Source organism: Schistocerca cancellata, chromosome 2 (assembly GCF_023864275.1).
Source record: "Schistocerca cancellata isolate TAMUIC-IGC-003103 chromosome 2, iqSchCanc2.1, whole genome shotgun sequence".
NCBI classification, from domain to species: domain Eukaryota; kingdom Metazoa; phylum Arthropoda; class Insecta; order Orthoptera; family Acrididae; genus Schistocerca; species Schistocerca cancellata.
In genome coordinates, this window is record NC_064627.1 from 139,358,013 (window position 1) to 139,430,101 (window position 72,089).

A 72,089-nucleotide genomic window follows, 5' to 3' on the forward strand; every position below is an offset into this window, starting at 1 on the left:
TCGGTTGGTAGGACTTGTGTTGAGGCATCAAGGGATCACCAATTAAGTATTGGAGGGCAGCGTGTAGGGTAAAAATCGTAGAGGGAGACCAAGAGATGAATACACTAAGCAGATTCAGAAGGATGTAGGTTGCAGTAGGTACTGGGAGATGAAGAAGCTTGCACAGGATAGAGTAGCATGGAGAGCTGCATCAAACCAGTCTCAGGACTGAAGACCACAACAACATGTGTCGTGTTGTTTAGATAGCTTTGTTGCTGTCTTGAATTGTAATGTACATTGTTGTTATAGTGCTGTTCATTAAATCCCTGTGTGTATTCTCGATTAAAGTTTTCATTTTCGCTGCGAAAGCGTTTATTATGATTGTTGTTGCCAAATCGTGTGTGCTCAAAATTAGCATTGTTTGTCTGGTTTGCGTTATGTCGTGAAATGTTCTTATTATCAAACGCATAATCTGCCTGGTGTACCTCTAGCAATTGCAGGATGTCTCTAAATGCGTACACGTTGTCCTTTTGCTGGCCTGTTAATAATGACACTTTTAATGCTCTGGGGAGTTTTGAAATACACAGCTGTATTAATGCGGATTGACTGTATGGCTCATTGAGGTATTGGTTTTGTTCAACCATATACTCGAAAAAGTGTGTGATTGTCGGGAAAGTAGAATTCTCGAAATTTGGCAGACTAATTAGCAGATCTCTAATGCTACTCTGTGTGGTATCTGACCAATATGCTGCTAGAAATGCTTCCTGGTATGCTTCTACTGAAAAACACTATCTAGCAATTGGTCGCATTCTTCTCGCTGGTTCCCCTTCAAGAAAACTAATAATAAATTCTAGCTTATGTTGAACTGGCCATGACGGTGGGAGTGACACATTGAATTGTTGGATCCAGTCCAGTGGATGTATTTGCGTCCTGACGTTTTTAAATGTTTTAAACTTTCTCAGTGAAAGGAATTGCTTCTGGTCGAAACCATCATGTCTTTGTGTGTAATTATTTTCGTAATGTTGTAAATATGAATTTATGTGTCTTTCTGCCTGTTAAGATCTCTTACTCTCTTAAGTCTACCGACATTATATGTATTGTGCATCTGAGGCATGTCGTAATGGTGTATGTTCTGTGGGAATTGATTGTTTGCAGTTGTTTCTTGTGTGTCAACTATCCCTTGCTGTAAAGAATTGATTTTGTGATGTAACAAATTATTACGTGATTCTAGGTCTGCGATTGCTTGTTGCACATTTGTAATTTGAGCATCTTTACTATTAGAAATCTATTGAACTGAGACTGGTGTAGTGTCATCTCATTGTTAGTATCTAACAGGTCTATTCTTGTAGTGAGTTCGTTGATGTTTTCTGTCAAATCGTATCGTAATTTACGATTACTTTTGGCTACTTTCTTAAAATCTGCTTTCAAATTTTCTGGGTCTTGATTGATTTCTATGTGTTCTATTTTGTCAGTTAGTGTCTGGACTTCTTCTGTTAATTTATCCCTAATATTCTGGATATCAGTGTCTGTAGAAATTTTCGCCTCAATTGCGTGTGATTGGATTTCCGCGAGCCTCTCTTGTATTTCAATATTTGTCCCCTTAACCGTTTCGATTTCTTCCGAAATCGAGTGTATGTGATTGTCCACGTAAGTTTTTCTCTGAGCAAACACTTTTTTTTGTTGTCCTGTCGCTGTTTATTAATTGTTTGTAATAGTTCTTTTCGTTCTTTATCCTGCGATCGCACCCGTTTGCGGTGACGTATCAAACAGTTTTCTGTGTGATTGTTAAAACGTTCATCAATGTGAGCGTTTTGTTTAGAAAAGTTCTCTGTCATTGTTTCTCGTATGCTACAGCGAATGCTTCTTGTTTATCTGTTATTTCTTGAATCTTGGCGTGTAATTCTTGGTTTGATTGTGAACATTTTTCAGCGACTACCTTGATTTCGTTTTTTTAGGTCTGCTGATTCTTTTGCCCTTCTACTAAAGTTTTGATTCAAGTCTTGTCTCATTTGTAGCAAAAATGCCATTTTGGATCCGTTTCGGATTGACTGCTGTGTGTATTTGTATTCGTTGTTAAAGGTTGTACATCTGTGTTCATTTGAACATCCTCAGACGATTGTAATCGTGTCAACTTTTCCATGGTTTAGGAATTTTTGTCAATAAAACTGTGGTATCTGCTATGGAGATTGTGTAGCTGTGTACCGTTTGAATCTGTTTCGGCACGTAATGGAGTCACACTATTTGACTGCATAGTAGTTTCGTTACTGAAACAATTATGTCTGCTAAGCGTAATTTGTGGCTGTGTAGCGTGTTTTATTTAAAAACAAATTATTTTGCACTAATGACTCTTTATCAATTGGCATTTCTGAAGTTGATTGCTCGTCAAAAGATTCATATTATTACTACTCTCGAATGTCTGTTCATCTAACGTTTCGCTGTCGGGTTTTTCACAGTTCTATTCCTGAAAAGAATTTCTCATCATTATTTTCTACACTTTTATCACTTTGAGAACGAGTAATTATTCCGTGGGACATTGTCTATAATTAGCACACGCAACAAAATATATCACTGTTTAAAGCGGATTCCACACTGAACAAACACTTTTCAACGCAGAATCAATAGAGCAAACAGAATTGCCGATGGGCTGTGAATTAAAGGTATACAGTTTAGTATAAGCGTTGGGCCACTTAACACTAGCTTATTCATACAATTGTCAGGGTCAGTATATTCATTTTCACAGTAGATTCACTAAAGAGTCTTACTGATTGGATGTCGCTAAGTGAAACCTTCCCGTCTTCTCTATATCTCTTTTCTTGTTACGCAATAACCGTCTCCTCTATATCTCATTTGTTACTCAACCTTCCCATCTACAATATCCTACGAAGCCTTTCCTTAGGATTTCTACCTCTTGCTTAATAATAACAAATGAAATATTAGCTTTGAAATTAATTCTCTTTCTCAGTTTCCGCATACAAATTTAACTGATGCTTATTAAAAGTTATTTTCTGATTATTTCGTCGAAACATAGAATGTATCGTCGTCGTGGCCCTCAGTCGTTATCTGTAATAACCAGAAACTGTTCCTTACCTTTTTTACTGTTACTGGATCGCCATCTGACTGCTACTTCGAACTGTGACATGAATATACTTACTCTGTTTTAATATACTCTATTACCTCTTGGTGGACTGTCATAATAAGTGGCTGTATTTATTACCATAGCTGACGTTATTCTTTAATAGCAAAGCTGACGTTATTCTTTAATTAGTACGGTCTCTCGTGCCAACAATTCTTTCTGGTGCAGACAATCCCTGCTACCATTACAAAATGTATCAATGCGCGGTCTTTCACGTTCGTTTCTTAAAATGGATCCATACGCAGTCTCTACCACTAATTTTAAAATTATATCAATGTGCGGTCTCTCTTGTCAACAATATTTTGGTGAAGACATTCCCTGCTAGCACAATTCTTTCCAAAATGACAAATATTAATTATTCCTACTTAATCCTATTTATAAAATATAAACATCCTCCATAAATTGTGGTTTGACAATAGACAATAGAAATATACACGTCTTACACCAGTATTAGATTCCGATGCACCACTGCAGGTTTACTGTAACCCTTGGACCTTCACATTGACGATGAAACACAGAAATTGCATCGGGATTGGATACAAAAGGCACACAATGCCGACTTCTGACCAGGAGGAGTAACGCTACAAATGGTCTGTGCTTCGCACCTTTCCTGGGAGTCCAGTATTAAATTCCGATGCAACACGACAGATTTAGTGTAACCCATGGACATTCATATTGACGATGAAACACAGAAATTGCATCGGGATTGAAAATGAAAGGCACAATGCCGACTTCTGTCCAGGGGGAGTAACGCTTCAAACAGTTTGTGCTTTGAACCTTTCCTGGGAGTCCAGTAGTAATTTCCGATGCACCACTGCAGGTTTACTGCAACCCTTGCACCTTCACAGTGACGATGCAACACAGAAATTGTATCGGGATTGAATACAAAAGTCACAATGCCGACTTCTGTCCAGGGGGAGTAACGCTTCAAACGGTCTGTGCTTTGAACATTTCCTGGGAGTCCAGTATTAAATTCCGATGCAGCACAGCAGGTTTACTTTAACCCTTGGACCTTTACATTGAAAATGAAACCTAGAAATTGCATCGGGATTGAATACAAAGGGCACAATGCCCACTTCTGTCCAGGGAGAGTAACGCTTCAAACAGTTTGTGCTTTGAACCTTTCCTGGGAGTCCAGTAGTGGACTCCGATGCACCACTGCAAGTTACCTGTAACCCTTGGAGCTTCACATTGACGATGAAACGCAGAAATTACATCGGGATTAAATGCGAAAGGTACAATGCTGACTTCTGTCCAGGCGAAGTAATGCTTCAAACAGTCTGTGCTTTGAACCTTTCCTGGGAGTCCATAGTAGATTCCGATGCACCACAGCAGGTTTACTGTAACCCTTCGACCTTCACATTGACGATGAAACACAGAAATTGCATCGGGATTGAATACAAAAGGCAAAATGCCGACTTCTGTCCATGGGGGAGTAACCCTTCAAAGAGACTGTGCTTTGAACTTTTCCTGGGAGACCAGTAGTAGAGTCCGATGCACCACTGTAAGTTTACTGTAACCCTTGGACCTTCACATTGAAGATGAAACACAGAAATTACATCAGGATTGAATACAAAAGGCACAATGCCGACTTCTGTCCATGGGGGAGTAACGCTTCAAACGGTCTGTGCTTGTAACCTATGCTGGGGGACCAGTAGCAGATTCGGATGCACCAATGCAGGTTTACTGTAACCCTTGAACGTTGATATTGACGATGAAACACAGAAATTGCATCTGGATTGTACAAGCGAAGGGTGGGGACACCCAACATTAATGTCTAATAATACTTTCGATCAGGTAGTTTAACCCTTTCAGACCTGTTTTTTTTCCGGAAGTAGGAAAAATTTTCTTTATATGGTGATATTTAATAATTTTAAATGGAAGATTTATAAAAAAATATGTATGCGTTTTCAAAATACACTTTGTAGACTTGGCTTTCTTTTATGAAGTTAAATAACTAATTACCTGGAACCGCGCGGCTGCTACGGTTGCAGGTTGAAATCCTGCCTCGGGCATGGACGTGTGTGATATCCCTAGGTTAGTTAGGTTTAAGTAGTTCTAAATTGTAGGGGACTGATGACCTCAGACGTTAAGTCCCATAGTGCTCAGAGTCATTTGAACCATTTTTGAACTAATCACCTAATATTCTCTATTATAATAAATAGTAAAACGATCATTCAATAATTAGCATGCAAAACGTCAATAACAATATTCAATTATGCAGTGCACTGTAGCGAGCCAACTACAACCGTGCATTGTGGTGGTCACGACCTACTGCACACTGCTCCACTGACTTGCTGATATTTTCATAGTGATGCCCAACAGTTGGCATCATTTGCGCATGATAAAAACTTTGAACATTTACAAAAGTGTACCTCGGGTTTCCATTGGGAAAAAAATACTTTTGTTGCAGCTAAGACAGTAAAATTTAATGTACACAGTTCAAGCCAGACGATCTGAAAGGGTGAAATTATTCAATTTTCAGAAAGCGTGGTAAAATCAAAAGGACAGTATTAAACTAGAGGAACAAAATGGGTCTTAGCAGGTTACAAGCCGGCCGATGTGGCCGAGCGGTTCTAGGCAGTTCAGTCTGAAAGCGCGCGACCGCTACGGCCACATGTTCGAATCCTGCCTCGGGCATGGATGTGTGTGCTGTCCTTAGGTGAGTTAGGTTTCAGTAGTTCTAAGTTTTAGGGGACTGATGACCTCAGATGTTACACTACTGGCCACTAAAATTGCTACACCACGAAGATGACGTGCTACAGACGCGAAATTTAACCGACAGGAAGAAGATGCTGCGATATGCAAATGGTTAGCTTTTCAGAGCATTCACACAAGGTTGGCGCCGGTGGCGACATCTACAACGTGTTGACATGAGGAAAGTTTCCAACCGATTTCTGATATACAAACAGCAGTTGACCGGCGTTGCGTCGTGAAACGTTGTTGTGATGCCTCGTGTAGGGAGGAGAAATGCGTACCATCACGTTTCCGACGTTGATAAAGGTCGGAATGTAGCGTATCGCGATTGCGGTTTATCGTATGGCGACATTGCTGCTCGCGTTGGTCGAGATCCAACGATTGTTAGCAGAATATGGAATCGGTGGGTTCAGGAGGGTAATACGGAACGCCGTGCTGGTTCCCAACGGCCTCGTATCACTAGCAGTCGAGATGACAGGCATCTTATCCGCATGGCTGTAACGGATCGTGCAGCCACGTCTCGATCCCTGAATCAACCGATGGGGACGTTTGCAAGACAACAACCATCTACACGAACAGTTCGACGACGATTGCGGCAGCATGGACTATCAGCTCGGAGACCACGGCTGCGGTTACCCTTGACGCTGCATCACAGACAGGAGCGCCTACGATGGTGTACTCAACGACGAACCTGGGTGCACGAATGGCAAAACGTCATTTTTTCGGATGAATCCAGGTTAAGTTTACAGCATCCGTGTTTGGCGACATCGCGGTGAACGCATATTGGATGCGTGTATTCGTCATCGCCATACTGGCGTATCAGCCGGCATGATGGTATGGGGTGCAATTGGTTACAAGTCTCGGTCACCTCTTGTTCGCATTGACGGCACTTTGAACAGTGGACGTTACATTTCAGATGTGTTACGACTCGTGGCTCTACCTTTCATTCGATCCCTGCAAAACCCTACATTTCAGCAGGATGATCCACGACCGCATGTTGCAGGTCCTGTACGCGCCTTTCTGGATACAGAAAATGTTCGACTGTTTCCCTGGCCTGCACATTCTCCAGATCTCCCACCAATTAAAAACGTCTGGTCAATGGTGGCCATGCAACTGGCTCGTCACAATACGCGAGTCACTACTTTTGATCAACTGTGGTATCGTGTTGAAGCTGCATGGGCAGCTGTACCTGTACACGCCATCCAAGCTCTGTTTGACTCAATGCCCAGGCGTATCGAGGCCGTTATTACGGCCAGAGGTGGTTGTTCTGGGTACTGATTTCTCAGGATCTATGCACCCAAATTGCGTGAAAATGTAATCACATGTCAGTTCTAGTATAATATATTTGTCCAATGAATACCCGTTTATCTTCTGCGTTTCTTCTTGGTGTAGCAATTTTAATGGTCAGTAGTGTAAGTCCCATAGAACTCGGAACCATTTTGAACCATTTTGAGCAGGTTACAATGACAGCAGGGTGATGTTTCGCAAACTCATAAATGCAAGAATGTTGCAAAATGTCTGTACGCCAAGAACTTTGTTTCCGAGGAGCAATTTGATGTCTCATAAGTTCACTTCTGTTTTTGGACAGAATGTCGTCAGTCTCTGTGTGAAAAAAATTGCGTGTTTCCATGAGCTTAGCTGCGGAGGTGGAAGGGCGTCGAGGACAGCGCGTCCTAAAGACCCAGTGGTAGCCTGTGTTTTTGAGAGCCGCTAATGCGGGCTTGGCCAAGTGCAAATCCGGGAAGCGGGGCTGCCAAGGACGCGCAGACGTCGATGACGATCATTAGCCGGCGAGTCGCCGCCCCTGAGCCTTTTTAAAAGTGTTGCGCAGTTGTAGCGCCGACAGCACATCACCATCACACCACAATGAAAGCACACACGGCGTCGCTGGCAACGGCTACGGTGGTGATACTGCTCCTGGTAGCGGCGGTGGTCCGGGTGAGTACCGAGCTCAGTAGCCGGCGAGTACCATGGTACGTACCGTGTGCACAATCCTGTAACTCGATGTCCGCCTCCGTAGCGCAGCGGTAGCGCTAGGGGGCCCGGGTTCGATTCCCGACAGGGGTTGGGTGTTGTGTGTTCTTCATCATCACTGAGACACAAATCGCCGAAGTGGCGTCAACTATAAAGACTTGCAGTACGGCGGCCGTACCCTAAGGGGATATCCCGGCCAATAAAAGCCATACGACCATTTCATTTTGTAACTACACCACTGGCCGTTAAAATTGCTACACCAAGAAGAAATGCAGATGATAAACGGGTATTCATTGGACAAATTTATTATACTAGAACTGACATGTGATTACATATTCACGCAATTTGGGTGCATAGATCCTGAGAAATCAGTACCCAGAACAACCACCTCTGGCCGTAATAACGGCCTTGATACGCCTGGGTATTGAGTCAAACAGAGCTTGGATGGCGTGTACAGGTACAGCTGTCCATGCGCTTCAACACGATACCACAGTTCATCAGGAGTAGTGACTGCCGTATTGTGGCGAACCAGTTGCTCGGCCACCATTGACTAGACGTTTTCAATTGGTAAGAGATCTGGAGAATGTGCTGGCCACGGCAACAGTCGAACATTTTCTGTATCCAGAAAGGCCCGTACAGGACCTGCAACATGCGGTCGTGCATTATCCTGCTGAAATGTCGGGTTTCGCAGGGATCAAATGTAGGGTAGAGCCACGGGTCGTGACACATCTGAAATGTAACGTCCACTTTTCAAAGTGCCGTCGATGCGAACAAGAGGTGACCGAGACGTGTAACCAATGACACCCCATACCATCACGCCGGGTGATACGCCAGTATGGCGATGACGAATACACGCTTCCATTGTGCGTTCACCGCTATGTCGCCAAACACGGATGCTGTAAACTTAACCTGGATTCATCCGAGAAAAATGACGTTTTGCCATTCGTGCACCCAGGTTCGTCGTTGAGTACACCATCGTAGGCGCTCCTGTCTGTGATGCAGCGTCAAGGGTAACCGCAGCCGTGGTCTCCGAGCTGATAGTCCATGCTGCTGCTAACGCCGTCGAACTGTTCGTGCAGATGGTTGTTGTCTTGCACACGTCCCCGTCTGTTGACTCGGGGATCGAGAAGTGGCTGCACGATCCGTTACAGCTATGCGGATAAGACGCCTGTCATCTCGATTGTTTGTTATACACGGCCGTTGGTATCCAGCACGGCGTTCCGTATTACTCTCCTGAACCCACCGATTCCATATTCTGCTAACAGTCATTGGATCTCGACCAATGCGAGCAGCAATGTCGCGATACGATAAATCGCAATCGCGATAGGCTACAATCCGACCTTTATCAAAGTCGGAAACGTGATGGTACGCATTTCTCCTCCTTACACGAGGCATCACAACCAACAACGTTTCACCAGGCAACGCCGGTCAACTGCTGTTTGTGTAGGAGAAATCGGTTGGAAACTTTCCTCATGTAAGCACGTTGTAGGTGTCGCCACCGGCGCCAACCTTGTGTGAATGCTCTGAAAAGCTAATCATTTGCATATCGCAGCTTCTTCTACCTGTCGGTTGAATTTCGCGTCTGTAGCACGTCATCTTCGTGGTGTAGCAATTTTAATGGCCAGTAGTGTAGATAGTCTTCTAGGAACAGAGGAGTCGGTGAGCAGTCGGATGATTTCGGTCCGTTCGGATTGTTTCCGCCCGTTGCCGAACTTAGCTAGGAAAGAATACAGGGTGTTTCAAAAGTGGTGTTCAATGTTCAGGGATGTAACAGGAAAGATCATTGGAAACAAAATAGTCAAGTAAACATGGGGTCTAAAACGCATACCTTAAGAGCAATGAGCAATTCTTGATCTTCGATACTGTGAAGCAAATCTCTTCTACTGCAAGCTCTTTGCTTTCTATATTTTGGGAAGTGGTAGTATGGTCCAAACAAAGAAAAAATTTCCAGTAAACATGTGCTCGAAAATGCATACCTTATATGTTATGAGCACTTGTTCATTAGAAGAGTTGTGTTTCAACATAGCGAAGATGAACAAGTGCTCATAGCTCTTAAGTTATGCGTTTTAGGGAATATGTTTACTGGACTTTTTTCTTGTTTTAGTCCATACTACCACTTCCGAAAATACTGAAAGCAAAGAGATTGCAGTAGAAAGGATTTGTTTCACAGTATCGAAGAACAACAATTGCCCATAGCTCTTAAGGTATGTGCTTTAGACCCCATGTTTACTTGACTTTTTTGTTTCGAATGATTATTCCTGTCATATCCTTGAATATAGAGTATCACTTCTGAAACACCCTGTTTAGCTGGTGAGAGAGCGTTACGGAGATGCTAAACGATCTCCACTGACAGACATTACCAGAGAGGCGTTGTGCATCACGGAGAGAGCTACTACTGAAATTTCGAGACAATACTTTTCAGGAGGAGTCGAACAACATGTTACTTCCACCCACATACATCTCGCGTATTGACCACGAGGAGAAAATTCTAGAAATTAGAGCGAATACAGAGGCTTACCGACAATCGTTCTTCCCATGCAGTATTCGCGAATGGAACGCGGTTGGAGGGATAAGACAGTGGTACCGAAAGTACCCTCCGCCACACATCATTAGGTGGCTTGCGGAGTATGATGTTCATGTAGCGCGCCACAGCAGTTACACTGTCTGATCGAAGGTGTCGTCGGCACCTCGTGGTCTTGTGGACAGTAGTTCAGCGTGTTCGGTCAGAAGGTTAGCTGCCCTTTATTATATAAAACTGAGTGAACGGATCAATGATGAACTTGAACAGGTGTCATGTGACGAACAAACGCAACAATCAATTACGAACATAATGAGACCAGAAAAAAAAGTAGCTAGCGTTTCTGCCTCTGGATCACGGGGTCCTGGGTTCGATTCCCTGTCGGGTTGGGAATTTTCTCTCCCCGGGGACTAGGTGTGTTTGTGTTGTCCCCATCATTCCGTCATCATTCGTGAAAGTGACTAGATTGGACTGTGTAAAGATTGGGACTTTGTACAGACACTGATGGCTGCTCAGTTGAGTGCCTGACAAACCAAACATCATCATCGAAAGCGTCGGGTCACCGCCATGTAGTGCGGAGTTGACTACTACATGTGGCGGACTGGCCAGTACAAAGGTAGGCAACGACTATTTTGTTGTCAGCACAGAGACAATATGTGTCAGCAGAGCTCAGTGGCTTCGAACGTGGACTAATCATTGGATGTTCACCTGAGGAAGTTGTTCATCATGGACATTTAACCTTTTTAAAGCTACCCTATCGACTGTTGGTGATGTGATTGTGAAGCGGAACCACGAAGGAACAACAACAGCTAAACCAAGGCCAGAGAGACCTCAAATACTGGCGGACAGGAACCGTCAGGCATTGTGGAGGGTCGTTGTAAAAAAAAATAGCGTCTAATTAGAGAAAGGAACCACTCGTGAGGTCCAAAGTGCTATCAGCAGTCCAACTAGCGCAGTGCCTGTGCAAAGGGAGTTAAAAAAGAATAGGGTACAATGGGCGAACAGTTCATCGTAAGTCACATACTTCTGCAGTCAGCAACAAACAACAACGGTGCCCATACCCAGGAGAAAGAGTGTGCCGCACTCCCCTCCCACCCCTCCCCTTAGCTCTCAGGAAATGGAAAAAAATGCAGTACAGTCAGCTGCTTTTCTTTCAAGAAAATGATTTAAAAGTCGGTATTACGCAGATCGGAAGTGGAACTTTTTTGTGACTTCTTAGAAGTCGCCACTCGTCTTCCAAAATATTAAAAATAATCTATACCTCCAGGGCTAGCATCCCCCCCCTCCCACAAACTATCGTATGGGCACCCTTGGCGAAAGAGATGGGAAAAAGCGACGGGTCGAAACAGGCACCGATATTTCAGTTAAGAAAACTCGGTATTTTTCGGTAGTTTTTTGGCCATGGTTATAACATGTGTTTTTTATTTTGTAATAACAACTGGGTAAAAATACCAAAATATCAGTTAGACATAGCAGCAGTTCTGAAATTTTTGGTTTCGAAATAAAACTGTTTTTAATAAAAACCAGTAGTTTTCATTGCTAAAATTTCCATTCATTTGAAATATTGCGTTATAATACAAAACGTTAAAAGCGGTCAATGCTGTTTTGATAATAATGACGACAGAAACGAGCAACGGAACACACGCCATTAGGACTGGTACAGCGTTGCTGTGACTATAACGTATTTGTTACCATGTGGCGTGGCCTATTAGCAGATACGCGAGTACATGTTCCATCTGGCCTATTAGCTGGCCTCTGACTGTCGTTCGGACATCAGTTGTATTGCAGAATGACATCATCTCTAGTCTGGAACTATTTTAAGAAGTGCAGTATCAATGAAGTACAATCCTCCATTTCCTTTGAAAAATTAAAAATGGGAGGAGCCACAACAAACTTGCGACATCATATGATGAGAAAAGTTCATAGTTTACGATAAAAATAGAAAGCGGCTGATCTGCTGCCTGTCTCTACATAACAGGATTTTATCCGCTTGTTGCCCTTGAAATCGAACAAATTAACTCGGAGAAACCTGTTTTTACTCTTTAGTACTGACCTCATAAAGCCCAAGCAGTGGTACGACACCTGATTAAAACATGATTTTTGAGCAGAGTTTCAAAACATTAGAATCAGTAGGAGAATACAGGTGATTTTTTCTAGTATTCAATCACTTTTCGAAAAAAAAAACGGTGGGCGGACTAAGTTTTGTTTTATTTGCCTATTTAATTTAATGTTTTTGATTCTACGCATCACGAAACTAACGCAGTCAAAGTTGTTCCGTCTTTGTTCCGTTTGTGCATTTATTACAGAAAATAGCAGGAACAAAAAACCGAAAATAGATTACTTCAGAAATCTGTTATTTTGGGCGGTTTTAACAGTCGGTTCAAACTGGAGTCGAAGAAAACCTATATAACAGAAAACAAGCTGTTTTAACGATAATCACCATCCCTAATTGATAACCGATGCCTAAAGTGTGCCGCCGGAGTGGCCGAGCAGTTCTAGGCGCTACAGTCTGGAACCGAGCGAGCGCTTCGGTAGCAGGTTCGAATCCTGGCTCGGGCATGGATGTGTGTGATGTCCTTAGATTAGTTAAGTTCAAGTGATTCTAAAGTTCTAGGGGACTGATGACCTCAGAAGTTAAGTCCCATAGTGCTCAGAGCCATTTGAACCATTTTGGGCTTAAAGTGTTCTAAAGAGCGGCACCAATGGACAGATGGTTGCTGGAAATGAGTGATTTGGAATGATGAATTACGCTATACCCTGTGGAAATCCGATGGAAAGGTTTGGGTTTGCGAATTACTCGAGAACATTACCTGTCATCACGTGTAGTGGCAAAAGTGAAGTATGTAGAATGTAGTGGCGCGCTATGGGGATGTTTTTAGTGGTTAGGACGTGGTCCGCTTGTTGCCCTTAAGAAAACTCTAAATGCGAAACGGTATGAACACATTTTACAACATTGTTTCCTGTAGACAGTAGCGGAACAGTTGTTTGTATTAGAATGACAATTCACCCTGTCATTAAGCAGCATCCGTGAGGCAATGGTTTGTGGACACTAACAGTCCTGAAATGGGCTGGCCTGCCCCGAGTCTCGACCTGAACAAAATGAGACATTTTTGGGATTAGTTACAAGGTCGACTTCGACCCAGACCACAGCATCCATCATCACTACCTTCTACAGTTTCGGCCCCTGAGGAAGAATGGTCTACCGTTCTTCTACAAACATTCATAAACCTCGTTCAAATGGTTGTCAGCAGAGTTCAACCCGTCATAAATGTGAAGGATGGAGACAGTCCATCAACAGTTGTCCAGATACTTTTGGGTACAGCATTACAGAAGGCACTGAAAAGTATGGTATTCTATCATCATCGTTATTAAGAAATTACCGTTGCTGGGAGTTTAGACGTCGATGTTTCAGTATCCTTACTGAAATCTGTGGAACATCGATGTCGACCTTCAATGTTGTCAAAAAGCTAGGCTACTTGTTGCCACTGTCAATAAATTTTTCGTCATTTAAACGAACCTTTCTTCTGAACATGTCTTTTAAAGACACCACTGCAATTTTCTTGACTTGTCAAATGTGACCAAGCGTCAAGAGGAGGGAGATGCAAAACTTTTGACGAACTCAGACAGGAAAATAGGCTGTTGTAGCTAAGCGTGGACTAATCCCTTTACTTTTCATGCTCTCGTGTGGACGAAAACACGTCGATACGTTTTTGGAAAACGGGAGACTCAATTTTAATTTACGCACTGAACATTATAAAATAGCGCAAGAAAAGATAACTAACTTCCTGGCAGATTAAAACTGTGTGATGAGCCGAGACTCGAACTCAGGACCTTTGCTTGTTGCGGGCAAGTGCTCTACCAACTTTTTTTGTGTTAATCTTATTTGTTCATAATTGATCGTTGTATTTGTTCGAGGTGGACGTCCTATGACACTTGTTGAAGTTCATCGTTGATACATTAACTCATTTTTTTTAATTATTATTATAGAGGGCAGCTAACCCACGGACCGAACACGCTGAGCTACCGTGCCAGCCACCAACTGAGCTACCCAAGCACGACTCACGCCCTGTCATCACAGCTTTACTTCTGCCAGTATCTCGTCTCCTACCTTCCAAACTTCACAGACGCTTCCAGGAGTGCTAGTTCTGCAAGTTTCGCAGGAGAGCTTCTGTGAAGTTTGGAAGGTAGGAGACGAGATACTGGCAGAAGTAAAGCTGTGAGGACGGGGTATACTATCTCTGCAAACATAAAAAATTGCAGTTAAATACACTCCTGGAAATTGAAATAAGAACACCGTGAATTCATTGTCCCAGGAAGGGGAAACTTTATTGACACATTCCTGGGGTCAGATACATCACATGATCACACTGACAGAATCACATGCACCTAGACACAGGCAACAGATCATGCACAATGTCGGCACTAGTACAGTGTATATCCACCTTTCGCAGCAATGCAGGCTGCTATTCTCCCATGGAGACGATCGTAGAGATGCTGGATGTAGTCCTGTGGAACGGCTTGCCATGCCATTTCCACCTGGCGCCTCAGTTGGACCAGCGTTCGTGCTGGACGTGCAGACCGCGTGAGACGACGCTTCATCCAGTCCCAAACATGCTCAATGGGGGACAGATCCGGAGATCTTGCTGGCCAGGGTAGTTGACTTACACCTTCTAGAGCACGTTGGGTGGCACGGGATACATGCGGACGTGCATTGTCCTGTTGGAACAGCAAGTTCCCTTGCCGGTCTAGGAATGGTAGAACGATGGGTTCGATGACGGTTTGGATGTACTGTGCACTATTCAGTGTCCCCTCGACGATCACCAGTGGTGTACGGCCAGTGTAGGAGATCGCTCCCCACACCATGATGCCGGGTGTTGGCCCTGTATGCCTCGGTCGTATGCAGTCCTGATTGTGGCGCTCACCTGCACGGCGCCAAACACGCATACGACCATCATTGGCACCAAGGCAGAAGCGACTCTCATCGCTGAAGACGACACGTCTCCATTCGTCCCTCCATTCACGCCTGTCGCGACACCACTGGAGGCGGGCTGCACGATGTTGGGGCGTGAGCGGAAGACGGCCTAACGGTGTGCGGGACCGTAGCCCAGCTTCATGGAGACGGTTGCGAATGGTCCTCGCCGATACCCCAGGAGCAACAGTGTCCCTAATTTGCTGGGAAGTGGCGGTGCGGTCCCCTACGGCACTGCGTAGGATCCTACGGTCTTGGCGTGCATCCGTGCGTCGCTGCGGTCCGGTCCCAGGTCGACGGGCACGAGCACCTTCCGCCGACCACTGGCGACAACATCGATGTACTGTGGAGACCTCACGCCCCACGTGTTGAGCAATTCGGCGGTACGTCCACCCGGCCTCCCGCATGCCCACTATACGCCCTCGCTCAAAGTCCGTCAGCTGCACATACGGTTCACGTCCACGCTGTCGCGGCATGCTACCAGTGTTAAAGACTGCGATGGAGCTCCGTATGCCACTGCAAACTGGCTGACACTGACGGCGGCGGTGCACAAATGCTGCGCAGCTAGCGCCATTCGACGGCCAACACCGCGGTTCCTGGTGTGTCCGCTGTGCCGTGCGTGTGATCATTGCTTGTACAGCCCTCTCGCAGTGTCCGGAGCAAGTATGGTGGGTCTGACACACCGGTGTCAATGTGTTCTTTTTTCCATTTCCAGGAGTGTATGTGAGCTGTACAGCAAGATCGAAAGTTTCTGAAAGACTATTCTCAAATACGCTCTATCAACAACGCGATACACGAATAGGGACACTTTTCTCAAAAATATCGTTTTTATAATCTGTAAACAAAAATTGCAATACGGGATGTTAATTTTTACTATATTTCTAGCTTGATAAATATGATTTTATATGTATTTTACGCTGCTTTTTAGGACGTTCAATAAATTAATCATTTAACATCGATGTAAGAAACATCATTGAGTTGGTGACAGTTATTACTTGCTATCAATGTTTAGACATCTCCTGATGGGAGGCAGTGCTATCGGGCTTGTTACTCCTGTAACTCTCCTGCTCCCACTGAATCTGCCACGCCAGACAGTGATCGTGTGCTTATATTCCAAGCATACTCGGCGAAAATGCCACACAATGTAAGGTTACTCCTGAATACCTCCGGGATTTCAGAAAAAGAGTGCCCCATGACTACAAGAAATATGGTACAGAAAAATGACACATGCCAGTACCCGGGTATAGATCACGGTGGGCAACAGGCGACCCATGGGACGGATCCAGCCGGTGATTGGTTTCAATCTGGCCCGCGGTAGAAATCCATGGGAGAGTGAGCAAGGCGATTACGTTTTATTTCGGCTGGCATGCACTTTCGGGAATTTCCGCCGACTCTCGGCTAGCCTTGAAGTTTGTTGCTCATGACACAGACCCATGGAAGTTTCGCTTACTCTGTGCATGTGCAATGCCACTTCACCGTAACTGGATTTGAACAACAAAGAGAAACATGTTTCCAGTCTAAGTGTGGCATTATGGCCCATGTGCTAATGTGTGTGCGGAGAGTGAGAGAAACAGCTCACTGCCTTAGAAGGGTGCGGAGTAAGTATTTTCACCTCTGAAATTGTGTTGACTCCATCGGTAGAGTCCGCGCAGTGTACTGTGGGCGATAGACTTGGCCACTGTTTCTATGTTTCGATACAGTGTATCGATACGTGGAACTGTTTCACTGTTTCGAAACTGCTATGTTTCACTGTTTCGAAACAGTGGTGTTTCATTCCGCACTGTGTCGCATAACGGGACCAGATTCGATCTCGAGCCAGCCACAGAAACTGTATCGTTGTTTCAAAATAACGCTGTTTCAGTCCACTTGTGCTTGGACGGACAAACTGTATCGAAACAGTGATGCTTCATTTCACTTTGTCTCGGACGAGATTCGGGCACGGCACAGATACGGAAATACGTTTGACATACTACTTCATCAAACTCTTTCAAGAGTGTCGAAATCTTTTTGACACACAACAGCATGATGCTTAAGATTTCCGAAAATGAAGTTTCGTTTCTAATTGACTGCTCTATTCCGAAATGGCGTAATATATGCTTTATAAACACTAACAAACAATAAAATAAAGCACACTATTCGCATTCAAAATAATAAAAGTGTGAAAAACATTCAGTTAAATTCACATCTATAAAATATGCTTCTCTGTTCATGTACAGTAATCACATGAAAAAACCTCAAGTAAACCTACAACATTTTGAATTAGAAAAGGCGTAGAGTGGCAGTTTTTAGACATTTATGTAAATTGGATGTACTTTCAAGCAATGTGATTGACGGATCATTGATGATGTAATGGTGAACGGGAAGGGCTGGAAAGCATGGTGGATTTGTAGTAATGATTTGAAACACCTTGAGGGACAAAAATTTTTTTCTCTTATACTTCGTTATTTTTTCGAATTATGTGGGTTTATTCATGAGTCTATTGTCAATGTGCCTATTCTCCACAATGTGTGCATGAATATTAGCAGGCCGGGTATATATATTATCCATACTAACGAAATTTGGGAATCCCAGTAGCGTATCCGTTGTTTCTGCAGTTTGTTCCCGCCTCCAGTACTATTACAAAACACAAACTGTTTCACTGTTTCGAAACAGCGTTTCGAAACATTACATTGTATTGTTTCAGTTGTTTCGAAACAGTTATGTGTTTCAGTTTGCCCATCTCTAGTGGCCGATGTGCAGTGACCAGCTTTTGTCCAAAGCGCTGGGCGAGTCCATTCGTTCGTTCAGAAGGGGAGGCCGGTCAGCGATGACAGACTCAAAGCGCACGACTTGTAATCTGTCTCAAACGATTTTACTGAAACTATTTGTTAAAAAAAACTTCATTTGTACTTCACTTTATTGCTTTATATGTCAGATTCATGATAATGTCCCCTTCACTTCGTTAATGGTCGTAGTTATTGTGATATTTACGTGGAAGTAAGGTAGTGAGCGAAATCAGGAAAAGTTTGCAAATGAAAACTAGAGGTCACTATGATTTTGTGTTTGGTGCATATTTCATAATATGTCGTAGCGTATGAAATTTAGCTATAGTACTGAATTTTTCTTTAGAATTGGGTAGAGGTATCTATTTGTCACCAATCTCGAGGAATGTGATCTGACGTAGCACACACATTTGCGATTGCGCCTCGCCAGCAATAAAGCCAGAGTGAAATATCCACAACATTCCTCGTATATCGAAATGAGATTTTGGCAAATGATAGCAACCAAAGAGGAGAGTATTTTGCCATGCGGTTATTATGCAAAACTTCAATATCTACCGTGTCATTGCAGTAACTAAAGACTTTTTCAATGAACGAATATAATTTTAAGGGCCATCTACAGCTAGTGACACGAGAAAAGCTACGGGTTTCGGAACAACATAAATAAAGACATTTAGACGTTTTTGTACCACGAATGTGCTTTTTCATGAGCTACTGGTCTTACTTTTCCTGAGTCCCCTCACTAAATAAACTTAATGAACCACTGTCTCAGAATTGTTCATAATAGTATCCACACAACATGTTAGTCAGGTGAGACTGTGTCAGCTCAGCTGTGTTTTGGCAAAAGGAGCAAATTTTAACATGGCACCAAGCGAAATGTGTAGGTTGTACTCAAAATTCGCCACTCATGACATTTCTCTGAAAGTTACAAATGGTTAAAAAGTTTATTTTTAGATTAACCAAAGCATAGGTGACAGTAGATATTTTTGAATAGTCACCATTCAAGTGTGGGCATGGAAGGACCTCACTTAATATTTACAAAAAATGTGATCATAGGCTTCAGTTTAGAACAGCATTTCCCCTAAAACGCCTGCCTGTAACCCCCACCACTACTGTTCTCCCCATGCATGCGCTGCCATCTGCGCAGTGTGCATCTATGCGCCACAGGATGTTGTGTGAACTCATAGTCGTGAAACCCTCTGTCAATGGTGTCACTGGATGCAGTGTGGAAGGGTGTAGGATCAGTGTACCACTCTCGTAAGCACTGTTATTTTTCATTACCTAGAGCCGCAACTAATCGCTCAAGTAACTACTCAGCTTGCCTCACGAGACTGAAAGCACCCCATTCCAATCCTGACACCAAGAAAATATCCCAGGCAGAATCGAATCCGGGTCCTCCGCATGGCAGTCAGCTGCATTGCCTGCACAGCTATGGAGGCATACGCTAACGATACCAAAACGTTATTTACTGCCTAGTGTCTATATGTATTACACATTCATAGATCACAAATGTTGATAACACACGACAATGGCTCAAAAATTATCAACTACTCCTGAAATGCGCATATGTGAATAATAGTAGGGGCTATAACTTCGTGAACAAGCTCACGCATAAAGTTCTGTGCTAGTTCATAATATCCGCCATGTTGGATTACTCGATGTCACCGTATTTCACAGTTCGCTTTCTTCTCAGTGGTATCAATTTTTCTGTTTTCCAGATGAACATAAAATGAATGTACTCTTAAGAAAGTGTGTTTGAGGCATAATTTATTAGTGTGACATGTCAGGAAACGGGCAGATGCTATGGTTTTGACTTACCGCACTAGGAGCGTTGCTGCTGCATCACATGAAGAAATTGGCCCGCAAACGTAAGTAGTACATGAATCACACCCACGAGTCACCAAAAGTTGCCCATGCCTGGTATAGAACGTTTCCCCAGGGTTCAATCCATACGATGACATAGTACAAGAGTGCACCAGTTGAGGTAGTAGGTGTGTCAGAACATATAGACAAATCATCCACTAATTACAGTCAGACTATGCTATAATTTGAGCATCTACAGTGTGAATTAAAAACTTGGATAGATGCTCTATCCACTGATATGTGTCTGTTTTCCAACCCTGAATTTACTTATGAGTAATCCTATACTGTATGTATTGTAGTGCACAATTTTGTGGTCCCCATATTTCAACTGCCTAGTCTGCTAGTGATTGCGAACTCTAAAGAGTGTAACGTACTTTGAAACACTTATTCAGACTGTATCGCACTTTGATCTTCTAGTTTCTACACTGTCAAGTGCTGCTCGTTTGGGGAGAAAAAGCTGTTATGTGCCAGACTATGAATCCATAGGTCCTGGGTTTGATCCCTAGTTAATTCTAGAATTTTAATCTGCCTCTTATCACTTTTTTCACCTCTGGCAATGTCTGTTAGTGCAAAAAAGGTCAAATTGAACTGTGGACTACATTAAACTGCAAGTCCCCTTATAGCTGGATATGAAAATCTGATTAAAGCTCAAAGAAAGACAATCCTAGTAAAGCATTGTGGTGTTCAAAATGACTTTCAGCTTGAAATTTCGTGGGTGATTAAAACTGAATGTTGGACCAGGCCTCAAAGCTGGAACCTCAGGCAAAGGAAAATATATAGTCTAGTCAGGTGTTTTTCTTGCAAGAAAATTATTTAAGTCTGTACTATCTACGTTTCTAACTAGGTCGTAAATGGAACTTTTTCATGGCTACTTGCAAGTTGCCATTTATCTTCCACAATATTCAAAATACTCCATACCTCCAGGTCTAAGCCCCCACCCCTGCACAACTGTGAATGGGTGCCCTTACTACCAAATGATCTACCTGACCACAGTTCATGAAGTGCACTCACAACTTTATTTCCGCCAGTACGTCTCCCCTATCTTCCAAACTTCAGTCCCATAGATTGTGGCTAAACCATTTCTTTGCAACATTCTTTCTTCCAGAAGTGCACTATGTTAGTATGTAGGGAAAAAATTCATTTAGACAATCCTGAAATAGTTCAGTCAGAGATCACTGTTTCTCCATGGTTATTTGCAGTCATGCTGCCTGCAGTACTTCCCATAGCTCAGCTACTGAAAAGTGTGTGTTGGAAGATCCATACAAGCAACAGCAGTTAAGATGATCTCAAAGATGTTGTCTAGGACCACGAAAATTTGAGGTCCAGGATAATATTAGGAACTGTACTGCTCCAGCCATTTGAGGACATTTCTAGCTGGCTGACAATGTCACAGCATAAAACTGTTGAGGCTTTCACAGCTGCTTGACATGTTCCCTGTTGGCATTCATCTTGGGACCTTCAGCCAATAGTCATTTAGCAGTTTTTTCTGATGTTCTGCCAGCATAAGTGGCTACCATTCCAATCTGCCACCAGCAATGGAGAGTAATTCTTGGACAATGCTAGGCACTTGTGATGCCAAAATACTAGAAAAATCACAAATTAATCATCAATCAGAGATCCGGAGGTGAATGCAACAGGCAACACTTCAACATTACTACACTTTATCTTGACAAAAGATTACATCAGTACCATGGAAGACAATCACCATATACACACACATAATTGTAATCTCTGGAGATGAAATCATAACAAAATCAGTCATCAGTGTCTTCAGAGTAGGTGAATGATTCTAGAGAATGGCTCTTAAACAATGCCCTGACCACAAAGTTGTCATCATCACCTCTCACGAGTCACAGCAACTTCTGTTCATCCTATGATGAAGAAAACTTGACTCGCTGCAGAAAGCCGCCAGTTGCCTATCACCAACAGACCTGTTTTGGTGCTCCATCAGTGTACAGCCCCTAGCATTGGAGAGAACACCATCCATGTGCTCAGAGCCCAAATGCAGCACGACTGACTGAAATACTGTGATGGACACAATACTGGCCCATACCTGATTTATTTATGTGGCAATATGTTACAATGTAGTGCTTTGGTTAGCCTCCAAACATCATCATAATCTTTACGTACTTCAACCATCAATTTATCCATGGAGTTCAGCAGTTAGCATGATGTTAGTTGCAATTGTTTCATTAACCCACTCACAAGAACTCTCACTGTTCAAGTATGCTAAATGATTACAAATTTTGTTGTTTCTGCATTACTGCCTGCCTCCATCATCTGAAAATTGATGATTATCCCTTTGTGCAATATAGATAAATATGTCTGACCTTACACACTTACCACAGTATGAAGGAAGAACTGAAAAGAGACTGGTGACTTCTTAATTGTGCTTTTAGTCCACTCAAGACAAAACTTTCATTTTTGAAGCACAGCAACAGTTCGCACATTTGGCAATATTAATAAAAATTCTCCAAAGCTGTGTAACTAAGATGTTATTTTATTTTATCTGGATGACAACCAGTTTTGTCATTGCACTATGCCATCTTCATGCCCCATATGCATCTTTCAAAATAAATGATAATGCCATACAGTGCCATATATCCCTGCATTTCATGAATTCAAACTTTCAAAAGTGCTTCACCCACAGACTTGATAGCAACTCAACAGTTTTTTTTCCTTTTCTTTTTATATTGTCAGTCAACATGAACTCTATCTTTGGCAATATGCTGAATTTCTCCAAAATGTGAATTAGCATTCTGATTTGGATTCCATGTTGAACTCTATGTCTCCAATAATAAGCTGTGTGAATTAGTTCACAGGTTCAGGGGGAGAAAGGGACCATTCCTCTAAAAGAACTGTGATTTTCAAAAGCAATGTTAAGGAAGATGACTTTTACATTATCATGTGGACAGTTTGTGTGTGCAGTCAGATATATTTTCTCCTTTGTTTTGGGTGTTTTAAAATGTGTTCATTAAGAAATTTTGGGGTACTATAGATGAAAGATATCAGTTCTCTGATCCTGGTCCCTCCATCCTAGTGAATCTATACAGACTGAGAAACCTCTTCCTTCCCAATTAAGCACCACCTTCCTCAGATCAGAAAATAAGCAATCAAAATAATTCACCATTGAAGATTATTGTTGAAGGAAATCTTAATAGTTCATAATGCCATGTAGCAAACCCAATACTTTTACAGTGTATTTTATTCTCATGATTAAGGGTCAAAAATTTAATCCTCAATTAAATTTTCTATTCATATTTTACCACTGATGTCTGCAGAAAGGGCCTCATTGTCCAGGGAAGCCACACTTGAAATAAATACACTCCTGGAAATTGAAATAAGAACACCGTGAATTCATTGTCCCAGAAAGGGGAAACTTTATTGACACATTCCTGGGGTCAGATACATCACATGATCACACTGACAGAACCACAGGCACATAGACACAGGCAACAGAGCATGCACAATGTCGGCACTAGTACTGTGTATATCCACCTTTCGCAGCAATGCAGGCTGCTATTCTCCCATGGAGACGATCGTAGAGATGCTGGATGTAGTCCTGTGGAACGGCTTGCCATGCCATTTCCACCTGGCGCCTCAGTTGGACCAGCGTTCGTGCTGGACGTGCAGACCGCGTGAGACGACGCTTCATCCAGTCCCAAACATGCTCAATGGGGGACGGATCCGGAGATCTTGCTGGCCAGGGTAGTTGACTTACACCTTCTAGAGCACGTTGGGTGGCACGGGATACATGCGGACGTGCATTGTCCTGTTGGAACAGCAAGTTCCCTTGCCGGTCTAGGAATGGTAGAACGATGGGTTCGATGACGGTTTGGATGTACCGTGCACTATTTAGTGTCCCCTCGACGATCACCAGTGGTGTATGGCCAGTGTAGGAGATCGCTCCCCACACCATGATGCCGGGTGTTGGCCCTGTGTGCCTCGGTCGTATGCAGTCCTGATTGTGGCGCTCACCTGCACGGCACCAAACACGCATACGACCATCATTGGCACCAAGGCAGAAGCGACTCTCATCGCTGAAGACGACACGTCTCCATTCGTCCCTCCATTCACTCCTGTCGCGACACCACTGGAGGCGGGCTGCACGATGTTGGGGCGTGAGCGGAAGACGGCCTAACGGTGTGCGGGACCGTAGCCCAGCTTCATGGAGACGGTTGCGAATGGTCCTCGCCGATACCCCAGGAGCAACAGTGTCCCTAATTTGCTGGGAAGTGGCGGTGCGGTCCCCTACGGCACTGCGTAGGATCCTACGGTCTTGGCGTGCATCCGTGCGTCACTGCGGTCCGGTCCCAGGTCGACGGGCACGTGCACCTTCCGCCGACCACTGGCGACAACATCGATGTACTGTGGAGACCTCACGCCCCACGTGTTGAGCAATTCGGCGGTACGTCCACCCGGCCTCCCGCATGCCCACTATACGCCCTCGCTCAAAGTCCGTCAACTGCACATACGGTTCACGTCCACGCTGTCGCGGCATGCTACCAGTGTTAAAGACTGCGATGGAGCTCCGTATGCCACGGCAAACTGGCTGACACTGACGGCGGCGGTGCACAAATGCTGCACAGCTAGCGCCATTCGACGGCCAACACCGTGGTTCCTGGTGTGTCCGCTGTGCCGTGCGTGTGATCATTGCTTGTACAGCCCTCTCGCAGTGTCCGGAGCAAGTATGGTGGGTCTGACACACCGGTGTCAATGTGTTCTTTTTTCCATTTCCAGGAGTGTATGAATGGAGACAATTTGTTGTTTCATAATTGAAATTTTTTTCTTCACACTGCTGTGAACTTTTAGTCTCACATTTGCACAAAATTAAGCTCAGTTGAAACAGTCACATTTTTGCAACATAACAAGAGATCACATTCATAAAAAGCTTCTTATTTATACTTTTGCACAAAATTCAATGTACTTGTAACAATTGCATTTTTCAACATAACAGGAGATCACATTCACAAAAAGCTTCATATTTATACACAAAACAATGTGAGAACAAAGAAGCTGAATAAAGAAAAATATCTGTCTGTATCAAATGTAGACTAAAAACGTACTTATGAAGTGTGTTCTGGCTCACTTATTACATGTATTTATGACATGTGGCTGCCTGACAGAACAGTCTCAAGATCTCTAATGTCATTCTAGTTATTTTTGTCATACCTATTTTTCACAGAGGTTCAGATCTGAATGAAAACCTTTGTTTTCTTTGATAGAAAAATCAAAGAACTAAAGTAATGACAATAGATGTGGTAAACAATTATGATTTAAAGATAAAATGTTGCAGAATGGGATGCCTATGAAATTTTGTTTACATTTTGCAGTTAGAAGATTGTAAATTAAATAAAAATGTGCTTTGCAAATCCACATACATTTTCATAATCAAAAGATAACTTTATAAAAAATGATTACCAAATTTTAGTCCAGACAATTTAAATGAAATTTCATGATTTTGCAACTTTTGGTAGCATTTACTATTGTTGTTGTTGTTGTTGTGGTCTTCAGTCCTGAGACTGGTTTGATGCAGCTCTCCATGCTACTCTATCCTGTGCAAGCTTCTTCATCTCCCAGTACCTACTACAACCTACATCCTTCTGAATCTGCTTAGTGTATTCATCTCTTGGTCTCCCCCTACGATTTTTACCCTCCACGCTGCCCTGCAATACTAAATTGGTGATCCCTTGATGCCTCAGAATATGTCCTACCAACCGATCCCTTCTTCTGGTCAAGTTGTGCCACAAACTTCTCCCCAATCCGATTCAATACTTCCTCATTAATTATGTGATCTACCCACCTAATCTTCAGCATTCTTCTGTAGCACCACATTTCGAAAGCTTCTATTCTCTTCTTGTCCAAACTATTTACCGTCCATGTTTCACTTCCATACATGGCTACACTCCATACAAATACTTTCAGAAATGACTTCCTGACACTTAAATCTATACTCGATGTTAACAATTTTCTCTTCTTCAGAAATGCTTTCCTTGCCAGTGCCAGTCTACATTTTATATCCTCTCTACTTCAACCATCATCAGTTATTTTGCTCCCCAAATAGCAAAACTCCTTTACTACTTTAAGTGTCTCATTTCCTAATCTAATTCCCTGAGCATCACCCGACTTAATTCGACTACATTCCATTATCCTCGTTTTGATTTTGTTGATGTTCATCTTATATCCTCCTTTCAAGACGCTATCCATTCCATTCAACTGCTCTTCCAAGTCCTTTGCTGTCTCTGACAGAATTACAATGTCATCGGCAAACCTCAAGGTTTTTATTTCTTCTCCATGGATTTTAATACCTACTCCGAATTTTTCTTTTGTTTCCTTTACTGCTTGCTCAATATACAGATTGAATAACATCGGGGAGAGGCTACAACCCTGTCTTACTCCCTTCCCAACCACTGCTTCCCTTTCATGTCCCTCGACTTATAACTGCCATCTGGTTTCTGTACAAATTGTAAATAGCCTTTCGCTCCCTGTATTTTACCCCTGCCACCTTTAGAATTTGAAACAGGGTATTCCAGTCAACATTGTCAAAAGCTTTCTCTAAGTCTACAAATGCTAGAAACGTAGGTTTGCCTTTCCTTAATCTTTCTTCTAAGATAAGTCGTAAGGTCAGTATTGCCTCACGTGTTCCAGTATTTCTACGGAATCCAAACTGTTCTTCCCCGAGGTCGGCTTCTACTAGTTTTTCCATTCGTCTGTAAAGAATTCGTGTTAGTATTTTGCAGCTGTGGCTTATTAAACTGATTGTTCGGTAATTTTCACATCTGTCAACACCTGCTTTCTTTGGGATTGGAATGATTATATTCTTCTTGAAGTCTGAGGGTATTTCGCCTGTTTCATACATCTTGCTCACCAGATGGTAGAGTTTTGTCAGGACTGGCTCTCCCAACGCCGTCAGTAGTTCCAATGGAATGTTGTCTACTCCGGGGGCCTTGTTTCGACTCAGGTCTTTCAGTGCTCTGTCAAAATCTTCACGCAGTATCGTATCTCCCATTTCATCTTCTTCTACATCCTCTCCCATTTCCATAATATTGTCCTCAAGTACATCGCCCTTGTACAGACCCTCTATATACTCCTTCCACCTTTCTGCTTTCCCTTCTTTGCTCAGAACTGGGTTTCCATCTGAGCTCTTGATGTTCATACAAGTGGTTCTCTTATCTCCAAAGGTCTCTTTAATTTTCCTGTAGGCAGTATCTATCTTACCCCTAGTGAGATAAGCCTCTACATCCTTACATTTGTCCTCTAGCCATCCCTGCTTAGCCATTTTGCACTTCCTGTCGATCTCATTTTTGAGACGTTTGTATTCCTTTTTGCCTGCTTCATTAACGGCATTTTTATATTTCCTCCTTTCATCAAGTAAATTCAATATTTCTTCTGTTACCCAAGGATTTCTAAGAGCCCTGGTCTTTTTACCTACTTGATCCTCTGCTGCCTTCACTACTTCATCCCTCAAAGCTACCCATTCTTCTTCTACTGTATTTCTTTCCCCCATTCCTGTCAATTGTTCCCTTATGCTCTCCCTAAAACTCTGTACAACCTCTGGTTCTTTCAGTTTATCCAGGTCCCATCTCCTTAAATTCCCACCTTTTTGCAGTTTCTTCAGTTTTAATCTACAGGTCATAACCAATAGATTGTGGTCAGAGTCCACATCTGCCCCTGGAAATGTATTACAATTTAAAACCTGGTTCCTAAATCTCTGTCTTACCATTATATAATCTATCTGATACCTTTTAGTATCTCCAGGGTTCTTCCATGTATACAACCTTCTATCATGATTCTTAAACCAAGTGTTAGCTATGATTAAGTTGTGCTCTGTGCAAAATTCTACCAGGCGGCTTCCTCTTTCATTTCTTAGCCCCAATCCATATTCACCTACTACGTTTCCTTCTCTCCCTTTTCCTACACTCGAATTCCAGTCACCCATGACTATTAAATTTTGTGGACAAATTAAATACTGCAATGTTTCAGTGTTTCGAGATAGCTGTATCTTCAAAGTATGTCCCCATTTGTTCTCTTCTGTTTTAAAGTGAAATAATAGTATGCATAACTTTGTGAAATATTATGTTTACCTGTTAGGACTGACAGAAACATTGCTACTAATCACAAACAGTAAACAGGATTACTGTTGCTGAAAGAGCTTCAACTAGCATAACCTTCATCATAATCTAAGTGTCATACCCTACAAAGATCAAAAAGTGGTATCAGATAGTTAATTTTGTCAAACTGGCCTAAATATTGGTCCTTTTCAACAGTTCCCTGTCGTTATTTATATTCTGGTCAAAACAGAACCTTAAAAATGTGATATATATGTCTTGTTCTTGTTGTGTGGGGTATGTTAAAAAAGTAATGACACTGGCAACACTGTGCTTGTACTGACATTGCTGTTGCCTTTCCCTTTCCAGTTAAATGAATTATTCTTTTGACTCAGCTCAGTATCAATTTTAACTTGTTGCAGTTGCAGCATGGGAGGTGAGAGCGACTGAATTGTTTTTGTCAGGTGCATTATGAAGATGATTGACAAAAGTATGAGCAATGCTAAAGCATCAAATTTTTGTGCAAATCCTGTCAAAATCAATATTGCAACTTACATAAAGTTACAAAGGACTTATGGTAAGCATTCCCTATCCAAGGCACAAGTAGGGCATCAAGTTTTTGTGCAAAGGTTGGCAAAACCAATACGACATCTTACATAATATTACAAAAGACTTATGGTAAGCATTCCCTATCCAAGGCACAAGTAGGATATGTGCCTGGGTCTTTTGGATAACCTTTAGAAGAAGCCAGAATTCTTCAGTTGCATTATTACAGGTGATGAATCATGGATTTTTTAATGTCGTATCAAGACAAAATGCCAAAGTCAGAAGTGTCATTCAGTAAACTCTTCATTCCCGCCAAAGCAAGAATGACTAAACTCAGAATCAGATAAACACTCATCTATAGTTTTAACAGTCATGAGATCACCCACAATGAATTTGTGCCTGCAGGGTAAACTTTCAGTCAGTCCTTGAATGACTCAGGGAATGAGTGGTATGAGGAAACTAGACATTTTAAGTACTTGGGTGATCCACTATGACAATGGCTCTGTTATACAGCAATCTTCATCAATGAATTTTTGGAAAGAAATAGCATTTCTGTGGTTCCTTCCTGGATCCCAGTCCCTGTGATTCCTCTTTGTTCCCTCACCTCAAAAACCACTTAAACATAAGTCAATTTGGTTCTTTGGATAGTATCAAAAAGAGCACAATTACTGAATGGTATTATGCCAAAAGGATCCAAAAACTGCAGCAAGGATGGGAAACAATGCTACCATCAAAGTATAGCTGCCAATGCAACACTTTTGAAGGCTAAAAACATTGACATGGAAAAGGAATGAAAGTAATACTTCAGAAAAAATCAGTCTCATTACATTTCTAGCACATTTCATATGTAATGTAACAGATGATAAATAAATTCAGCTCTCAATGTGATTTTCCTTTCGTTACTGTGTTACATATATGATGCAAGGGAATCATCTCATGAACTGTATCAGTATAACCACAATGTTTCGACAATTTTGAAAATAATCCATTATTGAAGTGACTATAAACTATTATTAGCCAAATACATCCTGAAATTAATTTTTTTTCTTGAGTAGGGTCAAGATGATGAGATGAAGGAAATGATGGAGCAGCTTCACCAGTCATGTCTTGGTGAGAGTGGTGCATCAGATGGTACGTTATTACCTGTGCAGTGTACTTATAAATTATTTTGTTTATTTTAATGGAAAATAAACGTGGCTGTATAAAAGATTCTTGGACTTATTATCATGTAAATTCAGAGTAAAATCTCAAGATTTCGAAGATTAAATTCATTGTCTTTGTTAAGAGCAACTAACTGTGAAAACTGCTGTTGCGGTGACTTTTTATTGCCCATAGATGGCTTCTGACTGATCAGTAATTATGTAATGTCATTGCAGATGGTGTCAATGCCTGTGCTGGTGGTGCCACATTCCAGTCATAGCAGAAACATTGTGACAAAAAGTTGTTTTGGTTCTTTTCTGCATCGAGAGCTTTCCTCCAAGCACAGCTATGATTATATCTTCTGTCATGGTTGAATATCTCCTCACATATTATTTCTGCTCATTTCATCAAATAGTATTTTATGTTTGGTTGTGAGGCTGTGATCAGCAAGTTCAGATGTCTCTAGTTTTCGATTTTTGACAAGCTGTTGATGTTCTGCACAGAGGTCAGAAATCGTCCAGATGACCAATGTAATTGCTTCCGCGCTCACAAGGTATGTTGTAAATCTGAGGGATCCTGAAGCTGAGACTGTCCTGAACAGGGCATAGTATCTCCTGCATCTTCTTAGGAGGTCAGAAAACAGTTCTTATACCTTGTCTTCCCAGGACTCTGTCAGTTTTGCTGGATATAGTGCCACAGAAAGGAAGGAATTCAGTCAGTAGATTATCACGTAAATGTTCAACATTTTCACATTTCCTTTTCTTGGAGAATGCTTACTTTATATCATGTGACCCATAGATGTTCTTTTGGAACACATACTTCAGATGATTAATTTCAGAATCCAAGTGGTCTTTGTCAGAAACTGTTTTGCTCTGTATACCAGTGTATTTCGAATTGCTCTTTTCTGGACTAGGTGCTAAGATATAAATCAGTGTGCATCAGGTTACGGTACACTGGGACATCCATCAGACTTTTGTTGCACCACAACATCTAAAAATGGCAGCCTTCCCTTTTTCTCTGTCTTGACAGTGAATTAGGTGTTTGGGTGCATGCTGTTCGTATGTTTATGGTAGTGGTCAAGAACTTCTACACCAAGTGGCGGCACCATGAATGTGTCATCAACATAATTATAAAAAAGTTGGCCATTGCTAAAGGCTGTGGTGAACCCATACCATTCCATCTGTCATTTCATAAAATTTACGACCAGACAGGAAGTAGATGGTCACCAGAACATGTCAGAACAAGAAACTTCCTGGCAGATTAAAACTGTGTGCCAGCCCAAGACTCGAACTCGGGACCTTTGCCTTTCATGGGCAAGTGCTCTACCAACTGAGCTACCCAAGCATGACTCACGCCCCGTCCTCACAGCTTTACTTCTGCCAGTATCTCGTCTCCTACCTTCCAAACCTTCATGTCAGAACAAGTTTATCATTTCAGGAGGAAAATGCTCTGCCAACATTTTTAATGCATCCACTTCAGGAACTATTGTAAATAATGAGACTGCATCCAACATGGCTACATATCATTTGGGCCAACCCTCATCTGTTTAATTTTCTCAATGAACATCTGAGATTTTTAATGTAGTGCTCACAGTCACCAGCCATCATAATCATCAACTTAGCTAAATATTTAATCAGCCTGTAGGTAGGAGAACCAATACTGCAAACAAATGGCCTCCTTGGAATACCTTCCTTGCGGACTTTAGGTAACCCATTCGGCCTAGGAGGGCTAGGAGCTCATGCTCTAAGATTTTTGATGATGTCCTGTGGTGGACCAGAATTCTTCAAGAACCCCACTATTTTCCTGCTGTATGACAAAGTTAGGTTTCATTTTAGGCATCAGTATGTACTATCTTCCAACAGTGAGGACACTTTGTTGTTATATTCAGTGGTATTAAGAACAACTGTGGCATTTCCCTTGTCAACCAGAAGTACCACAAGATCTTCATCTTTCTGCAATGCATGGAGCCCTCTCTGTCTGCTCTGCTGATGTTAGCACTATTAGTTCTCCTCTCTAAAGGCTAGCCAAATATGTAACTAAGTTGATGACCACTGTGTACATCACATCAAAAACTCTCAGATGTTCATTGAGAAAATTAAATAGGTTAGACTTGGCCCAAAGAATATCTTGGTGTGGTCTCACTAATAGCAAGTGTTCCTGTGGATGACACATTAAAACTGTTAGCACAGCATTTTCCTTCTGAAAATATAGAGTTGTTCCAACATCTTATGACCACCATGTACTTCTTGTACAGCAGTAAATTTTGTGAAATGATGGATGGAATGGTAATGGGTTTTTCACTGGCTCCAACGATGGTCAACTTTTTTACGGAACATTTGGAGGAGTTCGCATTAAATCTGACCCCCTTTCATCCATCTTCATTTTATATGAGGATTGGAACTTAAATAGTGGCAATTATTTATTCACAACTGATACAAAAGAGTTACATGTTTGCACCTGTTACGGTCCTGCAAAGTAGTCACCAGCGTTGTATAGAACCCATTGCCAGGCATAGTATACCATTATCAGAGCCTGTTCTGTTGATTGTGTGAATGGAGTGGTCTACTACCTGTCGAATATCTGGAATAGTTCTGAAATGAATGCCATGAAATGATTCCTTCATCTTTGGAATCAAATAAAAGTCACAAGGACTTATGTCTGGTGAGTATGATGAATGGTATAGTACTTTGCAGCCCCATCGACTGAACAGAGCACCCACAGCTTGCGCTGTATGCGCCCGTGCATTGTCGTGCAAAGTGATGGATAGGTTGCACAGGAAGTGTTGCCACTTCTTTCACAAAGCTGGTCACAGGTGATGCTCCAAAAATGAACAGTAATACTGTGCACTGACGGTCTGCAATGGAGGAACATAATGCATTAGGATAACACCATCACAGCCATACACGAGAATCACCATAACTTTAGACCACTCCATTCGAACCATCAACAGAACAGGCGTTGCTAACGGTATACTGTGCCTTCCACATTACTGGCTATGGGTTCTACACAATGCTGGTGTCTATTTTGAAGGACAGTAACAGGTGCAACCATGTACCAGTAACTCTTTTGCATTGGTTGTGAATATATAGTTGCCTCTATTTAAGTTCCAACCCTCATAGTTATGTTGACAACACATTTATGGCCTTGCCACATGATGCAGAAGCTGTTGAACACTTCAGAAACTTATTAACAGAGTGCACCTGAACATCCAGTTCACTGCCATACAGAGAAAGAGAGAAGGCTGCCATTATTAGATGTTTTTGTATAATGAAAGACAGATCAACATCTTGGCCACACTCTGTAGTGCAAGTTGATGCATACTGATTTATATCTTAGTGCCCAGAGTTTTCTCCATTCACTCCAGAAGAGAGCAGTTTTAAATACACTGGTACACAGAGATAAAACAGTTTCTCACATGAACGACTTGGATTCCAAAATTAATCATCTGAAGTACGTTTTCTGAAAGAATGGCTATGGTTTACAATATGAAATCAGCATGCTCCAAGAAAAGGAAATATGGAAACGTTGGACATTCATGGGATAACCTACCAATTGCATTCCTTCCTTTCTGTAGCACTACATCCAGCAAAATTGGCAGAGTCCTTGGAAGATGAGATATGAGATCTATTTTATGATATATTAAGAAGATAAAGGAGATGCTATGCCCTTGCAGGATACTCTAATGCTACTATAATTATAAATATGGGAATAACACGCAAAAAAGGACAGCTTGATAAACAAAAACATCTCCATACAAATATCACAGTAGACAGAACCTGTAGAGTAATCTAAGTCTGCTTTACACTAACTACATAGGTAGGGGAGAGTGGGGCACATTGAACCATAAAAAATATTTCTCCATGTTACTCATCCAATAATTTTACCGCAGAGTTGTGATTTACAGATGTTGCAGTTTAATCATTCAAGTATCAAATGGCCTTATATGATTACGTTGTCATTAATTGTTTTTTAGCTGCACGCCTTTGAAGAAAATTTGGTAAATGGTTTATTGTGCCCCACGTGTGGGGTATATTGAACCAATTTAAACACGTTCATTGAAAGAACATATTTAGCATACAAAAGAAGTCAAAATGTTCTTTAAACATAATGTTTGCGTATATTCCATGTGTGAATCATATAATTAAATCTTAGCCACACAATCATGTAACTTATTTTGGAATTACCGAAAATCAATGGACTCGAAGCTGATTCCAAATTTGAAATATGATTTTTGTCTCTTTGTCACACCATCAGTAGCAGGTCGTGGGAGCATGTAAAGTACATTGCTAGCTGGAACAAAAGCTTCATCCTTTACCTCCCATTTTTTCACTTTTTCTCAAAAATGATACCTGATAGTCTCCTGCATCATCCTTCAGTTTCAAAATCTTCCCCTCATAGTAAACTGGTGTTTTGTTTACTGATTAAAGGACATTGCTCTGGATAATCTGCAGCCCTCTAGGGTTCAGATACTTAAACAGAGATTTCGTTTCATGAACCCATAGAACCAGTCTACACCAGCCATTCCCTCCGTCCAGTTCTCAGGACATTTCAGACTATTTTTGAAAGCCAGCTCACTTGCTAAACGGCTGCATGTTTGAGTGTCAACACCAAAGCGTATCTTAGAAGAATACTCCACTAATTCTTTCTCCTGTTCCACAGAAAATACCTTACGATTGTCATAGTTTGTCAATCTTTCACTGGAACCACATTTATTGTTCTGAACATATCATCGAACAGTAGGGTAAGATATTGAATGAGATTTAGCTGCTTGGTGAACTGCCATGCCCTTATTAAGAACATCCAGTACAGCTTCTCGCATAACATCATGGTCAGTTTTACCTCTGTCTCTCTTCCTGGGGTGTAAACAAACCACCTTCAAACCTGATAATATAAAACAGGAATGCTGAGCGTCTGTAATTTAAAAGCCTTAAATACCTACACATATGTTTTTACCCACGCTAAGGAATCAAAGTACTGAGTGCTTGTATTGGACAATAAAAAGATTCCTGCAGCACAATGAACCATGGCCCATTGTGCCCCAAGAGAGCTTGGTTCAATGTACCCCAACAGTACATATTTCAAACAGAGCTCATGTGAGGTTATGTATGAACATTGTTAACATTTGAAGATCTATGTCATTAAAATATAGTACTGATATTGTTACAATGACTTACTTTCTTTAAAATTTGGTGACAAAGGATTGAACAAAATTCAATCTATCTACATCTCCAAAAATTACTTCACTATCGCGAAACTAACTCATCACCAGTACAACACTAATGGCAGGAACTAGATCCTGCAGAAAACAAATGGCAGTCGGTAGAGCTATACTGACAACATATGCACAGAGGAAAAAATAATTTACCACCTTATACTGAAATTATGCTACCTGATTCATTGTGCCCCGTGGTTCAGAGTGCCCCACTCTCCCCTACATAAAAAACTAAATAGGTGTACAACTTATAGCTAGTTAATCTTGATATGAGACCAACTGTGGCTGGAAGATAATGAAAAGAGAGTACTCAACAGGATCCCTAGGGTTTGCAACATTTCTTGTGAGTGCGAAAGCAATTATATTGATCAGTCCATCCATACCATTTCTGACTGCTGTACATAGCATCAATGGCATATAAAAACTGAGAACTGGAGAAACTGCAGTTACTGAGCATGGCCTCACAAACAAATACTATTTGACAAATCAAAAGTTTTGTCCCAGGTTTCCACATACCGGAACTAATTAAAGGGTCTGCAGAAATAAGAATGTGTGAGCAGATCTTCAACTGTGACAGCAGATGCAATCTTAGCAGTGCATTGAAGCAAGCTCTCAATGCAGAGCAGAGGCATAGATATTTGCTGCAATGCATACGCTTGGCTGGAGAGGTGAAGCCACCAACACACGTTGACACCATCTGCTATGGCATTACATAATTATCAGTCAGAAGCTATCTGTGGGCTATATGAGGCCACCACAGCAGCAGTTTTGACTGTCAGAGGCAATCATTGAAAGCTCAAGGTCTTACCCTGAATTGACACAGCAAGAAGTCCAAGAATCTTTCATACGACAGTGTTATCATGCAACACTTTGTTCTCAAGAAATGTGACTGTCTTTCATACTGTCTAAATATTCTAAAGGGCTGGTACCTATGTTTTGAAATTTTTAATCAACATATTCTCACAAATTGTTTTAGATTTATATTTACTACAGTGATTTATTTACCCAGGAATGTTTGAGTTACACGTCTATCTCGTAGCATGTAGACTTCCTTTTACCTTGATGATGATGATAATATGTCATGGCATAGTATACATGACACACATATTGCCACTGGGGAGTCATTCAGATCCATGAACATTCAACCATCTCCCTGAGAGCTAAGAAATTGGTTGGGGACGAATACAAAGAGCATACACATTGTTTGATGGTATTCCAGCTGTGCTCAATGGGACTGATGTCAGGTCATCTCATGATATAAGCAGGCACATATCTGTGTTCCTCAAATGGTTCTGATACAATTAAGAAACAAGGACATGGGTCATTGTCTTGCTGAAGGTACATAGACTATTGCCTAGAGGTGAAAATGGACACCCATGTTTGGAAGTAAGTTTCTATATTATTTGCTGGTAGTTGACATATTTGCTATTCTGATCTATAATAGTTGAAAGTGATCAACACCTACAAAGCATTTTTGCTTACACTGGTTGAGTTTGGTGGTGGCAGTTTTCCCCAAATTGAGGTACTCATGGTGGTGGCATGTGATAAGTTATGTGCCTGTATGACTTTCCCCACACACCTGACACCTACATGTACATCAACATGTACATCTGCATAGATACTCTGCAAACCACCATAAGGTGCATACATCAGCATATCAAATATAAAAGTATTATGTACAAACATAAACAGAACTATATGGTGCCATTTACAAGTGTTCTTGTTCACCACCAGCTGGCAACTGACAGAAAAGTGATATAAACACAACGACCATCATTTACATCCACCAGGTGGCATTGTGGTGGTTGACTGGATTAGTGTCTTGCATACAACATAAAACATAGATACATAATTCCATATAATTTGTAATACATTATTAAGGATCATTTTTATTTACATTATTATAGAGTCAAACTCAGAGAAAAATAGAAATTTTCCACATCATTTATATGTGTACATATGATAATTTTATAGGATAAAATATGTGTGATGTATGTTAGGTAACAGGAACTAGACTCGCAGTATGCTAAATATAGATGAGTATTTAAAAAGAAATTCTTCTGGTAGGATATCAGTGTTCTGTTATACTCTGTGTCCTGTTTATAATTTACATCTGAATGTCCATAGTTATGTTTCGAATTTCTCATCATAATGGGTAGACAATACATTTTTCTATTTTTCATTCTTAAAGAAACAATTCTATAAACATAATATTATAAAAATATCACTGTAAAAAAACAACTTTATATCATTTTAACCATGGAATTACAATGTTCATCTACACCATGTATGTCATCCATTGTCTAGGTACTCAATGGACATATGATGGAACAACATTCATCATGACCTGTCTCATCAAATGAAATTAAAATGATGTTGACTTGTACTTAGAATTTATATAGTAAATAATATAAATCTAAATAATACATCAAAATCATAACAATATTTATCAAAAATATCACATTGAAGAAGGTTCTCAGAAACTGTTTAATTCATTTTATAAATCTAAAACAATAATCCAGAATTGCTACATTATATTTTCAAAAATTAATTGGGTTATTATAAGCATTCCTTCACATCCACTGACATGATTTAAACCAAGAGCAACATACGATTGATATCTTCATCACATCTTATATACAAAAAAACATCATGTAAAAAGATGGATGTTAATAATATATTTAGAACATCAGAGTTTATTGTATTACAACAAACATTTTCCAGATAACTTTTGTTCATCTTCTTGCAGATCCAATGATGACAGCATGCTTTTTTAGTGATCTTGGCTTGTGAAGTTTTCTCAGTTAATATAAATTACAGATCACACATAAACTGACAATGTCAGGAATATATAACCACTACAAGATCTGACAACATTCCTGTTGCATACCAAGCTGAACTATTTCTTTCAGTGTGACCACAAGGGCACTCTCTGTCTAATAGAGCAGCAATCTTGAACTGAATTGCTCATGGTTGAACATCAATGTGTATTTACTATTAATTTCCACAAAAAGGAATTTCTACTTTGCCATATGCCAGAAAACCAGACTGTAAATAAGATTTATCAATATTTTGCATGGATCTTTCACTGTGTAGTTCATACTCGGTTAAATTTTAAGATTGTGGAGTACATACATAACTGTTTTGTTCATGTGGCCATCTTTCATGGTTACAATAAGTGAGGAATAAATCATAATTTTATTGATTTTCTGCAACAAATATTTACTAATTGAAAAATTATTTTGCTACACTGGGCTGCCACATGTAAAAACGAATTTTGACAGATATTCACTGAACATGTCAAAACATGTATGGAATTATGTATCTATGTTTTATGCTGTATGCAAGACAATAATCCAGTCAACCACCACAATGCTACCTGCTGTGTTACCAGTACTTCCTTCAATATAATGGCCGTGATTGTCATTTCTTATCTCAACTGTGTTTCTTAAATGTGAGTCTAACAATTTAACTTCATAATCATCAGTGCTATCACTGGGTATCCCCACTGAATGTTCGTCAATTCCAAATTTTGCTTGAATTGTATATGACCTAAACATTAATGTATTTTCAATCTTTGTGAATTTTGAAACACACTAGTAAGCAAATAGAAAATTAAAGAGTTATTAATAAATGTTTTAACAGTTATGTCATACTTATTTATAAGAAAGGACTAATTAAAATGTTTGTCACAGCTAACATTGATGAAGCTAGGAAGGGGAATTTCATTGAGGATGGCAATTTGAAGGTATGTAATCATACACATATTTTAAATAACTGTTTTCTGCTACAAGTCAACAAGATAGTTTTCTCTTTGTACAGATGAAAAGCATGTAGCACACTTACTTGTTTAAAAATCTTCAGGTCTCTGTCAATGAATAGAGCCCAAACAGAAATTGTTTAGTATAAATCTTTCTATTTTATAGTGAACTACACATGACAGATTTTTTTCCATTAGTCCAGCTATGACTCTGTAAAGATGGGTATAAATACTGAAATATGTCAACAATAACACTACTTTCGGGAAAATGGTTTTTTTATTGAGAAAGATTAAATGTGTACTATACTTAACTGCCATGTTCACAATGTTTGTTTCATATCTTCATCTAACATAAGACAGAGGACTGAAATCATCACTGTTGAAGACTTCAATTTATTCCACTAACTAATACCTTTTCCTTCTTTTGTCTGTGTGGGCTTAATATACTCCTTTATATGAATACTAAATTAATCAAATGCTGCACCTTTTGCACCAACTATTCCTTCAGAATAATCATAGCTTGGTCTGTGAGCTGGTGTGAATGGATGAGAAGTATTACTGAAATTTGCTGGCCGGTGTGGCCGTGCAGTTCTAGGCGCTTCAGTCTGGAACCGCGTGACCGCTACGGTCGCAGGTTCGAATCCTGCGTCGGGCATGGATGTGTGTGATGTCCTTAGGTTAGTTAGGTTTAAGTAGTTCTAAGTTCTAGGGGACTGATGACCTAAGATGTTAAGTCCCATAGTGCTCAGAGCCATTTGAACCATTTATTACTGAACTTTGATCATCTGTCGTGTATGTTGTACCCTCTCCAAGGCAACACTACATGTTCCATGATATGATGATAGTAGCCTCCACTATTTGCACCATCAATATACTGCAGCATGATTTATCCAGACAATATTCAAACCCAGTAAGAGATAGAAATATGACCAATCTCTGCAGATGTGTATACATTAATAATTGAAAACTAGTACCTGTTTATTGGTAAGTCAACATTTTGCAGTATAAAAGCCAGGACACTTTAAAAATGTGTCAGATTAATTTGCTTCCAGTTTCTAGTTTCTTATATTTTTGAATCATTTCCCCATTATCTTTCACTGATTCTGTCAAACCTTATGCATGTTATAATAAATTATATATTTTCAAACATGTATGACTACCATCAAATTCGTATTACACAAACATCAAAAAAATATTTTGCATCATCCCAGTTCCCAGAACTCCTGAAGATATACATTGACTGTGGATATTGTATCACAGAGACAGACTCTTTGACTGTTCAGAGATTTCACTAAATCTGCCCAAAGATGTAAACAATCATGTTTGAGCAGCGTCTATTAAACGGAGGGGGTTCAACAGCCAATCAGTTCCAGTCATTCCACCAGGAAGGAGGTACAAGGTTCGTGTTGCCTATAGTTCAACCATGCCTAGACGGTCAATACCTCAGTTTGATTGTGTCCACATTGTTACTTTGTGCCAGGAATGGCTCTCAACAAGGGAAGTGTCCAAACGACTTGGAGTGAACCAAAGCAATGTTGTTCAGACATGGAGGAGATACAGAGAGACAGGAACTGTCAATGACATGCCTCACTTAGGCTGCCCAAGGACTGTTATGGCAGTGGATGATCACTACCTACAGATTATGGCTCGGAGGAACCCTGACAGCAATGCCACCATGTTGAATAATGATTTGTGTGCAACCACAGGACATCTTGTTATGACACTAACTGTGCGCAATAGGCTGCATGATGTGCATATCCACTTCCGACGTCCATGGTGAGGTCCATCTTTGCAACCATGAGACCATGCAGCAAGGTACAGATGGGCCCAACAACATGCCGAATGGACCGCTCAGGATTGGCATCATGTTCTCTTCACCGATGAGTTTTGCATATGCTTTCAATCAGACAATAGCCAGAGAAATGTTTGGAGGCAACCCAGTCAGGCTGAATGCATTAGACATACGGTCCAGTGAGTGCAGCAAGGTGGAGGTTCTCTGCTGTTTTGGGGTGGCATTATGTGGGGCCGACGTACACTGCTGGTGGTCATGGAAGGTGCAGTAATGACTGTACAATACGTGAATGCCATCCTCTGACCGATAGTGCAGCCATAGTAGCATCATATTGGCGAGGCATTTGTATTCATGGATGACAATTTGCACCCCCATTGTGCACATCTTGTGAATGACTTCCTTCAGGATAATAACATCTCTCAACTAGAGTGGCCAGCATGTTCTCCAGATATGAACCCTATCGAACATGCCTGGGATAGATTGAAAAAGGCTGTTTATGGACGACATGACCCACCGACCACTCTGAGGGATCTACGCCGAATTGCCATTGAGGAGTGGGACAATCTGGACCAACAGTGCCTTGATGAACTTGTGTATAGTATGTCATGATGAGTGCAGGCGTGCATCAATGCAAGAGGACATGCTAGTGGGTATTAGAGGTACCGGTGTGTACAGCAATCTGGACCACCACCTCCCAAAGGTCCTGCTGTATGGTGGTACAACATGTGTGGTTTTCATGAGCAATAAAAAGGGTGGAAATGATGTTTATGTTGATCTCTATTCCAATTTTCTGTACAGGTTCTGGAATTCTCAGAACCAAGGTGATGCAAAACTTTTTTTTGATGTATGTATATTGTCAGTTGCAAGCTACATTTGTTTTTTTTTTCTAAATTTTTGCAGTAGTGTTGTGATGATCTCTGCAGTATTTCCACTTTTTTATGTACATGGACTAGTTTTTTTCTTAGAATGTGTTCAATAATTCAAGGCTACAATGAAAATATAACCTATATGAAGTCAACTGCTGTGATGTATTATTGTGTCTGTACATATTATAACCTGTCGTGTCATGTCTCAGCTAGTTTATCCCTTCAACGCTAGAGTATATGGTCTGTTTACCGATAAAATTCTGCTTTGTATGCATTTATTATAATGCCTGTTAGGAGTTTGTTATTTCCATACCCAAACTTATGAACCATTTCAGAGAGTCAGTAAATTTTATGCCTGAATTTTCTCTTGTTATAAAACAAATCAGTTTCTTGGACAGTGTAGCATCAGATCTACAGAGAACTGTTAATTCTGATTTTTTTTTAAGTAGCAAGGCTCATTTTAAGTTAGGTCTTAGTTCTTAACTGTTTAAAATTATACATCGAACTTAGCATGCAAGAACCACTGTGAAGGATGGCCAAGCGGTTCTAGGTGCTACAGTCTGGAACTGCGCGACCGCTATGGTCGCAGGTTTGAATCCTGCCTCGGGCATGGATGTGTGTGATGTCCTTAGGTTAGTTAGGTTTAGGTAGTTCTAAGTTCAAGGGACTGGGGACTGATGACCTTAGAAGTTAAGTCCCATAGTGCTCAGAGCCATTTGAACCACTGTGAATTCTGCTCTTAGGTGCGGGAAGAGTTAGTACCTGTTTGTAAGCAACTGGAAATCATCCGGACAGCTCTTAAATCATAGTAAATTGCTGCAAGTGGGTGTGCTGGGTGAACTTTTGAGATTCAAGTAGCAGAGATACCAAAGGTACCTCACATACTGTCTTCTCCCATGAAATCTGTCTCCTCTCCAGGAGGTACAGGCCTATCACTGAACTAAGAGTGCTGAGCTAGCTTTGGGTTTAGAGGCCCTGTACATGGGAGACAGGGGTCAGTGAGAACTCACTGTACTACATTTGACCCACTTACTTACAGTTTTGAGATGCAATCTCCAAAGGCTATTGAAACTGAGCTAGTGTGACACACTTCACCTGTAGGGAAGACTTCTGTGTTTTGTGTCAGGGGGAAGCAAAGGCAAAAGGGTTGGATCTGTTGACTGTCAACAGTTCAAATGTGTATTTGACATGTAGCAAGGTTGAACAGATCCATTTTGTACAATTCTATTCCTTAAATAAACATTTTTGCTGTCTTCTATCGTATACATAATACATATGCTATGAGTACCTTAAATTGCTAAATTCTTTTTCATTCTGTGTTTCATTAAACTTTATTATTCACAGAAAACTTTTCTGATTGCTGACAATATAGGTGCATTTAATTAATATGGAAGCAATTCATTAAAGGGAATATTTACAATTTTGAAGTTATGACCCCAATAATAACTTTGTTTAAAGATTGATATAACTTATTCCATTTCCTAAAAAATATTTTACTTTTTCCAAAAACTCAAGATTTCAAAAGTTATTTATATTTAAAGCTGTAATATTCTGGAATATTTAAATATTAACATGTAATCCTTTCCTAAATCTAGTGTTATAGATTTTCAGCCCCAATTTTTCTGTTTCCAAAAATGTATACCTTTCCTAAAACATCTTAGTTTATAAAATATTCAAATTATAGTAATTAACTTCCTAAAAATTTCTTGGTGGGCCACTGTTCGTTAAGATGTCGTATAATAATACCTAGAATTCTGCAAATTTCTAGTTATACAGCTTATAGCTAATAAAGACAACTTCACCAACTATTTTATTTGTATGTTTTACTTTTTCTGCCTTCTGTGTTCATATCTAAATAGTAATAGCGTAGACTGCCAATATTTTGTCATTTTTATACTTTTTGCTTCCTTACATAGGCATGCATAGAAAGCCAAAACAATGTTGATCCATGAGGTCATTATGCTGTTAGCCAATCTGTGGTGTAAATTCAGTCAGTAAAAGCTGTTTCATTCAGTTTCATTTGCCTCTTGTGAAATTCTGTGAGACTATTTAGAGTGAATGTAACTTACCAATGTGCATTTGTAAACTCTGTATTAATGCAGTGCAAGAAGGTTGATCATTGTTTGCCCAGTATCAATAAATAAGAAGAGAATAAAAATGTAAACTAAGTTCTGTTGCATTCATTTACTTAATAACTGTTTATAATCTCAAATAATCATAGAATGAAAATTTGAGTAGATGAACATTCAGGATATTGAACAGGCACAAAACCAGGTTGATTACATTATATGGCAAAAAATAGTACCGCTGAGGGTTGTTCTTTCTGCACTCCATACACACATGGATGGTGGGGCGGGGTGGGGTGTGGGGGGAACATCCTTAAACATGGTAGAATGGAAATACACTGTGCCATGTTCATCACAGTGGTTTGTAGGGTATAGATGTACAAATCTTCACAGCTTATTTTTATTTGTTTTGAAATCTATGTCAGTTAAGTCACAACTCTGTGCATTATAAGAGAAAGCTGAAAAATGAAATTTTTAATTTTATGAACAGTACATGTCTAAGGCCATTTTTTTGTACAGTAAATTTATTAAAAATGTACATTTTGTTCCAGTGCTACATGAAGTGCATATTCGTCCAAATGACGTGTGTAAGTAAAAATAAAATTCAGAAATTCTTTTTATATTATGAACTTTTTTCAAATACTTACACATATTATGCTAAAAACAGTGGGTTACTTTAGTGATTAATGATCAGTCTCATGGAACAATTTCCTTAATAGTAATGATGATATCAGCAGTTGCCAGAAGAAGTGATGACTTTCATAAACGTCTAGTAAAAGCATTTTCTGTCTCTTCCAATATGATATCTTAGTTAAAAATGCATAAACAGGCAAACTGAAACTAATCCAAATGTCATATATTTCAGTCTAAAATCTTTTGAAGTGTTAGATCGTGGCATCATGTGAAACGTCTTCTCAGTCTTAAATTGTGTTTATCAGTTATAATTTTTTTTAATTATATGCTTGTGCCTAGGTAAGTAGGAAGTATTAGGCCAACTTTATAATATATACCTAAAGGAGATAGTATTGGCTAAATCTAGAAGAAAAGTTCCTATAAATATAGGTCTGGAAATCAATTCCTGATGAGATATGGACCATTTCACTTGTGACAAGTAATGTGTAGTATTTGGTGGTACAGACCATCCTACTGTTGTAGTTCATTGCAAAAAGTAAATTATTACAGTACGCAAATCCTCAAGCAATCACGGAGGTGAGGTGTGCCATCAGGATTGCTTCAGTTTGAATGTATGGGCAGGAATTGTCGGCGAATGGCTAGTAGGGCAATACATTTTACCAAACAGATTAACAAATGCTGTGTATTACTGGTTTCTATGCATTGAATTACCAGCACTATTGGTGAATGTTACCCTTGCAGGAAGACTACAACTGTTGCTTATGCACTAAGGGGTACCACCTCATTTTCTCTGGATTATGCAAAAGTACCTTACCACAAAATTTCACAGTTGATGGGTTGGTGGAGGAGATCTGGTAGCATGGTCTTCCTATTTATTGGCCTGTAATCCATTGAATTTCTGGCTAAAAAAACATATAAAAGCATTGGTGTATGCCCAAGACACTGACTCTGTGCAGCTGTTACAGGAGGGTTTGAAAACTGCATATGACACAATTTGAATGGAGATAGTGCATTTGAAAGAGTGTGTTATTCACTGTGATGAATGGCTGAAGAGTTTGTCTGGACATATAGTAACCACACACAGCATTCCCTATCATATCTACTTCTACTTAACACACAGATGGGAATGAGATGACAGATTTGTCCATGTCTCAACAGGTATTGGTATCTGCAAATATCATTATTGGAACTTTTCTTCTAGTTTTGATCAGTACTACCTTCTGTAGGAATACATGACATCTATTTTTGAACATCCTGTATATAGTATTAAGGACAAGTAATCACTCAACAGCAGATGACTTGTTGGTGATACGTAGTCAAACTTTGAGATCAAATAACATAACTAACTCCAAATTCCTACTCCTTCTTCAACTTTCAATACAATAATTAAACACACACACACACACACACACACACACAACACACACACACACACACACACACACACACACACACACACAAACACACACACGCAGAAAAAGAAAGAAAGAGAGAATACTCTTTCTGTTGCGATAACACTAATTAAGTGGTTGCTGATTTAATTTCTATGTTTTGTTTCCATACTGAGATATCCATTATAACAATATTTCTTCTTGCTTTCATATTAATGTTTAATATTTTACAGATGTGTATTTACTTAACTGATATGTAAGATGTGTGGAAAATAAATCTGATATACTGTAACTGAAAACCTCTGTTAGTAGCTGATGTTGTTTTAAAGTTATATGACAAGTAATAATGTGCTATAACCAAGTCTCAGTATTTATAGACATAAAAAATATTTCTTTGAAAAATTCTATTGTAATCAAGTAAACACTAATCTACTAATAGCAGATAAAGATCAGCTATATAACAAAATAGAGAAGGAAGCAGGTTTTTTTTCCAAATAGCAGTTCCTTACTGGTTTACTCAGTTACATTTAACTAGCATAAGCTGAAAAGCATTGAGCGATATAGTCATAGTTTATTGTTAATATGGTACTGTATACAGATTAAGTTTCTGCCATGTCTTTGTTTTTTTATTAATGTATACACTGATCCAGCAAAAGGGGTAAGATAGATACTGCCTACAGGAAAATTAAAGAGACCTTTGGAGAAAAGAAAGCCACTTGCATGAATATTAAGAGCTCAGATGGAAACCCAGTTCTAAGCAAAGAAGGGAAAGCAGAAAGATGGAAGGAGTATATAGAGGGTCTATACAAGGCCGATGTACTTGAGGACAATATTATGGAAATGGAAGAGGATGTAGAAGAAGATGAAATGGGAGATACGATACTGCGTGAAGAGTTTGACAGAGCACTGAAAGACCTGAGTCGAAACAAGGCCCCGGGAGTAAACAACATTCCATTGGAACTACTGACGGCCTTGGGAGAGCCAGTCCTGACAAAACTCTACCATCTGGCGAGCAAGATGTATGAGACAGGCAAAATACCCTCAGACTTCACGAAGAGTATAATAATTCCAATCCCAAAGAAAGCAGGTGTTGACAGATGTGAAAATTACCGAACTGTCAGTTTAATAAGTCACAGCTGCAAAATACTAATGCGTATTCTTTACAGACGAATGGAAAAACTAGTAGAAGCCAACCTCAGCGAAGATCAGTTTGGATTCCGCAGAAATGTTGGAACATGTGAGGCAATACTGACCCTATGACTTATCTTAGAAAATAGATTAAGGAAAGGCAAACCTACATTTCTATCATTTGTAGATTTAGAGAAAGCTTTTGACAATGTTGACTGGAATACTCTCTTTCAAATTCTGAAGGTGGCAGGGGTAAAATACAGGGAGAGAAAGGCTATTTACAATTTGTACAGAAACCAGATGGCAGTTATAAGAGTCGAGGGGCATGAAAGGGAAGCAGCGGTTGGGAAGAGAGTGAGAGATGGTTGTAGCCTGTCCCCGATGTTATTCAATCTGTATATTGAGCAAGCAATAAAGGAAACAAATGAAAAATTCAGAGTGGGTATTAAAGTCCAGGGAGAAGAAATAAAAATTTTGAGGTTCTCCGATGGCCTTGTAATTCTGTCAGAGACAGCAAAGGACTTGGAAGAGCAGTTGAACGGAATGGACAGTGTCTTGAAAGGAGGATATAAGATGAACATCAACAAAAGCAAAACAAGGATAATGGAATGTAGTCAAATTAAGTCAGGTGATGCTGAGGGAATTAGATTAGGAAATGAGACGCTTAAAGTAGTAAAGGAGTTTTGCTATTTGGGAAGCAAAATAACTGATGATGGTCGAAGTAGAGAGGATATAAAATGTAGACTGGCAATGGCAAGGAAAGCGTTTCTGAAGAAGAGAAATTTGTTAACATCGAGTATAGATTTAAGTGTCAGGAAGTCGTTTCTGAAAGTATTTGTATGGAGTGTAGCCATGTATGGGAGTGAAACATGGACGATAAACAGTTTGGACAAGAAGAGAATAGAAGCTTTCGAAATGTGGTGCTACAGAAGAATGCTGAAGATTAAATGGGTAGATCACATAACTAATGAGGAGGTATTGAATAGAATTGGGGAGAAGAGGAGTTTGTGGCACAACTTGACAAGAAGAAGGGACCGGTTGGTAGCACATGTTCTGAGGCATCAAGGGATCACAAATTTAGCATTGGAGGGCAGTGTGGAGGGTAAAAATCGTAGAGGGAGACGAAGAGATGAATACACTAAGCAGATTCAGAAGGATGTAGGTTGCAGTAAGTACTGGGAGATGAAGAAGATTGCACAGGATAGAGTAGCATGGAGAGCTGCATCAAACCAGTCTCTGGACTGAAGACAACAACAACAAATACACTGATTCATTCCACATTCCTAGAGGTTCTCCTCTTTGATGGAATCTGAGGAAGACAGTGGGTGAATGATTTAACTGTCCTCTACAACACACTAAAAACTGTAACTTTGCTTTTTCCATAATACAATATTTTCATTTTACTTACTTTACTATCACATTAATTTTATGTTTCTTAATATTTTCTCTGTGGTTCTGTGGCAGTTATATTCATCCTTTGAGTTATCTTCATGGCAGATTATATCCAATCTGCATTCTGCTCTAGGGTCATCTACTTTCCTATAAACTTGCCTGTCTACAAGCTTCATGAATTTACAAAAAAATATGGGGTGGTGTTTCTATTAGCAGCTTGTGAATGATTAATGTGGGGAGAAAACAGAAACACATACTATTCTTCACAAAAAAAGTGTGAGGATAGTGTTTGTACATGCATCTTATATTCATTTAATGTAGGGACAAAACAAAAAGACATGCTGCTCAGAGACTTTTAGTATATTTGAGTATGCTTCATGATAAGACATTTATCACGAAAGGATAACTGTATGAAGCATGCTAAGCAAGTGCTTACAGAAAAAGAGGGAGAGAATGTTCATAGTTTATCACATTCTCCCACTATGTTCTCATCAATCAAGTACTAATAAACAATATAAGATAATTTTATTATCTTTAAAATGCAAATTATAAAATAGCAAATTCTGTGTTGCAGATGTCAGATGATGGAGTCTTTGATGCTGATACTGCAATTGCAATGTTGCCTGATAATCTCAAAGATGTTGCATCAAATGCACTTACTGCCTGCAAGGATGAAAGTGAGTACATACATCAAGTGACTTTTATTATTTGCTCCTCGCAGTATGTCAGAAAAATATACTGCCAGCAATGTAGACAGAAACAAAACTCTACACTCTTGCTGCTTGACATCTTTATCTTTATATACTATACTTACAAAGACCTCATTATGTTTCTAAAATGTACAGATAAAGATAATTTTACAGAAGTATTAGAATTTACAAAACTTACTGCATTGATTGTATCGTGTCAGACACATTTCAGCTCACATATGTAGTTTATTTCATCTGTTCAACATCAAGATCCAGTGGATAACAATGAATATCTTCTCCAGATATGAAATCATGTAATGTGAAGGGTAAACCTACATGTATCTGTCAATAAAATTCTTCTAGGTTTGGGACTGCATTGTCTACTATAAAATTCCGATGGCAACTGTTGCAAGATGCCTTCCTCATGGTGTACTGCAGTACACCCTGAGGAAGGAGTCTTGCAACACAGTACACCCTGAGGGAGGCATCTTGCAACAGTCACTGAGACATCAGAATTTTATATTTGACAATGCAGCCTCAAACCCACAAGAATTTTATTGGCTGTTACAATGGCCGTGGAAGCCTACATTTACAACTACAAGTACCTGTTCCTCTTCAAATAATAGAATTTAATTAAATTGTTATCAAATGACTGCAGAGCTCTTCTGCTGCTGTGTACTGACATATCTCATTTACAGTGTTGCTGATGTGTGGGACAGGTATTTATACAGGAGTCAAATCCAGGAAATATGCATGCTTAACATTCGGTAACTGGTTTTGGAGAACATTTTAAGTTGCACATCTGTGAACATAGATGAAGCTAGATTCTAAGGGAGCAGACAAGCCTGAAAAAAACTTGAGCATTAACCAAAATTGAAGTCAGTCTGTTTGAAAATGTGTATGTCTACACATCTGCAGCATCGAAATCTGTTGGCAGGTAACTTTATAATACCATTTTGCTCCATCTCGAGTATTGTAATATGCTTGTATGCTCTTTGGCATGCCGAGATGTTGTGCACAAGCCTGTCTCACTCTTCAACAATGGCCTCCTGAGGTCATCCAGTGTTCACTGTTCCTGCAATGACACTCTATAAGTTTCAACTGGTCTCTAGCATGTTCAGTCAGTTTCATGTCAGCAGATATCACAGGCCGTTCTGTACTGTTGATTCCTGCCTCATAGAGGAAGGTATTTATGAGGGGAGCATGGTGTGATCGTGCATTATCAAAGCCATTTGAATTCCATCTTTACACCTACTAAAAATGATTGTTTATTTTAACATACACATGTTGTTTTACTCATTTAAAATATTGTCAGTGGTCTGGAATGAAACATATTTATAATTTTGCTTTCCTTCAGGACCTAGAAACAGTTCCTTACAAAGAAACTGGAAGCAAACCAAAAAGTAAAAATGTTTCATTCAAATGATAAAAATGAAACACATGTGCTAAAATAAACACACATTTTAGTCATTTCATAGACGGAATTAAAATACCTTTAACATCTGTAAAGCAACTGTGGACACTATGGCTGCAAAATTGAAGACCTTTATGCATTATCATCTTACAAGATGAATCTGTAGGTGAAATGTTGACTGAGTCTGGACAATAGGTTGGAAGATACTGTCCCACTACTGCACAGCCCTCAACTTACTCTTGATAGTGAAGGGAGGAATTTGAAATTTATACATGACAGCAAACCAAAAATAACTCCCTGCTGAGTCCATTGGTACCTAGCCACCTCCATACTCTTCAGACAAATCCTGTATTTGGTGGTAAAGAAAAGTGAGTGTCATTGGTCTAGGTTCCATTCCAGGTGTTACCTTACCACCTTTCTGACACACCATAGTGGTGGGAAGTTTACACTTTTGTTCATGATGGATGTCCACATGTCAGACTGTTTAGAGATGGTTGCAAATACTGTCTGGGTTGACACAGCCCAACCAATAGCCTTCAAAAAGACAGCACACTGTTCTGTTGCATTTTGCTTTGGTTCCTACAAGCCACAATTTGTAGATGATGGTCATCAGATGGTGGTGTTAACTGAAGGCAACCTCTATGAGATATATCTTCAATGTTTTGTGTGTCACAACAACAGGTGAATGTTTAATGATGTCACTGTGGTGTATGCCAATTTGGTGGACAACTTTCTGTGCAGGCAACTCTTCTCATCATAAAGTGACAATGTGTCTACAGTCAAAGGTTGAAATGTCCTTTTGAAATGTGTTTGCAGAATGAACACTGTGCATAAGCCACATTGTACTGTTCGTGACTGGAGACATAGTGCACTCTACTAAACTGCACTTTCTGCATTGAATCTCCATTACACAGCTGTACATACTTTTCAACTGTTGTCAAAAGAGCATAGACATACCCAGTGAAGAGCAGGGAAATTGAATGTTTGTAGTCAAACGTCTTATACATCTGACTCCCATGAAACAATGGAATCTCCAGGTTGTAATACCAACAATATAAAGAATAGGATAGATTGCTATTCATGGGAAAGAGGACCGCTGAGTCTCAGCAGGGACAACAAAAAGACTGGTAAACATGCAGCTATCGGCTGCCAGGAGTGCAGTACTTTTGAAAGGAAGTTTGAATCCAACAGTGGCCTTTAATTGTAACTTGTCACAGTTGTTCATTATGATGTATGGCCTGCTGGAGTAGAAAAATTTTATCTAACTTTATTCATTATTTAAGTAAATAATGTGCATATTAGGCTACACAGAAGTGAGTTTAAATATCTTAGTGATACTGGTTTTCTTCTGACCATAGACATGTCACAAATCAAATCAAAATTTTCTTTTCCAGTATTTTTACTGATAGCTATACTAATAGACACAGTCCATTTACATGAATACATTACAAATAATTCTACTAAAATATTTAACATAGAAAACTTTAAAACTGATTTAATCAATATATAAAACTACTATTTGTTCACAGAGGGCAGTGATGCTTGTGATACAGCATTCAAAATAAATCAGTGCCTCTTCAAACAAGCACCAAAGGTAAGACTGCTGCTTCCTCAACTTATTTCTATTTTGTGTAGCCACAGAATTACTACTTTACTGCTTGTTTTTGCTTCTCCTTTTGTTGACTACATTATCTAGCTAATAATTTGAATATCAGTATTTCTATACGAGAATTTATTGCTATGTTCTATATCATCATGTTCTGAAACTACAAGAGAAACGGAACAAGTATTGTGTGTTTTTAGTTACATGGCTCCTGTTGTTCTCATTTCTGCCATTTTGTAGCTCATTTGATTAACTTCTTTGTACTATATGGTTTACTAGTTTTTATTTTTAGTATTTGAGTATGAATATTAAAAGTTTAGTATCATAGCTAATAATAAATTTCTTATGTGGCTTTTTTCATTGTTTCAGGACTACATACTTGTCTAACACAGTGATGCTGAGCTGAAGTACATTGAGGTAATAAAACTGTTGGTATTACCACCTTATATGTTGTAGCACTGTTAGAGACATTTTAATAGTGACAACAAAGAGGCACAACTGAGCACAATTAAAGGATCTTGTGGATTTCAAATTAATATAAACATCTCAGTTTTTCATCTTTATTAAATAATTTGTTAATTTGAAATGTGAAGTACCTTTTTCTTCCATTTAGTTTATTTGTTTGCCTCCTGCACATACATCTTCAAAATTTGGTGGCATACGTGTAACTTTTTCTTTATTAGTGAATAGCTAGTGAGACATTAATTTTAAACTGAAGTGATTTGATGATACTCTGAATTTATTACAGATGCCATTGTTCCCAGATGTTGTCACCAAAAGCACATCTTGCTCCAGGAAATACATCTGTGGTTTTACCATTAACTATTTTGATAATATTCTTGACTATACTGTTTGTGAATATAATCTCCTTACAGACAAAAATGTATGCTACATCTATAATGTTTTTGATTAGATGAAAATATTTTTTATGTGTGATGTACAGATATTGAGATAATAAAGCACACAATATTTTTATGTCATTAAACTCGGAGATATTTTATCCACAATTACGTGAAATGTACTAGCATTCCATTATTCACGAATAAAAGTTATATTTACTCTTGTTTGATTGTTCTGATGATAAGATAGGCACTAAATGAGCAAAAGTTTATAAGACATCATATGAGATGAAGATAATGTAACTGATAACTAAGAGTGTCTAGTTCAGTGGAATCAGGATACATGCAGAATGTGATACTCTTTGAGCAGTGTTAATGCAGGGATTGGAGAGTCACTAAGGAAAAAGGGATATTCACACATTGTTGTGATTTTTTCACCATTCATCTGAACAAATAACAGATGGTATGATACGCATTTGAACAACGTAACTGCTTAGTAACTACACACACATTTACAACAATCAGAGGGAGAGAAACTGTCTCTTGGACATCTAGAAGGTAACAGTCTTATTATTTTGACTTTTTCATCAAAAAATAAGAAGCTTGTTGAATAGGAAAGATCAGCTTATCTTGCCAGTAAGTGCAGAACAAAACATCAATTGGAAGTTGAATAAATTGAACAGGTGAATCTACATGGTTGAAAGTTAATAATATTTCTGCAGGCATAATGAAAGGAAAGGGGTAGTGGCTATATATGCAAAAAATGAAATAAAGTCCCAGACCATATCCCTAAATGAGTACTGCATTGGACAGCTCTTTGAGAGCTGTGCTTGAATGATGGACAGGTAAACATACAAGATAAGTAAAGGCCATAACAGGGAATATTTTAAACATGATTAAGAAATTATACAGAATAATAATAAGTCATGTTACCATATGCGTTTTTCTCTCTCTTGGATGTAAAGATGATGATGCTGTCAACCTGACCATATATTTAGTGATATGGTTATAATAGAAGGAAACATTCCACGAAGGAAAAATATACCTAAAAACAAAGATGATATGACTTACCAAATGAAAGTGCTGGCAGGTCGACAGACACACAAACTAACACAAACATACACACAAAATTCAAGCTTTCGCAACAAACTGTTGCCTCATCAGGAAAGGGGGAAGGAGAGGGAAAGACGAAAGGATGTGGGTTTTAAGGGAGAGGGTAAGGAGTCATTCCAGTCCCGGGAGCGGAAAGACTTACCTCAGGGGGAAAAAAGGACGGGTATACACTCGCACACACACACATATTCATCCACACATATACATATGGAATATTCAAGATTTGTGTCCAATAAGTACAATGATATCCTGGCCAGATGCATGTGAATGTGACAGCTGGTCAGGCAGTCCAGGACTGAAATATACCACTAATGTGGTATAATGTATATGTGTGGATGGATATGTGTGTGTGTGCGAGTGTATACCCATCCTTTTTTCCCCCTGAGGTAAGTCTTTCCGCTCCCGGGACTGGAATGACTCCTTACCCTCTCCCTTAAAACCCACATCCTTTCGTCTTTCCCTCTCCTTCCCTCTTTCCTGATGAGGCAACCGTTGGTTGCGAAAGCTTGAATTTTGTGTGTATGTTTGTGTTAGTTTGTGTGTCTGTCGACCTGCCAGCACTTTCATTTGGTAAGTCACATCATCTTTGACCATATATTTAGTTTGTTTTGTTGGATAATACTCATTAACGTTCATGTTAGTATTACCCAAATGTAATAAATCCACATGTTAGTGGTATATTTCAGTCCTGGACTGCCTGACCAGCTGTCACATTCACATGCATCTGGCCAGGATATCATTGTACTTATTGGACATGAATCTTGAATATTCCATATGTTTTCAATATTTTCATTTTAACTAGCTTTACATTTTATTTTATTTTATTTTATTTTATTTTGTTGGTGGATAAATGACGTTCTTTGCCTGGTAATCCTCCATTCATAATGATGAAAAGTGTCCCAATTTGCATTTACAATAACTTTGGCTTTAAACTTTTCTGAATACAGTCAACCATACGTGAAATACAGCAACAGAAAAACATTTTTCAGCCCCCTATTTAAGGCAAATCTACATGTTGCCAGTGATCCATTGCTCCAGTTGTTTATGACATGCTGTATGATCTCCTCTGAGTCTATATTGAATGCTAATTATGTGATAGTAATTTGTAAACTACTCTCAAGTAATGTAGGCTGCTCCAACACTGCCCCACTGGGGCCTGGGGCTAAGGAGCATTGTCATATTGCTTGTGGGCAGGTGCAGCTAGTACAGCCTACCCACAAGGTAGCCAGAATTGCATATGTTCTGTGCATGCGTGATCCACTTAACAACCAGTGCCCGTCAGTGCAAAAGCAGCATCAGCATTCTACAACCTGGTTGTCTGCTTCTTGACTGACCATGTGTCACCTGTTTCCGCCCCTGCCCACTGTTGCCCACAGGTACCTGGCTGCCTGCAGGCAGGCACTCAAGTCGGAATAGCCTAATATAATGTTTGAATGTGTGCTACATCAACAACAATATGAACTGCTCTGGCTCTGAGCACTATGTGACTTAACTTCTGAGGTCACTAGTCGCCTAGAACTTAGAACTAATTAAACCTAACTAACCTAAGGACATCACACACATCCATGCCCGAGGAAGGATTCGAACCTGCGACCGCAGCGGTCGCTCGGCTCCAGACTGTAGCGCCTAGAACTGCACGGCCACTGCACTGCATGGGAGTTTATGGAGACAAGCTAAAAAGCACACTTTTGGAGGAAAGAAGAAATTGTGGTGAACAAAATGAAGAACTCAGCAGAAGGTGATCACCTATGCAGTTCATGCAACAAAGCATTGAGCCAGGTGTCAGCTCTTCAGTGACATGAAAGATTGTTCCATGCAGGAGATTCATCTATTTACTATAAAGTTGCTATTAGCTGCTGTATTTGTGACTTTTGGGATTTTAGGAAAGTGGCCATTCTTGAGCATTTCAAACATACTCACAATCTTCAAGTAGTGTATCAGGTTTCACTAGAATTAGAGGCGCTGCAAATTGGACGAAAATTTACTTACTAGTGTCACAGGTCTGCTGCTTAGACATCAAAATCCACCAGTAAATAGCAAATGAAAACACAGCAAAACTGTAATGCAAATGGATTTTGGCTAGCTAGGACAAAGTCAACAAATTAATGGATGGATTCTATCATGCTTCCTTTTAGGTCACACACATGAGTAATAAGTGTGATTTGGGTCATTTACACCTCGAGGAAAGAAGAAGCTGCAAGCAGAATTGCTGCCCATGTTCCACTGGATGCAATATTGGATGATATCAAAAAGTCAGTAACGAGCTAGAGGGAATTCACATCTTAATAAAAGGAGACTTGGACAACATCAAACAAAGTTTTAATTTAAATTGCTATGTTGTGCGATGTGAAATTAAAATTTCATGGCACATTTGTAATCGTGTTTGTCCAGCTGGCCATGCCAGCACAGTTCTGGTGCTGAAATTGCTCCAGGTGTTGTGTCTGTTTCCAAGTGGCAGAGCCAGCACCACACTGAACTGAGTTGTGACAGCATGGTGTGGAGGAAGTCAGTCTGCAGTACTGAGAGTAGGCAGTCAGGCAGTGATGTTGACTTGGGACAGTGCCTGAAACCTCTGTGGGCAGTGGGTGACAAGTTGTGGGGCAGTACAGGGGCCTTGTTGGTGCACCACCCTGACTTGTCTTTGTATCGGTGTGTGCGGCCAATACCAAGCAAAACTGACCCTGGACAGAGAGTGCCGTGGAACCATGAGTAGCCTGGTGACAGCAGCAGTGGACTGCGGTGGTCAGTGTAGTTTATGACCAGCTGTAATGCAGACATCGTCCACCTAGTGTTTTCCTGTTAGTGTCCAGGAGCAGACAGCAGCTCATAGTCAAAGAGGAGGAATAGTGGAGAAACTGGTTATGGCAAGACAGTGTAGGGTGCAAAATGACATACGTTTTTGTGGGCCACATTTTCTTTTGGCAAGAAGTGGTAGTTGTCTCACTTAGTCCAACAAGACTACAGTGTGGCATTGCGTGCTGGGATAAGTGAAGTTTGTTTGATTCAGTTTGTATGAAATCATGGTGAGGTCGTGAGGAATTTGATTCTGTCAAAACTATTGCCAAGTGTTTTATATGGCATGGCTGTGGTGGTATATGTAACATTTTGATTGCGCAGTTGTAAATTTTGCGAGCCTGTTGTTATATGACAATGTGTTAGCAAAAAGTTAAGGTGATTTTGCTTAAATTTTTTCTTTTTTTGTGTCATTGCTTATCTTAATTTTATTGTGGTCAATATAGTACTTGTAGTACCATGTGGTTGTTTTATCTGTAGGGCCAGGTGTTGACAGTAGTAGTTTCTAGATAATTATAGTGATTTTGCCCTGATTTATTTTAGTGTGCTCGTGTAAAGTTACTAGTGGGTAGAAGCTAGTTTGTTCTGTTCTCTGGTGCCCACTTTGCTCACAAACTTCTAAACTGCAATTAACATGGCTTTCGCTCAGGCCACAGCACAGAATCAGCTATCCATGCCTATACCAAAGAGATTGTCAGGAGTCTCGACACTAAAAAATATGTAGTGGGAATTAATTTAGATTTATGGAAAGCTTTTGATACAGTAAATCACAAAATTCTGTTAATCAAGATGGAGGCAATAGGTGTAAGGGGAGTTGTGAAGCAGTGGTTTGAATCTTACCTTCAAGATAGAACTCAGGTGGTAGAAATCATCGCATAACATAAAAATCAGAAAATCAAGTGGGTCTCAGATGCAAAGAAATTGGAAATAGGTGTCCCACAGGGCAGTGTTCTTGGTCCCTTATTATTCTTGCTTTATATAAATGACATAAAAAATCCTAATATTTCTACCAAAATAATGTTGTTAGCAGATGACACTAGCATAATTATAAGTGATGATAAAAAATCATTAACCACCACAACTGATATAGTCCTGAAATATATTCAACATTGGTTTAATGCTAATGAGTTAACACTTAACCTAAGTAAAACAAATTATATACAGTATGGCAAAGCAACTCAAGATATGGACCTCCAGTTAAAACTAATGGATAAGAAGATAGAGAGTGTACAACCCACAAAGTTTTTGGGCATGCACATTGATCAAAACTTAAGCTGGAAAGACCATCTCAAGTACTTATACCACAGGCTCAATTCGGCATGTTTTGCATTGAGGATATTATCTAGAGTATACAGCACAGACTGTACAAGACTAGTGTATTTTGCTTACTTTCAGTCCATCGTGTCTTACGGCTTAGTGTTCTGGGGTAAAACTAAATCAAGCTTAACAGATATCTTCAAATTTCAGAAAAGAGCTATACAAATCATAACACATAACTCTCCAAGAACTCAATGTAGGCCCCTTTTCAAAGAACTGCAAATACTCACAATACCATCACTGTATATTTTTAAAAGCATTCTGTGTACAAGAGCACATATGAAAAATCTACATACAAATGAGGACTGCCATAATAATAATACTAGAACTCATAAGAATTTGTATGTAGAAAGGGTAAGGATAACACAAACACAAAAGCATGTAAGTTATTTTGGAATAAAACTCTACAATGCTCTGCCAGTGTACATGAAGACAATAATAGATGAAGTAAAATTTAACACTGAGCTTAAAAATTACCTTTTAAGCAAAACTTTCTATGACGTAGATGAGTACTTTGATTGTGTGCAAATTTACTGCCAAAAATTTTAATTTATATGTCTAAATTTGTACTTTTAAAAAATGCCTTAAAAGTGATATTCCATTATTATGTCTGTAGTACTTGTACTAGTATGATAACTTTGTTGTGACAAATCCTACATCATGTAAATGATATACAGGAAGATAATAAAATGAAATGAATGAAATGAAAGTTGACCTGGACAGAAACAAGTTGTCATTTTGTTTTGGAGCCCACTTGTATAGTGATTCTGGGCTGAAGCAAGATTATTTTATTCACAAAATTTATGGATATATTTTATCTTATGTTCTGTTGTATGTTATTGTTGCTCACTGCAATAAGCTTATTATATTTCTGTCAGGATGGCATATTGTTCTTATCTCTCCTATCATTAGATTCCTGAAATAATTATTCCTGAAATTGAAATTGAGTGCCAAGTGTCTAAGTGCTCTTATGTTGTAATATATTATTTAATAAAGGAAATGTTAATTATAAGTTCACCCTTACACAACCCTCAGCCAAACTGAACTCCACCCAAATCCTGCTCCACAGTTGTTGACCATCAGAGTGATGGAACAAGTATCTCTGCAGGGTGAACAAAATGCAAAAAAGTGGCAATTTGTATGTTCCTTCATATAAGCTACAAGAAGACTTCCCTCTGCTTGAAAAAAATTGATTATTAATTACAATGAATGAGAAGAAACAGATAGGTTTCCATTCGGCTGATTCCAGGCCTTCTTCCTCAAAATGTTCTATGTAAACATTGCTGGCAACATGGCAAATTCTTCTGTCTGCTTGTAGTAGCCACCACCACGAAAATATTATACCAATGTTAACACATGTCGAAAAAGGCTGGTCATCTATATATCAAATTTCTGGCCAACATATTTTAAGAATTATTGTAAAGGCACTCTGGCAAAAAGAGAAAGAATGTCAAAATTCACATTATGTCCATATCCTTAAGCTTAAAATTGTTAAGACATCCCACAAAATTCACAGAGTTCCGAATGTGATGTGAACACTTTCTGATGTAAGGACTAAGCAAATCCTTCAGTGGAGCTGTAGCTGGGAAACATGGATCGGATTCTAAACTGAGAAGGGAAGTGGACACAATATTCAAATAGCACTACATTTGCAAGTGGTAGTTCCTTGTATGCTCTATTAAATGATTAGGATGGGAAATGTAGTAATTACAGGAAGGAAAAGCTTAACTCACATTACATATAGTCATTTAATGTTGTTTTTAAGATGTTCAGCATCAAAACAGTTTAATTAACATTGACCCATGCACAAAACAATATCAAGAATCAAGAATTTTATTCACCGTAGATCATTTTACAATGATATTGGCTTCGTCATACAAGATGTACTAGTACATACAGAATAATAAAATAAACTTCTGTGAATACATTATAGAATACATTTGAAGCATGGCAGTGTACCAAATTACAAAGGATAGCTTTTAAAAGTTAACGCAACAAGCTATCTTATAATCTAATATAATATGGTATTTTATTGTTTATAGTATAAACTTTGTAATTACACACGATTAACCACAGCACAAAATAATATGATTAACTACAGACAACTTTTAAATGCTTATATTCTCCTCAGGCATCTCAAAGAATTCTTTAATGTCATAGAATGGATGATCTGACAGCCAGCTGTACCACTTAATTTTAAAAGAATTTGTATCCATAGACTGAACATGAACTGGCAGTTTATTGAACATTTTGAGTGGGTTAACTTTGTGGGAATTTCCTGTTCTCGCTAATCTGTGGCGCGGTATGTCTAAATTACCGTTAGCCCTGGTGTTGTGTTTGTGTATTTCCCTTCTGGCAATAAATTCTGAAATATTATTTTTAATATAGAGTACACACACATAGATGTATTGATTTATAATTGTAAGTATTCTGAGTCTGGAAAAAAGAGGACGACAGTGCACCCTATGACCTCTTTTACATATTATACGTATGACTTTTTTTGTAATTTCAATACGTTTTTGATGTGAGGGGAGTACCCCCATATAATCAGACCATATGACTGGAATAGCCCAAAGTATGTCACCCTGAGGTACTCCAACCTCACTACCTCCCTTAGTTTCAAGAGAAGGTATGCCACCCGAGATATTTTTTCACATACATGATTGACATGTTCCTCCCAATATAGCTTTGAGTCAATGTGACTACCTAAGAGTTTTACCGACTTATTGCCTACTTCATTTGATGTTCCCGTTAGAAGTTGTTGTGTTTTGTCAGGGTTGCATAGGAGCTTATTGGCTGCAAACCAGTCCAGGGCCTTATCTATTGTTTCTTTTGTTAGGTTATTCAGATCTGAAATGTTCTGATGTGTGGTAAGTAGTGTTGTATCGTCAGCATAACACACAACAGGGTGAGCTATATTTTTAGGTAAATCGTTAATAGCGACAATGAAGAAGAAGGGTCCAAGGATAGACCCTTGTGGTACACCTGTGCTGATTTCCATGATGGAAGAATTTAAATTTATGACTGAAACGAATTGTTATCGGTTACTTAAATAAGAATTTATCACAGATAAAGTGCTCCCTCTCACCCCATAAAACTCTAGTTTCCGCAGTAGTATGTCAACAAGAATGCAATCGAAAGCTTTGCTTAGGTCACATAATACCAGTGATACCATGTTATTATTTTCAAAAGCTGTTAAGGTTTGGTCAATGATTTCCAAGAAGGCCCCTGTTGTGTTCTTCCCCTTTCGAAAGCCAAACTGATTGTTACATAGGATATTGTGTTTTTCAAAGAAGTTGCTTATTTGTGTGTGTATCAGCGCCTCAAATACATTTGAGAATATTGGAACAATGGAGACTGGTCTGTAGCTTTGGGGGAGATGTTTGTCTCCTTTTTTAAAAACTGGGACAACTTTTGATACCTTGAGTGCATCCGGAAAAACTCCAAATTCTACACATTTATTAAAAATATAAGCTAATGGTTTGGCGATTGAGTGTATTGTCTTTTTAATTATGTTATTTGATAACCAATAACAGTCCATACATGTAGAACCTGAAAATTTGGATACAGCTTTTATAACATCAGCAGGTGTGACAGCTTTGCCAGGTTAACAGGCAGTGGTGTTCCAACAAGGTCCATTGCAGATGAATTTGTTGCTTTGATACTGTTACTTATTTCTTTAACTGAGTTTAAAAAGTACTCATTTAATTCTTCAGGATCAAGCAGAGCTGTTTCTGTGCGTTTCGGTGTATTCTCTTGTTTTATTATTTGTCAGGCTGCCTTGCATTTATTGGGAGCTCTTTCTATATAGTTCTCCACTGCTTGCTGTTTTGCCAGAAGAAGTTTAGCTTTATTGTATTTTTTGCATTTCAGATATGACCTATGAATGTTCACACTCTGTTCTGCCCCTTGGTCAGAGGCTTGTTTATGCATCTGGTACAGCATATGCAAGTTTCCTCTGATTTCTACTAGCTCTTGTGTGAACCAGTTCACTGTTCATATGGGATCGCTAATATTATACGTACAATTCTCATGTGCACAGGCCATGGAAGGAGGAAGGAAGGAAGATTAGGTTAAATGTCCGAAAGAACAGATACCATCTTCATCTAACTTCTGATTATAGCGGAGACACTTTACAACATATTTCTCCGTGCTACGTCATTTTATGATCTATGTTCTCGTATCACATCGGATTTTACCTAGAGGAAGAGATAGAAATGTGGAATAGGGGTAGTAATACGAAATGCTATGATTTCTCGCATTGTAAGTACTGTACTTTCGTTAGCTGTCAATAAACTACGTTCGGCAGTAGACTGCTTTGGGGTGCACTCATATAACAGCTGGCAGCCATTGCGAGTAAGCCGTTTTAACAAATTCACTAGGAGGCATAATTGTTGCAGGTTGCTGGTTTTCAGTTTCATTCTTATCACAACACATAAATTATTAATATGTTTTGTAAACAGATGTTTCTGAGGATGATGTTTTTAGTGTGAAAGAGATTCGTCCAACCTTAGTAGCGTTCTGGACAACAGTGTACCCACCAATTGTCTGTTTTGCCCAGGTAAATTTTCGCAGAACGAGGCAGGGGAAGACTTTATAATGACTAATGTGGGCGTACACTGATGTGCACGTTACGGTAAAGGACGAAATGTGTGTGACTTCTGCAAGGAAAATTACTTAGAGTAAGGAATTGAATAACTGAAAATGGTATATTTCGGAATCCGCGGGTCGGGTTTGGTACGAAACAATGGTAAAAAAGTCTCTTTTGGGGTTTTCCAAGAAACTGCTCACGAAGGAATAGGCCCCTTAAGACCCACCGTAGACAATACCAAATGAAAAAATAACCAACTGATTTGCTCTGTTTGCCCAAGCAGAAGAAAATCTGTAATATACTTTGACCCTGTAGTGTAGGATAGTGACACTAAGACAATCCTTCTATTGGGTACACAAATGGCCTGTAGCCGAAGGGCTAACCAAAACACTTCACCCTATCTTTCTGTCACCAATAGAACTGGAAGTATCAGTTCCGGAAGAATTCCGTTTTTTACATACAGCGTTTTGGAACATATTAGGTAGTATATAACGTGAGGGACAACCAGACAATTTACAATCAGAGATGGTAGAATAGTTTACATTAAACTGAATGAATATCCGAATCCTCGATAGCTGATTATTGTCTTTTTGCCTGTATGACGAGCGGTTTCATGTCCTAGAGGTATACCTTCGGGTCATACATGCATATAGAATGAAACTACACAAGTAAAAGCTCTAATAGTCAACATAACCTACCGAGAAAAGTAGACGGTAAAGAGAGTTACTCACAAAACTAATTCTTCATGTGCCACGACTTCTAATGTGCAAGTGCGCATAAAAAAATGTCACTCCTCGGTAAAACCATGGATGAAACGGCAGGTGGGCGTTGGATCGGAACCGTGCATGATCAGTAAAACATCTCCAAAGTTGTGTCAAAACACGAGCCTGGACAGTACAAGACAATCCACGTTTGATAGGTTGAAACCTACGAACGCGGTGGCGGTCGAGTATAAAAGAGGGGAAATCAACCATGGTCAAAATCCGCGGAGGAAACAAAGAATTAAAAGACACACAAACCTTGGGAGTCGTCACCACACTAAAATATATTGGCAGGCGTCAAATAGAACTGCACGTTGCAGCGCTACCCACACACTGAATGCTGTACAGCCAAGCACGCGCCAATCCATCGCTGGATGAAAATCGCAAAATCTAGAGGTAGAAACCAAATTTAAAAAATCACACAGACCGGACCTCGGAAATCACAGTAACAAAATAGATCTCAGTGTTAAATATCAATCCAGTACAAGAGACAGAAAATATGAACAACTACACTTATGATAAGTAAGATACACTTAAAATTACTTACAGCTAACGAAAGTGAACTACCTGGTTCCACCCACAAGATAACAGAACCTGAATAAAGTCCTAGTCCTTGAGGGCAAAGTATATTAAACGACCAAAAAAATTAAAAAATTATATATAAAAATATAAGAAGTATAAAAATATGAAAACAAAATATCTGAAATGGTGCTAGGCAATGCTAGACGAAGTTAACGTAAAAAAAACCCTATCATTTTTTTAAAACAGTCAAAATTAACATGGAGAATATAGAGACCACGTGATGGATCTTAGTGAAAGCATAGCATAACTGACAAAGGCAAATTCATGGACCAAAACCCTCTTAAAACTAATCTTTCAAAACTAACCGAAACTCCATAGATGAGGAGGGGTTGGGGAGGGGAAATGAGAGGTGGTTGGGAATAGAGAAAGAATATAGGAGAACTGTATCTATGTGACAGGAACAATTATTTATCCAGGATGGATGGAAACACATGTGGGCCTTATCAGTAGTGAGGAGACTATTAATAGTTGAGAGTCAATAACAGACCCTGATGTCTTAGCTCCGTCTGGCTATTTAATATCTGTGAAGGGGACTCCATTACAGTCCTAAAAATGAGTCTCTGTTCTAAAATGTCTAATACTGTCCCTTTATTCTCAATGCAAAAAGTGTCAAGGCTGTTTTCCACACTCGTTACCGACTGTCCCTTTTCCCTGATTCTAAATTGTTTGTGTGTCCTTCACATAATCTAGAAGTGGTTGCTCGACCTATAAGATTTGTAATAGGATGACCGGAGCGGGTGACGTGGTCCGCGTTGTAGGGCGTGGCTGGGTAGAAGAAGGTGGATGTTTTTAGCAATCTTTCTCTTTATTGCTGGTTCTTCCAATACACTTTCCGGTAGCTCAGCCCCACCGCCCGTGTCATGGTGGAGACGTGCTGATGCACGCAGCTCGTGGAATGTGACGTCGTGCTCGGTCAGTGGCTGCGCAGGCGGTAGGAGGTTAGCAGCACGAGGCCCGGCCCAGCTCGCCCCCTGCAGACGCTGCGGCTCGTGACGACGCCAGGAGTCGCCGGTGCAGCAGCGGGCTGTGCCCTCCGTCGGCCAGTCCTCGAGGACAGCGTCACTGATGACGACGACGTGACAGCGACCGAACGCCCAATCGGTCAAACCGATCCCGACGCCCACCTCTGATGCCCTTAAATAGTGCAGACCGTTGCTGAATCCGCCGGTTACGTGGCGCCGTGTTTATTAGAAGGTTCTCGATGAGTTGGCTAACGCAACCGCGCCACAAGCAGCCCACGCCTGCATAATTCTGCTAATGCTGTGTTCTGGCTGTTGATGGCTGCCGCGCACGTACACACATACCTGCGCTTGTTGCAAAACTGTGTGACCTGCATTACGCGCCGGCCAGCCTTCGTCCGCCGTCTGGCGTGAGGCTGGCACATCACGCACTGAAACACACTACATCATAATTTCGCACCATATTTCCTAAAAATGACCCCTTTTCCTCCACAGATTATTCGTGTGTTGATAGTGCACGCTATCGCATGCGTACCGATATTCATCAAATACACAGCTTTGCAAAACCTTCAGACCGGATAGATAGTGTAGCATAGCATATTAACCACTCGTTGGAAATGAATATGTGGGACGATTTTGCCAGAGGTCTCCCAGTCGCGCACATAAAGTTGGACGTCTCACGGCGTGAGGTCAGCTTGACGATAGCGTCAAAAGGGGCTGACCCCGCAACACGCAGGAGTTTAAGAAAAGGGAAAGGAAGTGCGTACCAACCAGCGAGAGGTTACGGTGGACGGTGGTGTTCTTTATTACAACGCGGTCCGGATATAACATTTGCATGACTTCACTTGAGGAAGAACCGTCGAAAACGGGGAGCAAGACGAAGTGTCAGAAGTGTAGCCCACTAGTCTGGCATTGCTCACAGGATTGTTTCACACGCAGGGCGAGAGTTGCGATCCATAGGCACAGCTGCCCGAAGGAGAGGAGGTGGGCGACCGTGATTAAATATAGTACTATATGGCGGCTACATTGTGCAGTAGGCAAGAAGGGAGCCACGTCAGAGGGTGCAAATTGCAACCACATTTAACAGGAGTGCACAGCACGCAATCTCACACTCCACAGTGGCACGGCGACTGCATGCTGATGATATCTTTGCCCGGTGATCAGTACGTTGTGTTCCTTTGATAGCCGCCACGTCAACGGCAGAGTTTGCGACGGTACCGAGAACATAGGGACTGTCCCAACGAGGAGTGGGATCGCGTACTCTTCTCGTATGACAGCAGATTCAGCCTGAGTATAAACTGTGAATGTAACGTAGTCTGACGAGAATGGGAACAGGTGATGCACCCAGGAACAATGTCGAACACGATCGTTTTGGTGGGCATCATGATCTGGGGAGGCATAATCTTGCATGGGTGTACTGATCTCTAAATCTTTGAACAAGGCCCCTCACCGTCAAGGTTATTGTGACACTGTAGTTATCCCTCGTGTGCGTATTTTTAAGTGTCCACTAGGCACAGAATTCATTTTTATTCATGACGGTGCGCGACCGCATCGAACAGTGCAGGAGGAGGAACTTCTAGAACGAGAGGATTTTTGGCCAATCCATTGGCCGCCACATTCCGCCAACTTCAATTACACTACTGGCCATTAAAATTGATACACCAAGAATAAATGCAGATGATAAACGGGTATTCATTGGACGAATATATTACACTAGAACTGACATGTGATTACATTTTCACGCAATTTGGGTGCATAGATCCTGAGAAATTAGTATCCAGAACAACCACCTCTGGCCTTAATAACGGCCTTGATACGCATGGGCATTGAGTCAAACAGAGCTTGGATGGCGTGTACAGATACAGCTGCCCATGCAGCTTCAACACGATACCACAGTTCATCAAGAGTAGTGACTGGCGTATTGTGACGAGCCAGTTGCTCTGCCACCATTGACCAGACGTTTTCAGTTGGTGAGAGATCTGGAGAATCTGCTAGCCAGGGCAGCAGTCGACCATTTTCTGAATCCAGAAATGCCTGTACGGGACCTGCAACATGCGGTCGTGCATTATCCTGCTGAAATGTAGGGTTTCGCAGGGATCGAATGAAGGGTAGAGCCACGGGTCGTAACACATCTGAAATGTAACGTCCACTGTTCAAAGTGCCGTCAACGCGAACAAGAGGTGACCGGGACGTGTAACCAATGGCACCCCATACCATCACTCCGGGTGATTCGCCAGAATGGCAATGACTAATACACGCTTGCAATGTGCGTTCACCGCGAGGTCGCCAAACACTGATGCGACCATCATCGTGCTGTAAACAGAACCTGGATTCATCCAAAAAAATGACGTTTTGCCACTCGTGCACCCAGGTTCGCCGTTGAGTACACCATCGCGGGCGCTCCTGTCTGTGATGCAGCGTCAAGGGCAACTGCAGCCACGGTCTCCGAGCTGATAGTCCATGCTGCTGCAAACGTCGTCGAACTGTTCGTGCAGATGGTTGTTGTCTCGCAAACGTCCCCACCTGTTGACTCAGGGATCGAGACGTGACTGCACGATCCGTTACAGCCATGCGGATAAGATGCCTGTAATCTCGACTGCTAGTGATACGAGGCCGTTGGTATACAGCACGGCGTTTCGTTTTACCCTCCTGAACCCACCAATTCCATATTCTGCAAACAGTCATTGGATCTCGACCAGCGCAGCAGCAATGTCGCGATACGATAAACCGCAATCGCGATAGGCTACGATCCGACCTTTATCAAAGTCGGAAACGTGGTGGTACGCATTTCTCCTCCTTACACGAAGCATAACAACAACGTTTCACCAGGCAACGCCGGTGAACTGCTGTTTGTGTATGAGAAATCGGTTGGAAACTTTCCTCACGTCAGCACGTTGTAGGTGTCGCCACTGGCGCCAACCTTGTGTGAATGCTCTGAAAAGCTAACCATTTGCATATCACAGCATCTTATTCCTGTCGGTTAAATTTCGCGTCTGTATCACGTCATCTTCGTGGTGTAGCAATTTTAATGGCCAGTAGTGTACATCGCGGACGATGGGATACGGTGTGGAGGCGTAGTGCAGCTCACCAAATGCTTCAACGACCGCGCTACTGGAGGTCTGGAACGCCCTGCCATAAGAACTCCTTACCAACTTCGTGACCAGCATGGGAGCGCGCTGCAAAGCACGCAGTGCCGCCCTTGGTGATCACGCACCCTATTAAGAACCATTCCCTGCCTTTTGTAGTGTCCAGAGGACGACTGTTAATGGTGGTGAATTCACAGTAATTTTTGCGTTTGAATGAAAGTCTCATTTCTCTTTGTCTGCGCATTTGTTTCGGGGACTCTCTGCACTATATTGTAGCAGTTCTTTCGATACGTAATGTATGGTCCAAGTTTCACCGAGCTGTGGCACTTGGCGATTTCACATCATGCGAAACTTACTTTTGTCCTTACGTTTTGCACACCTGCGTACATATACTCAGCTTTTTCTTCGTGAGCAGCCGTGGCACTGATGAACCTAATCCATCCTAACACAATTATAGTTTCTAATTGATCTTACTGAAGTTCAGAGGCTGAAAGTTCAGTCTCTCAATATGTATACACTTTTGACTCTCACTTTGAACAATGTTAGACGCTTGGCATAAACTGTTCTACGACTATTTTCAACTTTTGTAGTCCTGTCTTCCTCAGTTGCGTGCAATATTACGGAATATTGATAATTTTTACTTATGGAACGTCTGACAGCAACTGAACAAAACACAATTTTAGTGCCATACGCGTTTCGCCTTTATTTTCTGCAAGGCATCATCAGTGGCTGGTTGCGTGGATAATTTCTTACATATTAGGCTCCTGTTGCATTTTTGGTGTTGTTCTTCTTCTTATGAATGCCAATTTGCGGTTTTTTCCCACATTCCACAGCACTACAGTTCATAGTGCTGTGGAATGTGGGAAAATAGTACTATAATTCAGTTCATAGTGCTGTGGAATGTGGGAAAATAACCGCAAATTGGCATTCATAAGAAGAATAACAACACCAAAAATGCAACAGAAGCGTAATATGTAAGAAATTGTCCACGCATCCTGCTACTGATGATGCCTTGTAGAAAACAAAGGCGAAACGCGTATGGCGCTAAAATTGTGTTTTATTCAGTTGCTGTCAGACGGTCCATAAGTAAAAATTATCAATATACCGTAATACGTTCTACGACTAGTCTGGCTGGTAGTGTAGCTAACTTTAAGGCATCTTCTGAAAATTGCAGAGTTGAATGCTGAGGAGTACTGGACGATAAGTGAGTGATAAACTGTCCGGGAACTGCTGGAACTGCGTGATAACTGGAAATGACCGAGTGTCGGCGTGTAGTCGTTGCGAGAGCATGCTCGGTGTAATAATGTCATTGTGTGCGCTATTTGGTGGATGCATCAAATAGTTCTGGCTTTCATCATTCTATGTGATGGCAGACATAACTATCGGCGGTTGAATGCCCTATTTGAAAGTCTTGTAATTGAACCACAATCTAATTCCTCGTACGCGCGGCATGTCTTAAAGGACTGACCATACTAAGTATGCTGCCACCCTCAGACTACCTTGTGTGCGATGCCCTCTGAACATAAAGCTCACGAGGGAAACTCCCCATCGCATCCCCCCCCCCCCCTCAGATTCAGTGGTAAAATGGCTACGTGGATAGACCGTGAAAAATTGAAGACAGAACAAGACGAAGGTGCACTGAACTGTGAAAAAAGAAGCAAAATAGAAACTGTGGGCGATCCAGGTTCAACGTGTTCAACATCGAGCGTATTGCGAGAACCAAGGTGTCGTGTTTGGGTGGTCTAGGTGTTGGCCTATCCTGCGGGGGATCTGTGTTCAAATCTCCCCTGTGCCCCATTTTTTCCACAAATTTGTGAACCACCCGTCTGATCATTGACGTGTCTCTCCTCCTTCTTTAGTTTTGACAGTTGTCATACTATACACTGTTTATAGAACATGAGTCGTGTTGTAAAAATATATTACCGTCTCAAGTAAATGTGATGAATACTGAGAGTAGGCGAAATGCTGCATAGCTCTCTCAGAAACGAAAACAACGATGGGTGTGGATTGCGTTACAACTAAGGCAAATTCAAGGGTCAAAACTTCCAAAACGGACAGCAAGAGTCATAACATGTTCTACTTGTGTAGAACAGATAGGAGGTACGCAAGTCTGAAGGTGTCTTCATTACGGACGTTACACAACGACTTGGACACAAATTTGAACACAGCAGACAGACATGACAATGTTCGGACGGATAGTTCATAATTTTGTGACCAAAACAAAAATGGGACGTGAGGGAGGTTTAAATACAGACCTCCCGCTTCTCACCTTAACCACACATAACCACGAGGCAATGGCAATATGCCTTCAGTCGATATTGCACATCTTGAGCCTGGACTGTTCACTGTTTCTATGTTCCTTCCTTTTTCGTAATTTAGTGAACCTTCTTCCTGCTTTCCCGCTTCCTAATGTGTTCACTTTTTGACGGGCCTTCTTAGTACCGCGCCCGGATAAATACAGCATCTCTTAACTTATTCTTGTGATTCCCAAGCGAAATGTACGATAAACAGCAAAACTGTCGTACACGATTTCTTGAATGCCAGTCCTTTAAATTAGCAAATGGTTTCGCGAAACAATGTCACCTTTCTTCCAAAGATTCCGATTTATGTTCTCTGAGGTTTGATATGGACAGGACCTACCTTTTCACGGTCCTAGCAGCGCACAGCTGAGTTCGTTAGACATGCGCTGTCGCGCCTCTTCGTAGGAACTCTAAACACTGGAACAATTACCTAGAATTGGTGATACATACACAATGACCTTGGGTTAACAGTAGCGTCTTATATACGTTTTGCTTTACAGATACACTGCACTTTTCCAAGAACCATACCAACATTTCCAATCTTCGTACATCCGTTTTCAAATAGATAGGGGGACGTCAGCTGCTACCCTAATTTTTTTGAGCTGTATTGAAATTCTGCTTTATTTGTTACCGATTCCGGTGCTACAATACACCGTCTTCTGACCCCTCTATGATAATTCGGATTATCTACATCTACATCAACATACTTACTCCGAAAGCCACCGTACGGTGCGTGGCGGAGGGTACTCTGTACGACAACCAGTGGCGGATACATACGGGGAGCACGCCCACATTGGCACCCGCGCCACCCCCGCCAGCCAGCCTGCACGCTAATCGTTCGTTTCTTTCATCCGTCGACTCGACTGAATCGAGTTATCGACCCCCTTCTAGTAATCTCGAAACGTTATTCTGTCTGGGTTTTGTTCGAGAATAGTCGCAAATATTCTACTGTTTCTTGTACAGAGAACCTTCAATACGTAGCGTTATAAATACGGACTATTCGCCGAATAGGAAGCTAGTTTACATTCAGAAGAAGAAATATTAAGACTGAAGAATGAATAATTAAAAATTCCTAGTTGTAGCAAGTGCAAGGGTGAAGATTTGTGAAGAGTGAGGGTGGTCAGTTGATTGTGAAGTAATTTCTCAGTAAAAATATTGCTACGAGACTCGTAACAATATTTTTACTAATAACGTAACAATAGTTTCCCATATCTAGCTCGTAATACTATATACGCCCTCTACCGAATGCAATAGAAAGGAACGGAATCGACAATAAAAGTTCCACACACATTAATTGCCGGATGACGTCGTCATTGGAAACTCACCCTTATATTATACGTCGCAAGGTACATATTGGCTTTCTGCTTTCACAATAGGTATTAGTTCACACTCCATAAAAGTCTGGAAGCGAACATTCTGGCAGCGAATGATCATCTAACAACCGAGCCAAATATAATTATAAGGGAAGCAGAGTCGCTGCCAGGTAGTGAGTTTGAATGCTACAATCATCGCGATAACTTGGAATTGATAAAAAGTGAACAACTGCGATTATTGCCTATTACCACGGACTTCAATCAGTGTTGTGCTTAGTGACGTTAGAAATACGCGGAGTGTGACCGTGTGTGTTTTAGTGCTTAATGTACTAGTGTTGCATTTTTTAGTGCAAATAAAGTGTTTTTTTGGAGAATAATTGGCACCTAATTTACCCACTTTGTAACAATATAATAAAATGGATGGTTATCGTTATGTAATAAGAAAAAGAAAAGTAGAAACATCTGAAGATTCATGTCACCATTCAGCCGCAAAAACACCACCAGATGTATAGGAAGAGCCCAGCACTTCGTCGAAACTTCCACAACAAAGTTCATCGACTGATTTCTTTAATCCCACGGATACTGGCAATTATTTGGATATATTAGCCTCAGGAAATATTAGTGATGATATAAAACACAAGCTTCTCATAGCTCCAAGGAAACCTGAAAGAAGTTATATCTTTCCTACTTCCGAGCACAACAAGAGGGGACTGGTTGAACGCATTCAAGTGCACGATAATCACTTCGAACAGTATTCATGGCTGGTGTTTCCAAAAGTTAAAGAGGGACTTCCTTGCATTAACTGTCCAATTTTTGTGAATAATAACATGGTTGGAGGAATCAAATCCATTATCATCAAGAAA

The 72,089-nt window shown here is 40.3% G+C and overlaps 1 protein-coding gene across 1 annotated transcript; it reads left to right on the forward strand.

The window, feature by feature from the left end:
- The first annotated feature begins 7,609 nt into the window (after nucleotides 1-7,609).
- Nucleotides 7,610-52,557, forward strand: LOC126161415 (general odorant-binding protein 83a-like). The gene is made up of 8 exons (XM_049917205.1): nucleotides 7,610-7,747; nucleotides 29,542-29,617; nucleotides 38,534-38,586; nucleotides 43,874-43,909; nucleotides 48,441-48,543; nucleotides 51,499-51,563; nucleotides 51,942-51,989; nucleotides 52,321-52,557. The coding sequence occupies exons 1-7, from the start codon at nucleotides 7,676-7,678 to the stop codon at nucleotides 51,957-51,959; spliced, it is 423 nt and encodes a 140-aa protein (XP_049773162.1). The 5' UTR covers nucleotides 7,610-7,675; the 3' UTR covers nucleotides 51,960-51,989; nucleotides 52,321-52,557.
- Nucleotides 52,558-72,089: the final 19,532 nt, after the last annotated feature.

What these genes read in the sequence shown, in the direction of transcription:
- LOC126161415 (XM_049917205.1), top strand. Translation starts at nt 7,676, where the DNA reads ATGAAAGCACACACGGCGTCGCTGGCAACGGCTACGGTGGTGATACTG. An exon ending in TATTCGTCCAAATGACGTGT is followed by an intron (nt 43,910 to 48,440) that starts GTAAGTAAAAAT and finishes TCTGTGTTGCAG; the next exon opens with ATGTCAGATGATGGAGTCTT. An exon ending in TACTGCCTGCAAGGATGAAA is followed by an intron (nt 48,544 to 51,498) that starts GTGAGTACATAC and finishes ATTTGTTCACAG; the next exon opens with AGGGCAGTGATGCTTGTGAT.